Genomic DNA, 72089 nt, shown 5'->3' with positions numbered 1-72089 from the left:
ATTCTCCTATGCATCGTTAAGAGTTTTACTGGCATAGTAAATTGGGTGAAAGTGTTTTTCTTTGCGTTGTCCGAGTATGGCTCCAACTGCAAAGTCACTTGCATCGCACATGATTTCGAATGGAAGGGTCCAGTTGGGTGTGGTCATGATTGGTGCGTTGACAAGTTTGTCTTTCAGTGTATTAAATGACTCAACACATTCCTCAGAGAAGACGAATGGTTCGTCTTTCTCTAGAAGTTTGGTCATAGGTCTTGAGATTTTTGAGAAGTCTTTTATGAAGCGGCAGTAGAAACCAGCGTGACCTAGAAAACTTCTAATGGCTTTGACTGAAGTTGGTGGTGGAAGTTTGGATATGGTTTCTATTTTGGCCCTATCAACTTCTAGTCCGTTTTGAGAAATCTTGTGACCTAGACAATGCCTTCCTTTACCATAAAGTGGCATTTGTCCCAGTTGAGCACTAGATTTACTTCTTCACACCTAGCTAGCATTTTGTCTAGGTTTTTCAGACAATGATCGAAGGAGTCTCCAAAGACTGAGAAGTCGTCCATGAAAACTTCCATAGAGTTTTCGATCATTTCATGAAAGATGGCCACCATGCAGCGTTGGAAGGTGGCTGGAGCATTACATAATCCAAATGGCATTCTTTGGTAAGCGAAGGATCCGTATGGACATGTAAAGGTAGTTTTCTCCTGATCTTCAGTAGCAATGGGAATCTGAAAGTATCCGGAAAATCCATCAAGAAAACAATAGAACATTTTTCCAGATAATCGTTCGAGCATTTGATCTATGAAAGGAAGTGGAAAATGATCTTTTCTTGTGGCATCATTAAGCTTCCGGTAATCGATGCAAACTCGCCAGCCTGTGATGGTCCTCATTGGTATTAGTTCGTCCTTCTCGTTCATTACGACTGTCATTCCTCCCTTCTTGGGTACTACCTGAACGGGACTAACCCAAGGTGAATCTGAGATCGGGTAGCTTAATCCGACATCAAGCAGTTTAATTACTTCCTTCTTCACCACATCTTGCATGTTGGGGTTGAGACGTCTTTGATGTTGGACCACAGTTTGTATTCTTCCTCCATGAGGATTTTATGGGTACAAAATGAAGGACTGATGCCTTTTATATCCATGATCTTCCATGCGATAGCCTTCTTATGGTTTTTGAGAACCTTAAGAAGTTCGTCTTTCTCTTCTTTAGAAAGGTGAGATGAAATAATTACTGGGAGTTGAGAATCTTTCTCTAGAAGGGCGTATTCGAGATGTTTTGGCAGTTCTTTTAACTCTAAGGCTGGTGGTTCTTCGATTGATGGTTTTGATTTTTCATTGTTTTCAATGATTTCGTATATCGTTTCTGATTCTTCGTGGTAGTTGTTATTGAAATTTTCATTTTCTAAAATGGGTTTGTTTAGTGTTTTGTCTAAGACTTGTGTTTCTATGGGAGTATTGATGGAGGAATCTCTCATATAGCAACTTACGATGGAGTCTATGATATCAACACAGTATAAGGTGTCATCGTGTTGTTGCGGATATTGCATAGATTTTCCTATGTCAAAAGTGATTGCCTCGTCATTGACCCTAAGAGTGAGTTTTGCCGGTGCAAACATCAATGATAGCCTTTGCGGTGGCTAGAAAGGGTCTTCCTAAAATTAGAGGTACACTTTTATCTTCCTCCATGTCTAGAATCACAAAATCTACTGGGAAAACGAACTTGTCAATTTTGACAAGCATGTTATCAACAATGCCCCGAGGATATTTAACGGATCGGTCAGCTAACTGAATGCTCATGCGGGTGGCCTTTGGTTCTCCTATCCCTAGTTTTGCAAAAACCGCATAAGGCATCAAATTAATACTAGCTCCTAGGTCAGCCAGGGCATTGCTAACAGATAAATTTCCTATGAGACAAGGGATATTAAAGCTCTCTGGATCGGTCATCTTCGTCGGTAGCTTGCTTTGGAGGACAGCTGAACATTCTTCACTTAGGGTGACATGCGAGAGTTCCTCCAGCTTCCTTTTGTTGGTAGGCACTTTTTTGAGAAACTTGGCGTATTTTGGCATTTGAGCGATAGCTTCGACAAAAGGGATGTTGATATAGAGTTGCTTAAAGAGTTCTAGAAACTTCCCATACTGGGCTTCGAATCGCTCCTACTTCAGTCTTCCAGGGTATGGAATAGGCGGAACATAGGTTCGGACTGGTTCCTTAGGCTGTACAGTGTTTGTTGGGGTCAGCCTTTCCTGCGTTTCATCAGGAGACTTTTTCTCCAAAGTTAGTGGAACAACAGTGGTTGTACCACTCCTGAGTGTGACGGCGTTAGCTGTCGCATTCGGGTTGGTGATTGTATTGCTTGGAAGAGTGCCAGGTGTTGGTGCATAATGTCAGTAGTTCATAGTCTAGTGTCTGTAATCCAGTCTGTAATGTTAATTGTGTTTTGTTTATGTTTAAGCGAAGTTACTGACAAGTTCGCTTATCAGGCGAACTTGTTAGTCAAGCGAAGTTAGCAACAACTTCGCCTGAACATATCAGGCGAAGTTGTCGTGTATTAATAAGCTAGGTCGCGGCTTGTTTATAGTTGTTGAATGTAATCGTATACGCGTGTGTGAGTCGAGAGACGTGAGAAACAGAGAGTATTGAGTCTGTATTCAGTGATTATATCACGTGTTTCGGTTATAATATAACGTGTGTTTATTCGTATCGTGTGTTTGTTTGATTCGTGTTCTACGCTCGTAACGACCTACGCAGGGATTCCGCACCTGTGTAGATCGAGATATCCCGTGCAGATCCATCCAGGGAACCTACAATTGGTATCAGAGCTATTGCTCAATTGTGTGGTTCGGGATATTCACGCGGGTGTAGAAATCGTCCCGTTTCGACTATTCGCGGGACGTGTTTTCTGTGTTTTTGTGTCATTCTTACCTCCTACCATCGTATTCAACCCTTTACACCGTCAAAAACCTCGAAAAACCCAGAAATCAGATCTGCAGAAACTTCGTGTTCATCAGGCGAAGTTGCCGTCACTGTTCGTAGGGTTTCGGCGAAGATATAAGGTTAAGCGAAGTCATCCACAACTTCGCCTACCTTCTCAAGTTCGCCTAACTCAAGCGAAGTTCTCTACAACTCCGCCTACCTCCTAAGTTCGCTTACCTCAAGCGAAGTTAAGAATCAGCGAAGTTCTTCAGCGAAGTTAAGACTTAAGCGAAGTTATCCGTAACTTCGCCTACAGTACTTTTCAGAAGAAATTTTTTTGTTTTTGAGAAAGATGTCGTCAATTAACATCTCAGAGTTAGTTAAGATGGAAGTAGAAGCAGGGTCAGCTACTAAGGCCCCAAAGTTGCTTAAAGGAACCGACTTCGTTGCTTAGAAGGATCGGTTCGAACAATATGTCAAGTACCAGGATGCGAAAATGTGGGTATGCATCCAGGATGGTTATATTCCACCAACTATGGAGTACGAAGGTCGTGATCAGATCAAAAAGTACAGCAAAATGGAAGAAGAAGAGAAAAAGATGTATGAGGCCGAGAGCAAGGCTCATGCTGCTATAACTTTGGCTCTTCCACAAGAGATCCTTCATACTTTTAGAAAGTACAAGACAGCAAGAGAGCTTTGGGAAGCTCTTGAGAACCGGTTTGAAGGAAATGTGGGAATCCGTGCTTCGAAGATCAAATTGCTCAAAACTCAATTCTCGGTCTTCAAGTATCTGAAAAACGAATCACTTGATGATATCATCACCAGATATTATCATCTGATGACTGAACTCAGCAACTATTCAATTGCATACAAAGAAGATGAGATTGTTAAGAAGCTTCTTGATGCTCTCCCACCAAAATGGGAGATGTATACTGTGTTGATGAGAGAAGATAAAGACTTTGCTGACTATGACCTTGAGACAGCAGTTAACAAGCTCCGAACCTTTGAGCTTAACATGGTTAGAAAGGAGACACCTACGGATCAGGTTCAAGATCCAGGTATGTATGGTGCTAAAGTCAACTCTAGTTCAGGTTCGAAGACTGAATCAGCTGCCTACTACTCGAAGGGAGAGTCGGGCGCCAACTCATCACATGAGGGGCATGTGTCAGTCAACACGAATGGTGATGTTTGCTTTGTAGCAGGTGGATCTAGTGCATCTAAACCGCAAGCAAGCAAGAGTAGTTGCTCTCCAAGTATTCCTAGCAACAACTACTCTAAGATGCCTATGAGTGTCAAATCTGCTGAAGAGCAGTTTGCTCTCTATGCTTCTTTTATTGCTTCCTATGAGAACTACATTCAGGGGAAGATTGTTGATCCAGCTATGTTGGATGAAGACTATGACCAGATTGATGCTGATGATCTGGAAGAAATGGATCTGCAATGGCAGATGGCTATGATCGTGAGAAGAGTGAAACGGTTTATGAAAAAGACCGGAAGAAAGTTTGTCGGTGGAAGGCCAGGGTTTGACAAGACGAAGGTAAGATGCTACAACTGTCAGCAAAACGGCCACTTTGCTAAGGAGTGTAGAAATGAGCGTATAGAACGTGGTCAAGGCAAGTCTACACAGCATAATGGGGGTAGTAAAGATTATAGTGCCATGATTTCCAGAGAAGATGGTGAATATAACTGGAACCTGCATTCTGAAGAAATCTTTGAACAGGCAAATTTGGCGAATGTGGAAAATGAAGAAAGTGAGAAAGCTACTGGAGAAGAAAAAGCTTTCATGGCTGATGCTAAAGACCAGCTCTCCGAGGTATGTTCTAAACCTACTTGTTCTAAATGTGAAAACTTGTCTGAGCAATTAGCAACTATAACTGATAAGTATGTTAGTTTGGATGCTGAGTTTAAAACTCTAAAAGAAGATCATCATTTTACAAAAGCAAGAGAAAATAGCTATAAAGTTAAAATAAAAGCTTGTGAAAAAGATATTAAAAGTCTAAAAGCAAAACTTGCTGAAAAAATTCAAGTGATTGATCTAAGCTATGAAGTTTTGGAAGACAAAACCAAACTAATAGCTGAAAGAGAAAAACAGATTGCTGATCACCAGGTGAAAGTGGTGGAACTGAATAGAAAACTTGAGCAGTTCAGAAATTCCTCTGCTATTCTTGATCACCTTGTTAGTGATCAAGGTTCCTTAGTTAAGAGGGGAGGAATTGGTTATCATGAGGTTCCACTACCGTATAATCACAATTACACTTTTAATCCTAGTAATCAGAAATCTGTTGACTTTGAGGTTGTTCAGACAGTTCCAATTAAGGTAACTAGTAAAGAACCAGATGTTAGTAGAGGCGAAACAAGTCCGCCTGTGTCAAGTGTTAAAATTTCTGTTCCGAGTCCGGTCTCATAAGATTCGGATAAGTCATTCGATTCGGGTAAGACAAAGGAGGAGGTTGTATTACCAAATAGTGGAGAGAAAGATAAAACAACTAAAAAGAGTTCTCCGCTAAACCCTTCTGTCCCACCATATGTGAGACGAACGGGCGGTAGTACAGCCTCGACATCCAAAACAACTGTTGAAAAGAAAGTTGAGCATAGGTGTTGTTTTAGGTGTAATCAATTAGGGCACCTAGTTGCAGATTGCCCTCTGAAGCAGCGATTCAGAGGTGTGAGGCATACCAAAACTGAGACTAAGCCTAATGGTAATTATAATACTGGTAAAAGTGAAAACCATTCAAAATTCAGAAATCAGACTAATTCAGGTTTTCAAAGAAACCAATTTCAGTTTCACACTGCTGATAACCAAACAGTAAGTTATAATTCTTTCAATTCACAAAGGTTTGGAAGGCCTCACAATCAATCTACAAGGAGGTATACTAATAGGACTTATAGGAATTATACAGAGACTAACTTTGGAAAGCCAAAGTTCGGGATGTATAGATCCAAGACCAATTGGTCTTGGGTCCCTAGATACTAATATTTTGCTTTAATCGTGCAGGAACAGTTGAACAGGGCTACCAATAATCTTTGGGTTGTGGATAGCGGCTGTTCCCGGCACATGACGGGTAACAAAATCTTGTTACACGATTTGAAACCTGTTCAAGGAGGGAGAGTGAGCTTTGCTGGAGAAAGTGGAGGCAAGATTACAGGAATGGGAACGGTGTCTAATGGAAAGATGACTCTAGAGAAAGTAAACTTTGTCGAAGAATTGAAGCACAATCTGCTGAGTGTGTCGCAGATCTGTGATAAGGAGTACACCGTACATTTTACAAAGAATGAGGCGATTGTGTTGCATCCTGGTTTTCAGATACCAGAGGAGTGGATTGTGATGAAGGCTCCACGTGAGAGAAATACGTATATTATGGATATGAGGTCGACTGAAATGGCCACAGAAGAATCATGCCTTATGACAAAAGCGAGCGAATCGGAGTCCGAATTGTGGCATAGGAGAATGGGGCACATTCATCTTCGGAAGATGAACCACATTGTCAAGAATGGACTTGTGCTGGGCGTTCCATTGAAAAGTTTCAACTTTGAAGACAAATGTCTAGCGTGCAAGAAGGGAAAGCAGCACAAGAACTCCCATCACACCAAGAAGGTCAATTCGATTGTCAGTACTCTAGAATTGCTTCACATGGATCACTTCGGTCCCGTGAATGCAAAAAGTCTAGGAGGTACTTCTTATTGCTTGGTGATCACTGATGATTACTCACGATATTCGTGGGTATATTTCCTGAAATCAAAAGATGAAACGGCTCAGATGGTGAAGAATTTGATTACCAAAGTTGAGAACGTTATGGATAAAAGGGTTAAGTTCATCAGGAGTGACAATGGAACGGAGTTCAAGAATTTTGAAATGGAGATCTTCTGCCTTCAGAAAGGGATTGAGCACCAGTACATCGCTCCGTATACTCCGCAACAGAATGGAGTGGCTGAGAGGAAGAATAGAACGTTAATTGAAGGAGCCAGAACTATGCTGGCTGATTCGAAGCTTCCTGTGGTGTTCTGGGCTGAAGCTGTTGCTACAGCCTGTTATATCCTGAATAGAGTCTTGACTGTTAAAAGACTTAATAAAACGTGTTATGAGCTTATGCATGGGAGGAAGCCCAACTTGAGTGGTCTTGAACCATTCGGGTCCCCTTGTTCGATTTTAAAGACAAATTCTAAATTTGGTGAAGTAGCCGATGAAGGAATCTTAGTCGGTTATGTTGTTGGGACTCCCAACAGACGTGTCTTTAGTACATCGACCGGCAAGGTTGAGGTGGTGTGTAACACCGATATCACAAGTTACCAACCGCCAAAACCAAGCAACGGACCTGCTGAGTTTTTCGACTATGATAGACTTTTTAAGTCTTTTAACATACCTTATTTGGATAGTGCAGAACTAGAAGAAAGAGTTGCTACGAAGATGATCCTTGATGAGGAAGAAAATCTAGTGCAAAGACAGCTGTTTGATAAATGTCAACCTTCCTCATCAAATGCTATCGATACCCCTGCTGCCTCTCCTGAAGAAGAATTTTTCAATCCGTTTCACTCTCAGCAAGGAACAACCATTGACGAGCTCTCTTCTAACTTGGAAGACAATTTGCATGTCGGTTCGGTTCCGACCACGAGAATTCATAAAGATCACCCTTTGGAGAATGTGATTGGTGATGTGTCCTCCTGTGTACAAACAAGACGTAGCTTGAATGAGCACACCTGTGTTTACACAAGCATTAAGGAGACAGGCATAATCAACGAATGCTTGTACACCTGCTTTATCAGCCAGATTGAACCAAAGAATTATCAAATGGCTCTAAAGGACAGCTCGTGGGTCGAAGCCATGCAAGAAGAGCTGGCTCAATTCAAGAAAATGGAAGTTTGGACTTTGGTTGAAAAACCAAAGAATGTGCATGCGATAGGCACAAAATGGGTTTTTAAGTGCAAGAGAGATGATAAAGGGATTATTATAAGAAACAAGGCGAGGCTAGTCGTTAAAGGTTTTAATCAACAAGAGGGGATTGATTATAATGAAGTGTTCGCTCCTGTGGCAAGATTGGAAGCCATTAGATTGTTTTTGGCATTTGCTGCTTATAAGAAGATGAAGGTATTTCAGTTAGACGTGAAAAGTGCGTTCCTAAATGGGAAAGTTGATGAGGTTGTGTACGTTGAGCAACCTCCGGGTTTTCCTGACCCAGACTTTCCAGACCACGTGTACAAGTTAAGCAAGGCGTTTTATGGACTACATCAGGCACCTCGTGCCTGGTACTCAACCTTATCAGATTACTTGCTTGAAAATGGGTTTGAAAGAGGGAAAATAGATAGCACGTTGTTCTTCAAGAGAGAAGGAAGCGACTTCCTGCTGGTGCAAGTCTACGTGGATGACATTATCTTTGCTGCATCAAAAGTCTCCATGTGTCAGGAGTTTGAGACCGTCATGAAGAAAAGGTTTGAAATGAGTGCTATGGGTGAACTAACTTTCTTTTTAGGATTGCAGGTTGATCAGAAGAAGGATGGGATGTTCATTCATCAAACCAAGTATGTCCATGATGTGCTCAAACGCTTCAAGATGGAGGACAGCACTCCATATGAAACTCCAGTCTGCGTCAATCACAAATTGGGTGCTGATTCAGATAACGATGCAGACGTGGACCCAACTCAGTATCGGGCTATATAGGTTCTTTAATGTACTTAACTGCTTCTAGGCCTGATATTATGTTTGCAGTTTGTCTTTGTGCTCGTTTTCAGGCAAACCCAAAGGAATCTCACATGAAGGGTGTGAAGAGGATCTTGCGATATCTCAAAGGCAAACCTAAGCTGGGGTTGTGGTACGCGAAGGGAGGAGACTTGGAGTTGGTAGCTTACACAGATTCTGATTATGGAGGGTGCAATCAGAGTCGGAAGTCAACTACTGGAGGATGTCAGTTTCTAGGAGGCAGATTAGTGTCCTAGCAATGCAAGAAGCAGACATCAGTCGCCATTTCAACATGTGAGGCAGAATACATGGCAGCATCCAACTGCTGCTCCCAGGTTCTGTGGATTCAACAACAGTTACGCGACTATGGTCTGAATTTCTCACTTACTCCAATTTGTATTGATAACACTGCTGCGATCTCAGTAACTAATAATCCCGTAAAGCACAGTAAAACTAAACATATTGACATACGTCATCATTTTATACGGGATTGTGCTGAGAAGAAACTGATTGTGCTTGAAAAGGTGGATACGCTTGATAATTTCGCTGATTTATATACTAAAGCGTTTGACAAATCAAGATTTCAAAACCTTGTTGAGTTGAATGGGATGATCAATCCCGAGTAACCATGCTTTTTGTGCATATATATATAAAAAAAAATGTCACTATCGCTTAAAATTATGTCGGTTACCTCAGTTTGAAGGACATATCCTCGTATATGTTTGGTCCTCATTTTCTACTTGTAGAGTATGAGGGTTGCCATTAACCAGATGACTGCAAGTGACCGGGGCGATTATGATATCTTTTTATTCTTTCGCTGAAAATTAGTCGATCATACTTAGTTAGAAGGACACATACTTGTATGTGGTCGGTCCAGCTAATCCATTGGATTCGCAGGATAACCGTTTACCTGAAGACTTTGAACTGATCGGGGCGATTGAAGTCAAAAAAAATTTTTTAGGGAAATGAAATTATTTTTCAAGTCTACTACTTCGTAAGAAGTTCTGTTACTATGTTTTAACAGAAAATTGATCCAACCTTGGAAAATGATAGATTTACTGTTTCTGTGTGCTTAACTAGTGAAGTTATTAGGCTTAAAAGGCTTTAGAACAGTCATTGTATGTCATGGTAGCTTTTTATGGTGCGTAAAAGTAGATGTGATACAAACTAAATCTACTCGATTTTACGTGGAAACTCCTTAAGAGTTTTGCATGTCTTCATATATATCTTTCCGAATGATAGGCAGAAAAGCGATTACCCATTCATACACGAGCCCGTAAGTGTTCTGATTCCCGTAAAGATAGTGTGTGAAGAAACTGCAGTGATCCAGATTCGGGACTTGCAGTTGTTTACTACTCTGAAGTCTATGTAAATGTTTATCGTAAAAAAAAAAAAAAAAAAAAAAAAAAAAAAAAAACTTATGAGTTATTGAAACATTCTAAAGCTGACAATGTCAAGACTTCTCAATCATGGAGTAAGAAAGAGAACGGGAAGCAGATGAAGAGTACTTACAAACTTAATCAGACACTATGGGTCGAAGTCAATTCGGGGTGACTTGGGGAAAGCCAAATACGCTTTGAGAATAGATAGGAGGCATCATAATCTCTGAGTTGTTGCCCACTTAATTTTTGAGCTTAATTGAACTTAACTCGTATCACAGAAACGATGAAAACCATCTTAAGTTATTTACCTGCCTACAACCTGTTTCTTTATGTCATAATACCGCTAAACACGGATCTATGTGACAATCATGTAGTTAGTATGATTCCTGTTCGGATCTTTTCTAAAACATAGTAGTCCCTGTCGAGACTGAAATTTGATCCCTTGTACTTTAATTTTTAAAAGTTTTTCGTACTTAGGTAGTTTATGATTTTATAACTGGTTACTTGGACTTGATCGTGTCATTTAATTCTTAAAGGGAAGTTTTTAAAACTTATTTGCAAAATGTTCAAACTATAGGGGTTTATTTTGTAAAATCGGCGAACTTGTGAATAACTTCGCCCTAGGCGAAGTTATCCACAACTTCGCCTGTATAACTCCGCTCCTATATAAAGGAATTTTTAAGGTCAAACAGTTTATTAATTTTCTGGTTTCAGCGAACTTATTCTCTCCGTAAACCTTAGCGAACTTATCAATCAAATTCATCTGTGTTCTTATTTCGATTCCATTCCGTGATTAAAGGTGTGTAAGGTTTCTAGTTTCGTATAATCAATGATTTTGAGGTTGATCATCGGTCGTTTCGACTCGATTATCGACCTCGTCTTTCGAAACCTTAAACACCCGATTTCAAACTTGTATTTACGTGATAGTAAACCACTTGAACGTATAAAACTTCATAAAATCATGTATTTCGGAGTCCTTGATCTCCGAAATCATCATCTACACGTCGTTCTATATTCCTAACTGTTGCCGATTCAAATTCGGCGAAGTTACAGTTTAGGCGAAGTTATCCGTAACTTCGCCTGATAATTACTTTTTAAACAGTTTAGGAGGCGATGTTTTGGTTAGGCGAAGTTCTCATTAACTTCGCCTGGACCTTTTTACTTATTTGTTATTAGACGAACTTAAAGATGAAGCGAAGTTGTTCCCAACTTCGCCCCACCTTTAACTTCGCCTATACAGATTTTATCACAACTTCGCTAATGGTAACAAGCAAACTTGTGTTATGCCTTAACGTTTATTTAACTTGGTTCGTTTGTTGCAGATATGGCTGTTGTTGCTGGTGCTGGAGGTGCTGGTGGCGATGATGGAGGAGATCAACAAAGACAGTTCTTCCCGGGTCACAACATGTATATCACCTTAGACCCGGAAGCGAGCGGAGTTGATGATTTCCACGAAATCATCACCTTCCTTTTACGCTCGAGGATATTCCACACCATTACGACCACTCTGCCGATTTCCTTGCCCAACATTGAGGATTTCTGGCAGACGGTGGAATATGACTGCCGCGTCGACCCCCCGGTGATGCGTGCAACGGTAAATGGTCAGGATGTTCAGTTCTCGTCTGAACAAATCCGGGTGGCTTTGCAATTCGGAGAGGAGACGAGGGACGACCCGACAGAGTTTGTTGCTCCGTTCCGTGATGGAGCATTTCTACGAATGGGATATTCTGGTCCCTTGGGGGATACACAAAGAAGGAAAGGTTTCTTGCTCGATCAGTGGCGCTTCCTCATGCACGTAATGATTGTCTGCATGTCAGGGAGGAAGGCGGGCACTGACGGGATGGGCGCGACCTTGCAGTCGGCGATGACTGCTCTGACTTATAACAAGCGTTACAGCTTGAGTCAGATGGTCTTCTATGAGATTGATCGACAGCGATGGGCGATGGGGCGTGAGAGATTCATCATGTATCCAAGATTTCTCCAAATGATCTTGAATCATGTTGCTCCCACGTTGCCTCAACGTCGCCCTATCAGATACGTGGAGAGTGTGAACAAGCGTATCTTTGCTCAATGTAGAACTTCGAGTGCTAGAAGCAAGCCTGAACTGCGTCCTAGGCATACTCCACTCTTTGGGTACTTAATCAACCCGGAGTATGTGTCTGCTCGTGGGGATGAGTTTAGGGACCCGGCACCACAACAGGTAGGAGCAACTCAAGCTATACCTGCTGCTCCTGTTGTGTCACCGGAGGAGGAAGTGGACCTTGATGCAGAATTTGGTGGTCAAGGCTTCTTTGATATGGATCGGGTGGATCCAGAGGAGAACGTTCAGGTCCCTGTTGAACGTGCCTCGACTGTGCATGTTACTAGGGCAGCTACAACGGTGGCTGACTCAGATTTTGATGATGTAATGGATGAGGCAAGACGTATGATGGTGACTCAAGAGAGGATGTATGGGAAGAGAAAGAGGACAGATGACGACAGTGAGTCAGAAGAAGAAGAAGACATTCATAAGTTGATCAGACGTTCAAGAAGGGACAGGACAGGTGCATGTAGGGGAGCTGGTGAGAGCTCTAGAGTCATACGTTTCGCTCCGCCCGCACTGTCCGGTATGTCAATTGTCCCTACACCATTACAGGTTACAAGGCCAAGCGCTACGGGTGTTCCCGTAGTGGCTACCTCATCTGTTGGCCTCCCATCCATCACACTCCAGCTGACGACTCCAGATATTGTATCGTTGCCGCCTCCAACGCTTACTCCGTCGGAGGTTGTTGCCCAGGTTATTGAGTCGACAGTGGTTCACACTGCAGGGTTGTCGGTCACGATACCACCTGCGGTTACGTCCACAGCTACTTCTGATGTCCCGGTTTCATTCGAAATCCCTCCTCAGTATACTCAAGACATATCTCACATGAGGTTCGATTTCGATGCAACCCTATCAGACTCGGAAAGAATAGCTGCACTTGAACGGGTCGTGGCAGAACAATCAAGGGTGAATCTTATCCAGACCCAGGCTATTCAACGCCTAGTAGCAGAAAATCAACTACAGTCATCCCTCCTGGTTGAACATGGAAAAATTATAGATGCTATGAAGGAGTTCTTGGCATCTCAGGGGGAGACGAGCTGTAAAGGCGACGAGCTCAGGACAAAGAAGAAGAATGACAGAGACGATGATCCCAATGCATCGAAAGGTGCAGGTGGTGAGTTGCCAAGAACTACTCAAGCTCTTGGGACAACCACAGCTCAGGGGGAGTCTGCAGGTGCAGCTGGCGGTTCTGGTGATGATGAGGTGGTGATGGTAGATGACGAGGAGATGGGAGATGATGTGATCGATGCCTTGAAGGAGTTGGATGATGATATGTTAGATGATGATGATGTGTGTGATGATGATGTGCTGCCATTAGAAGAAATTGAGAAGATTGGTGCACAGATAGTGATAGAAGATGATGTTGAAGAAGGTGAAATTGTAGAGGAGAATGTTGAACACGAGCTTCCAACCGTTGAGAAGTCGAATGTATGTGAAGATACAGTAGTTGATGATACAGAATGGGAGGAGCAGCCTAGATGGAAGGAAGGCTATGCTCATTGGTTTATCAAAACGAAGAAGCCAGTGGTACCTACAATGTTCAAGAAAAGTTATAATATTAAAGGGTACGCTGAGTCAAAGAAAGGCATTATCTGTTGGTTATATGATGAACAGCTAAAAGTGTTCGTGGTGAAAAGATATGATGGGATCCAATACTTTAAGAGGACGTTGAGATCTCTAAATACCTTACCTGAGTGTGAGGTAAAGGATTTGGCCAGACTGGGGTTGATTAATAGAAGTGATGATAATATTGCCAGAGTTATTGGGAAGATAGTATGGAAAGAAAGTATTAAAGAGAAAAAGTTTGAGTTGTTAAAACCACAGAAAGGGAAATTAGTTGAAGATACTGAAGAGGAATGAGAGCAGATGGCAAACCTTGGATGGTGATGAAATACAAGCCGATTCGGTGTTTGAAAGAGGTTCCAATGAAGACTATGCCTCAAGATGTGCTGAAAGATCTGAAATGGTGGTATGTGGATTGCCAGACTGCTGAAGCCGTGATGGAAGACGAAGACGAACAAGAAGTGCTAAGAGTGTATGATCCGATGCATCTTTTAATTTATCTAAAGCTGATCTGCAGGTGTTAAACGAGAAGAAGATATTCTATATTCCTGCTTGGAAAGACGAAGCGAGGAAATATCAGCGAGTAGTCACGGTCTGTGTAAGAGAGGGAGTGCATGCATGAAGATTACAAGACAAGTGCTTAAAGATAAAGATATGAAGCTACTGCCAAGGGGGAGTCTGTTGGTGCATAATGTCAGTAGTTCATAGTCTAGTGTCTGTAATCCAGTCTGTAATGTTAATTGTGTTTTGTTTATGTTTAAGCGAAGTTACTGACAAGTTCGCTTATCAGGCGAACTTGTTAGTCAAGCGAAGTTAGCAACAACTTCGCCTGAACATATCAGGCGAAGTTGTCGTGTATTAATAAGCTAGGTCGCGGCTTGTTTATAGTTGTTGAATGTAATCGTATACGCGTGTGTGAGTCGAGAGACGTGAAACCAGAGAGTATTGAGTCTGTATTCAGTGATTATATCACGTGTTTCGGTTATAATATAACGTGTGTTTATTCGTATCGTGTGTTTGTTTGATTCGTGTTCTACGCTCGTAACGACCTACGCAGGGATTCCGCACCTGTGTAGATCGAGATATCCCGTGCAGATCCATCCAGGGAACCTACACCAGGTGGTCTTTCGGATAATTGTCTGGCAATTTGTCCGACTTGGGTTTCTAGGTTCTGAAGTGATGCTTGTTGACTTTTGAGATCGGCTTCATGTTTTAATAATACTCCGCTGATATCAACAGCTCTTGAGTCGGCTTTCTTTTGTGCTTCATTTGTTTTGGTCATCAATTGGATTAGCATTTCTTCGATCTTCGAGTAGCTTGGGTTTTGATGGCTACTAGAACTTTGATCTTGAAATTGAGGTTTAGGTTGGAAGGGTTGATTCGTAGGTCTCTTTTCGAATCCGGATAAAGGTTGAGTGTTACCTCCGTCTTTCCAGCTGAAATTCGGGTGGTTTCTCCATCCTGGATTGTAGTTATTGCTGAAAGCGTTGTTCTGTCGAGCGATAAAATTGACTTCTTCCATGGCCATAATGACTTGTTTACAGTCACTCGTCTTATGACTTCCTCCACAAGTGTCACAAGTGAGTCTGGTTTTTGATAGTTCGGCTTGAAGTTGTTCGATTTTTTTAGAAAGAGCTTCAAGCAGTGCTATGACTAGAGTGTTGGAGTCAACGTGGTGTATTCCTTTATGGGTAGGTGTAGATCTTGGTGGGGTTATAAGCGAAACTCTTCTTTGCGGCTCTCTCCAGGACTTCAAATGCTTCGTTAGGTGATTTGGATCCCAGGTCTCCACCAGCGATCTGGTCGATGGCCTGTTTGTTTTGACTGGATTGTGCGTCAAAAAAAGTTTGGACTTGTAACCATACGCTCAGTCCATGATGTGGGCACCTTCTCAGAAGACTTTTGTATCTTTCCCATACTCCGTGTAGCGATTCATCATCATCGGTCCGGAATCCGGTAATGCTGGCTCGGTATTTGGAAGTTTTATCGGGCGGAAAATATTTGAGGAGAAACTGTTCAACCATCTGGTCCCAAGTGGTGATGGAACCAGAGGAAATAGATTCTATCCATTCTAAGGCTTGACCCCTTAGAGAGAAAGGAAAGAGTTTAAGTTTGATTTGATCATCTGAACAGTTTTAAATTTTAAAAGTTCCGCAGATTCGTAGAAATCGAGATATGTGAGAAAGAGGATCTTCGTCGAGGAGACCATGAAATTTAACTGAATTTTCTACCATATGAATGGTGCTAGATTTGATTTCGAAATTTTCGGTGATTTCGGGTGGAGCCACTCCATTGCCATAGCCTTCGAGAGATGGCTTGGCATACTGGCTCTCTCCATCATTTCTTCGATTTGATTTTCTCCTGATGCGGTGGCGTCTACTGATTCGTCTTTGATTGCTTCTGTGGTTTCTGTAGTCCGTTTACGAGTTCGTCGACGAAAGAGTCGTTCCGGTTCAGAAATTGGAGAAACAAGCTCATGCTTAAAAGTAGAAGACATACATGATGCTAAATCAAAATTACACTAAAGTAAAAGTTAGTTAAAGTTAATCTAAAGATTAGTCTAAGTTAAACTACGAGTTAGGCTAAGCTATTTTTTATTCTATCCAAGGTCTAAGTTAATTAAGCTAAAGTAAAGTAAGGTAACTAAAGGTAAAAAGTAGGCTAGCCGTAAAATTATATAGTTTAAGATTTAGTAAAAATTTAAAAATAAAATAAAATAGAAGTTAAAAATTTGTACAATTATAGACAATGATTAAATTAAAACTTGGATCGTTCTTAGAAACGTACCGTGTATCCCTGACAACAGCGCCAAAAACTTTGAAATGTGCGTGCGGTTAAAATATAAAAGGTTGGATATTTAGCTTTTGCACAAGATCGTGTTTTAAATTTATAAAAGTGATTTCTACAAAGACTAAACACACACAAAATAAGCAAGTGTACCTATCGTATATGTAGAATAGTATTGGTAAGAACCAAGTATCGATCCGTGGATACTAAGGTTTCTAATAACAAATCGATGTTTTACTTCAATCAGAGGTTTTAATCATTTTGGGGTTGATTTTTAAATTTTTTTTTATAAAATATAAATACTTATATATATAATATATAGGTGACTGAGAAAAGAGATTCTAAACGAGTTGTTCAATTATGCGAAGGTTACTATCTAAGATCAAGAATCCACTCCATTTTAAAATTGATAATTAATATGTAGACATGTGATAAACTTGTCGTAGCAATATATGATAGATAGCTCCTTAAACCTTAAGTGAGCATCTTCGGCACTAAGGAGATGGTATGCGCAGTTTAAAGTCCACCCTTTCCTTATGTCATACCATCTCAATGATGTCGATTTGAGTTGACAAGTAGTTTCGTAAAGTAGAAAGATTAGGATTGACTTCGATTTCTCAAATACCAATTCTAACAACTTCGGGTGGTTGTAGTTCATCACACAACCTCCCCTTGGTTGATTTATGTAGGTTATAATTACACATTTTGTTAACATATGGTTTCTTTAACTAATTTGATATCCTAAGCAAAGCCATTTTCGGATTACCAAGGTTTATAAAAATACACCATAACTTATATCTCATCATTTCTAAGTATAATATAAGGATCCATGTTTCGATAATGTATCAAAGTATTTCTATCTTTCAAGAACATGAATCGATAATAAACGATTGCCAAAGATATTGACAACCACCAACTTTGATTTAGTGATTTAAGATGGTGAAACATTTCTTATCAAAAGATAATTGTAATATAACCATGTACTTTACTAGACTACATCACATGTCTTGATTAATTATCAAGTAAAACAAAGCTTCTTCATATATTTTAGATGGTAAAAGGAGTTTAACTCATAATGAGCATAATGATAAGCATTAAGATGATTGATAATAACAAATACATGATTAAACTTGGAACAATCTAACCAATTGTAGATGAATCCTTCTTCTTAATGATGGTAATGATGATTGATGATGATGTTTAGTGGTGATGACCTCCAAACAATCAAACTCTTCACTAGATCTTCAAAATGAGTGTTAGTGTGTGTTTTTATAAGTGAAAACCGGAGAGAATTCTTTTCAAGGAACACTCTTCAAATGACACAAGAGCCACTATTTATAGGCAATCTGGAGAGTGAGGCACGGCCCCGTGCTTGATGAGCACGCACCCGTGCATTTTTATGACATGTGCCAGATTTGTTTTGTCTTTTCTGTGACGTGGCCATGGCCCCGTGGTTGGTAGGCACGGCTAGAGATGGCCAAAAAAACAGGTTGGGGCACCGGTTTACCGGTTTAAACCGGAAACCGGTTTTTACGAAAACCTGTTTTTTAAAAACCGGTTTGACCGGTTTAGAAACCGCCGGTTCGTCTTTCGGTTACAAGTTCTAGATCCAAAACCGGTTAACGAACCGGTTAATGGAAAAACCGGTTTTTTTTATTAACCGGTTATGGAAAAACCGGTTAACCAGTTTATAAAAAAACCGGTTTATAACGGCTATATGCCCGTTTTTTTGTTTTTGGACCGTTTTTTTTTTTACCATTTTACCCCCACAAACATCTATATATAGTTTAGGTTGGGTATTGGTTAGATCACACTCGATTATACAACTCCAAACGCTCTAAACGTTTATTTCATACGCGATTATTTTGTTATCTCACGCTCAATTATACCACATTACCACTCCATACGCTCTTATTTCGTAGTCGTTTATTTCATACTCGAGTATACCACTCTTATTTCGTAGTCGATTATCATGGCCTCCCAAAGTGCTGCTTCATCCGTCAACATGGGTGCCTCGAACACGGGAGAAACGGTCGTTCGGGTCATCCCCACGAAACGAAACCATGATGTTTGGCAACATTTCGACCTATGCGAAATGTCTAACGGTAGCCAAAAAGCTCGATGCAAACATTGTTTGAAGTTTTATGGCAAAGATGCAAACTCCACTTTAAAAGCGCATGTACAAAGGCCCTTTTGCAAGGCCTTGAAGGACGAATCGGGAAGTAGTTCGCAGCCGGAGATGACGAATCAAGGAGCGGTGTTTACGTACGACGTTGAAGCGGTACGTCAACAGTTTTCAAACTTTGTGATTCAACAAACACTTCCTTTCAACCACTTCGACAACCCTCAATTCACGGAGATGATGCAAAACTATGTTCAACCACGCTACCAACACGTAAGTCGTTCGACCCTTAGAAGAGATTGTCTTAAAGCATGGAAAAACGCTAAATCCGAACTAATTTCATACTTTTCAAACTTACAAACTGGTGTAAACTTAACAACGGATGTGTGGTCAGTACCTCATGGTTCGCCCGACTCATACATTTGTGTGACGGCTCATTGGGTTGACCCCGAGTCGTGGCAAATGATGAAACGAACCGTTGCGTTTCAATTGTTTGATTACCCGCACACGGGTAGAAATATTTTTCAAATCTTGGATAAAGTCATTCGACAATACAAGATTGAACATAAAATCTTTTCAATTTCGTTTGATAACGCGTCCAACAATACGGCCGCGGTTGGCCATTTAAAATTAAAGTATAAACCTATTTGTGATGGAGCGTTTTTTCATAGCCGATGCATTGCACATATTATCAACTTGGCCGTGCAAGATGGGTTAAACGTGATCGAAACGCAAAGAAACAATTTTAAAAGAATGTTACGAGATGTTTTTAGCAACAATAAAACATTTTCAAGATACAAAAAATTTTGTGTAGAAGCTAATTGTCAATGGTTGGGGCCAAATTGGGATTGTCCAACAAGATGGAACTCGACTTGTAATATGTTTGAGAAAGCCATCCAACAAAAAGAATCATTAATTGCGTTTCATCAAATTTTGTCAAGTAGGGGTAAATGTGCACCGTACGATCCTAGAAACTGGTTATTGATTGAGATCGTTACGGAGGTCCTTCAAATTTTTAAATCTTGCACAACTAGTTTATCCGGGGTTTACTATCCAACAAGCCCCATTGCTTTACCAAAAATTGCTGTCATGTGCACAAAGTTGAGTGAACTTCATTGTAGGGGTGCACCTTATTTTGATATGGGTGTAAAAATGAAAGAAAAATTTAGAAAATATTTTCAAGAACTACCCGCTGTTTTGACATGTGCTGCTGCGTTAAACCCTTGCATCAATGTTGGTGGTGTTGAAGCTTTAATAGAAAAAATTTGTGATGAGCTAGGGTTAAACGACGATCAAAACCCCTATTATAGCCAAACTTTAAAGAATGCTTTCAACACCACCTTGTCAAACATGTATGATGTCTACCTTACAAAATACGGGTCGTCTTCCCAAATTCATGACTCGTTAAGAGCTGTTGCCCAATCCCAATCCCAAACCGACCTTGAAATGGGGATGTACTACATGATTTGGGAAGACGCCGGTAAACGTCAAAAGGTAAACACCCCAAGCAGTGAACTTGGAAGGTATGGTGGTACCAACTTTGTGAAACACATGACTCCGGATGAATTTAGAAGTCTTGATTTGCTGGCTTGGTGGAGAGGTAAGGAGGATGAGTTTCCGATCCTCGCCGCCATGGCCAAAGATTTACTAACGGTCCAAGCTTCCACGGTAGCTTCGGAGTCTGCTTTTTCTGTTTCTGGCAGGGTTATATCGATTAGGAGGACTCGACTCACTGCACCAGCTATAGAGATGTCGATTTGCTACAAGGATTACTTGGACTCTTTAGATAGGGCACAACATCAACGCTCACTCGAGGGGGAAATGGAGTATGAAACGGGCTTATATGAAGACGAGGTCAATGAAGGACACACTCAACCAATGACCGATGAAGAAGCCGCGTACGACGATTACCTAAGAAATAGCTCGGGATCGGGTAGCGAAGAAAATTAGTTAAAGAAACAGCAAACATGGAGGCAAATCATGAGTAAGAAACAGCAAGTTGTTCATGTAATCGTGTCTAAGTATTCTTTTTCCTAATATGTGCTCTTATTTACTTGTTGATTTGGATTTTTCTAATTTAGTTAAAAAAACAGCAAACATGGAGGCAAATCATGAACAAACTGCGATTGGGAACAACAGGAGCATCTGCTAGTTCACGATTTAATGTTTGTATTTTTAAGTTAAATCATGAACAACAGTTCTTGGCAGAGATTTCTTCAGTGTTAATGATTTAATGTTTGTATTTTTGAGTTACGAATATGCGATAACGATTTAATGTTTGTATTTTTAATGTAAAAACTATAAATGAAAGTTATGTGTTTTTAATCTTTGGTTTGTTGAAAACACATTCACCAACACACACTCATACTCATCTTCCAAGCAAAGAACCCTAACAACAAAAGCAGAGAATGGCTTCGGTCAGTCCGTTTTGCCTTGTAGTTACCGTTTTGCCTTGTAGTTACCGGTTTGTTTATACTGTGAAAAAATAATGGTCTTCATTAAGTACAAAATAAAAAAAAACAAATATTCGTATTTGAAACCGCGAAATTTAAAAAAAAAAAAAAAAAAACCGGCTAATAAAAAAAACCGGTTAATAAAAAAAACCGGTTTATTAACCGGTTCTAACCGGTTTCTAAACCGGTCCTAACCGGTTAGACCGGTTAGGGTTTTGACAGCAAAAAACCGGTTATTAACCGGTCCGGTTATTAACCGAACCGGTTTTTCCGGGCAAAAAAAAACCGGTTTGTGCACCTCTAGGCACGGCCCCGTGATTTTTAGTGACATGTGCTAAATTCTTATTTGTCTTTTTTGTGTTCCCGTCCACGGCCCCGTGGATGATGAGAACAGCCCCGTGCTTTTGCTTCCAGATTTTGTCTTTCTTGTGTCAGAAGCATGGGGGCGTGTTTCTTGAGGCATGGGGGCGTGTTTATTTGTTTTCTTGTGTTTTCTTCTGTTTTTCTACGTATTTTTTCTTGTTTCTTCGTTTGAGGCTTGGTTTCACCTGAAATTATGTTTTATTATTATAAATAGTCTTTTATGCTATGTTATTGGATAAAAACTGCAATTTTTAGAGATTATTTGATGCCGAAAAGATGTATATTTATATGTACATCACGGAGACGTAGAAGAACACACTCTTCCACTCATGCAAACCGGGTGGCACATCTAAGGCACTAGCCTTTGCACCAGGGCGGGTATGCAAGTTATACCAACCCTGGGCGAAACGCCACCGGTAGAAAGCCGATAACCTGTCAGCTGTCGGAGTAATACCAAGGCAATGACAGGTATATTCGAAATGGCGAAGACGAGCCATTCTGAACGGATGAATCTGGCTGAGATGCAGCCCAAACACACCCAGAACATCCACCAAAAACCGGGTAAGGGGCAAACGGAGATTGCCCAAAAAGAAGTACTCCCGGTACACGGCAATCTTGCCGGTAGGAGCCTCTCGAGCGTCTTGCCGGGGGCAGGCAGATCGGGCTCATACTCAGGGCCAAGGTTATACACCCTGACAATATCATTGAAGTCCTCGGCAGACCGACAACCGACGAACTCCATGGAATTATTCTTCTTAGTCTTCGAGGTTTGGGAGGACTCAGCCATAAAATAAAGAAGGCTTGGAGGAAAGAAAATGAGAGAAAAAGAAAACGGTGAGAAATGGTGTTTAAAATGGTGTAATATCCCCCTATTTATACTAATCGCAGTTAATGAGGGACGGTGGATACAAAAAGGATAACTAACGCGTGGTGCAATCAGAAAACACCACGATAATAGGATGGCAGAGGATATGTGTTACAGCTGGGTGCGTCACCGGGATTCTCGCCCATTCGCCTGACACAGGCAGAAAATCTGCAGGGCAGAGCAACCGTCGTCAAACTGTCACGTCCAACAGTCGTTTCACTGACTTGCATTTAATTCACTCATCCATGCCAAACTACACGTTATCTATAAACAGGAAACAAAGATGATAAGTGTTGGCCTAGATAGGTTCCGCCACGGGATGATTTAAGATAAATCACCTGCCAAAAAGGCTCCGCCATGGGATGATTTAAGATAAATCACCCGCCAAAAAGGTTCCGCCACGGGATGATTTAAGATAAATCACCCGCCAAAAAGGTTCCGCCACGGGATGATTTAAGATAAATCACCTAGGCTCCGCCACGGGATGATTTAAGATAAATCACCTAGGCTCCGCCACGGGATGATTTAAGATAAATCACCCGCCAAAAAGGCTCCGCCACGGGATGATTTAAGATAAATCACCCGCCAAAAAGGCTCCGCCACGGGATGATTTAAGATAAATCACCTGCCAAAAAAAAGAGGCTCCGCTACGGGATGATTTAAGATAAATCACCCGCCAAAAAGGCTCCGCCACGGGATGATTTAAGATAAATCACCCGCCAAAAAGGCTTCGCCACGGGATGATTTAAGATAAATCACCCGCCAAAAAAAAGGCTCCGCCACAGGATGATTTAAGATAAATCACCCGCCAAAAAGGCTCCGCCACGGGATGATTTAAGATAAATCACCCGCCAAAAAGGCTCCGCCACGGGATGATTTAAGATAAATCACCCGCCAAAAAGGCTCCGCCATGGGACGATTTAAGATAAATCACCCCGCCAAAATAGGCTCCGCCATGGGATGATTTAAGATAAATCACCCGCCAAAATAGGCTCCGCCATGGGATGATTTAAGATAAATCACCCGCCAAAAGGCTCCGTCATGGGATGGTTTAAGATAAATCACCCGCCAAAATAGGCTACGCCATAGAGTGGTTTAAAATAAACCATCAGACAAAATACTCCGCCTTGAAACGATTTAAGATAAATCACCAGCCAAAAGCAGGTCAGACGGGATGATTTAATATAAACTAATAGCTAAACTGTGGCTACAATTAATGAAATCACCCGCCCAATACGCGGAATTGTCCACAAAAGTAAACCAAACCAACGAGGAAAATCGGTGGAAAACAAATAACATGCATAATCAAAAGCCCATAATAAGTCCACAGCCTCCACTTCTTGAAAGAAGGGCGACTATGGACTAGGGGGACTTGTAGAGTTAGGGTATGAAACCCACTATTTGACAAGTATAACACTAAATGCATTCGCTGGGCGGAACACTAGGCGCCAGGGAGTCACTAACGTCGGGCGTAGTGCATGGCGCGAAGAGTGTAACCAAATATAACTTTTCCTGACACCTCGGGAATGGTAATGCAAAGGTCCCACCAACATGGACAGAAGGATGGTAACCCACATAGGGATAAACACCAAACCAATGGGGATTGGACAACACATAAAGGACGGTACAAACAGTACAACCACGTTCCTGTCAAAAGACCATGATGCCCACCAACTTCCACCAACCACCACGACCACACGAGTGGGGAATATTATTGGTGGAAAACCTGACAAGGTGGTTGGTCACACTCTCTCTCATTCGGCTATAAATACTAATGAACCTCCAAATGGTAAAGGATATACTTTCTCCTACTATAACTATCAAATTACATTCTCTCATACTATCAAGTACTGATTCTCACACCGGAGGGTGGTTACGAGAGAATCCCCCCCCCCCCATTCCTCGTAACGAGCTCACGGTGTTCTATTTTGCAGGTTACACTTGTCTGCGTCAAGGAGGTTTTATAACTCATCGTGTAGAATACCTAACCATTACCCTCGGACTAACGTGTTAGACCTTGATGGGTGGATTCGTGTTTCTTCAGTGATCCTTAATCGTATGTACCAATAATTTTTATTTACATAACGTATGTTTAAATTAAGCTCTTATATATTGTAATCTATTAGTATTAGAATATGAACTAAACAGTACCTAAACACCTCCCATCTATCCATTTTTGACAAATGCTACAAATAAGAAAACTTATGAACGTATTGTACAATATATCACAGACGGATTAATGATCTAACAAAAAACAAGTATCGCGTTATAAATTATCACGCCGCCACATTGTGTTTGTATCCAAGCTTCCTGCTAGTTATCATTAAATGGATATTCAAAGTTATTATTATTGATATTACAACCCAACCCATGGTATTTAAGTAATTACCCTTTCTTCAAATACTCCCCTCGACCTTCCTCATACTCAACCTAAAAGTTGCAAAGCTTAATCAACCGTCTTTCTCTTGTGCTCTTCAGCACCATCACCGTTCTGGTCTACATCGCAGTGTTGCTCGATTTTATTATTGGGATCCGTGATTTATTTATTTATTTGTCTTATTTTTTAGTAAATGTCATTATGTTTCTATTAGATATTGGAGCCCATTAAGGGTTAACCCTCTAAAGTTTTGTATTAGGATTCCGATCTATGCATACAAAAAATATATTAACTATGATATCAGAGTGTTACAAATCTTACTTTTTTATTCGTATCTTGATTAGTGATTAATGGTGTGAACCAAATTTCTCAATTTGGTAGATTACTGGTGTGAACAACTTTATATGCTTAAACGTGTACCATGCTAGTTCTAGAACTTATATGCTAGTGTGTGTTCATGTTTTGTATAGTTAAAGTTGAATTAAAAAACCAATTCTCACAAGTTAAATTAAGGACTTGTTTTCACAAAGCTGAATCCAGGAAATTTGGTTATCATCGATGATAACCACGCTTCGTTTTGTTGATCATCAGAATTTGTTTGGTTTACTACTGAATTATTTTTTTATGTACGCATATACATACTTTTTATAACCATTCGTATTTCTAAATACGTAAATATTATTCATTATGTAATATAATCGTGTTTCTAAATACTTAAATATTATTCATTATGTAACTATATTACAATCAATCAATCAACCATACCCAGTGGGATCCCACCAATAGCAAGCTATAAGTAGGGTCTGGGGAGGGTGGGATGTAGACACACCGTACCTCTATCCAGATGGGATAGAGAGGTGGCTTCCAGGGAGACCCTCGGCTCTAAAAACATATGTTTGAGGGAATATAAGAGGAAATTAAAGTTTAACATTAATATAATTAGTAATAGCCCGTAATAAAATTAAAACTACTAATAAATAAAACTATATAATATACTCCCTCCGTCCCAATTTAAATGTCCTAGTTTGACTTTTCAAGTCTTTCTTTTACAACTTTGACCGTAAATATTTTTGTTCGTATCATATAATTCTTGATGAAAATTATATGAATGGATTGAGTTTTAAATGTATTTTACATTGATATAATTTTCATCAAGTATTATATGACACGAACAAAAATATTTACGATCAAAGTTGCAAAAGAAAGACTTGAAAAATCAAAATAGGACATTTAAATTGGGACGGAGGGAGTATGACATTAAAATAGCATAATGGTGTGTGACCAAAATAAGGTAAAAAATAGCCCCTTTAATAATTCATATCGCCCTAAAAATCCTTAGCTTTAATTCTACGTCTCCAAGAACTCCCATCCTCAACCATGTCCTATGAAAGGTTTAGGTCTATCAAATCCTGCCTAATCCATCTAGGTCGGCCTCTACCCCTCCTCCCAAGTCAATCTAGGTCGGCCTCTACCCCTCCTCCCCTCTATAGTAATATTTCCTACGATTCTAACAGGATTCGTCGTCTGTCTTCTCTTCACATGACCAAACCATCTCAAGACTTTAATTCTATGTAACTATATTACGTTATAATATTATCATCATATGATATTATCAAATAACAAAGAAAATTATAAATTTAGAGTGTATTTAGAATAATTTGTTTGATCTAAAGTCTAAACAAGGGGTGTGCACGGTTTCTATTGTGTCGTTTTTGGCTAGAACCACACTGATAGGAATATCACCGGTAACAAATAGAAATTTAATTCGAATATAAAACGAATAGAACAACGGATCGTTTTCGGATACAGACACACCACCGAACCAAACCGAAGGGCGTCTAACACGCGTTTAGGATACTGAAATCACCACCTAAACTTAGTGATTAGATTCCAAAAATCACCATTCAAGTTGCCACACTTGAACTAGCATTGGAGAATCAATTTTACATAAAATCCATTGAGAAAAATCAACCATAAGTATTTTTAACATAAATCATCTCTGCCTTTTTCATTCTACCATAAGTTCGTATATATAGGAATAATAAGCAACCTCCCACTGCCCACGTACACTAAACTAAAAAGGAAAAACATGTGTGGAAGTTAACTGCCACAATTCAAGACTTAAATAAACACAATTAATAAAAGTAAATAAATTTAGAATACTTAAGGCTAGCTCCATGAGTTGCCTTCTACATTGCCCTCCGATATCGGCCGGGCTGCATTGGTTCTGGCCCGACTTCAAGAACCACAATTCTTACGACTAGTGATCGTCGGCTCGTGAGATGGCTATCACAAACCAAAAACCAAAACTTTTGTTTTTGGATTTTTAAAACAATTCAGATTCGGTTTCAATTTTTGTCATTTGAGCTTGAAAACTTTATGCCCGAACAAAAAGTTGGTAAAAAATAATGAATTCAGGTAAAAAGACTTTTGTTAATTATCAACTAATTGGTTATTAACTTATTATTCATTTGGTAAAAAAATATTTGAGTTATATATTTATTAGATTCTTAAAATTCCTTAAATAAAAATCTATATATTCGGTTCAGTTTGATTTATTCAGTTTTATTACATGCACAACCAAAACCGAACCATAAACGGAAAATCAAACCTCGATTTTTGTTTCGGTTTGAGTTTTTTGATTTTTTCGATTCTGGTGGATTTTTCGGTTTGCACACCCTAATCTAAACTAGTTGCATTTAAGATATATTTTTTTTAAAAGAACTATTTATAGAAAATAAAGATGAGTGAACTGAAAAATCATGTGAACTATAACTTCTTAATCTTAAAATCATGTTTTACTTAACTTTTTTATTAATTACAATTTTAATGCCATTAAATGCCAGTAAAATCATGTAATGCAATAATTCCCCAACAATTCTTTCTAATCTTTTTATTCTTATTTTCCAAAGGCAAATTTATGTCCTAACTTTGTCTTCAATTCATATTTACATATTAAAAGACTTTATCTTTGTTAATGGGTCACAAACATCAGATCAACACGTTTAATATATAACCAGTTTTAAATAATCAACTGTGAAAAGCGTAGACACCGTTTATACCTATTGCTATGAATATAACGTAATACAACTTTTAACCGTCTATCTTGCACTTCAAATAAATGTTTATATATATTTATAATTTATTAGAGCATGTTTGAATTGAGTTTGAAAACTGCTTATTGGTTTATTGATTTTTTCAAAAAGTCATTTTGAAAAGCCATGATTTAGGGTTGTTAGAAAATTGTTTTTTGACTCTATCTAAAAACTAAAATAAAAAGTTTTTTTTTAATGGGTAAACATTTTTTAACTTATTGGCTTTTTGAAAAAGCCAATAAACTAAGGGATTTTTTTTAATGGTAAAATTAAAATACAAAGGACAACAAAAATGAGAAGAGTGAGAAGGAATTCAGTCCATTGATCTTAGATTTGAATGACTGTGATTAATTTAATAAATAAAAATTGATGAAAAGGGCATTAAGGTAATAACTCATATTTGTTGACTTTCTCTCTCCACATGCAAGGCACATGCCAATTCCCCCATCATTTTAAAATGTCCATAACTTTTTCATACGACATTATTTTTTAAAAAAAAATTCACCATAATAATAAGCGTTTTTTTATCTTTAATATGAGTATCATATTGTTATATAAAAATAAAAAAATTAATGAGTTTTTTAATTGTGTTTTATTGTTTTTCATTGTGTCATTGTGTAATATATTGTTTCCACTGTGTTTTACATTTCAAGTCATTGTGTTATATATGTTCACCATTGTGTGTTACGTTTTAGGCCATTGTGTTATACGTATTCGCCATTGTGTCTTACATTTTAGGTCATTGTTTTATACGTATTCACCATTGTGTTTTACGTTTCAAGTTATTGTGTAACATGTATTAATGGCGAAAAAAGACACAATGATGTGCGAAAAGACACAATGAACAAAAAAGACACAATGACGAAAAAAGACACGATGATAAGCGAAAAGACACAATGGTGTGCGAAAAGACACAATGAAGAAAAAAAACACAATGACGAAAAAAGACATAATGGTGTGTGAAAAGACACAATGACGAAAAAAGACACAATTATAAGCGAAAAGACACAATGATAAGCGAAAAGACACAATGGTGTGCGAAAATACACAATGAAGAAAAAAGACACAATGACGAAAAAAGACACAATGATAAACGAAAAGACACAATGGTGTGCGAAAAGACACAATGAAGAAAAAGAACACAATGACGAAAAAAGACACAATGATAAGCGAAAAGACACAATGGTGTGCGAAAAGACACAATGTTGTGTGAAAAGACACAATGACGAAAAAAGACACAATTATAAGCGAAAAGACACAATGACGAAAAAAAGACACAATGATAAGCGAAAAGACATAATGGTGTGCGAAATGACACAATGATAAGCGAAAAAACACAATGGTGTGCGAAAAAAGACACAATTATAAGCGAAAAGACACAATGGTGTGTGAAAACACACAATGACGAAAAAGACACAATGATAAGCGAAAAAGACACAATGGTGTGCGAAAAGACACAATGACGTGATTTTTGTTTTAAAATTTATATAACAAAAATCATACTCATATTAAAGATAAAAAAACGCTTGTTATTATGATGAATTTTTTTTTTAAAATATCTTACGAAAAAATTATAAATGTTCTAAAATGATGGGGGTATTAACATGTGCCTTGCATGTGAGGAGAGAAAATGTATACAATTACCTTTATACCCTTTTTCCTTTGGGTCTCACTTGGCACATGTCTATTATTTATGGCTTCCCACACTTATCATTTTTATAACCCTTTGTAGAATAACTTGACTCTTTTTTTTTAAAACATGTCTCATTAGCAAGTTACTAGAGAAAAAAATACAAAAAGTTAGGAAAAGAAATAGAAAGGTTACACTGATCAAACCTGTCATCCCAAGTAAGCGTATTAAGCTTCAACATGGTTCTTGATTTAAATTAAAGACACACACCTTGATTTCAGCAACGACGTCATCGGCTTTCGATTAACATTGTTAAAAATCTTATCAATTAATTGTTTTCCATAAATATCAAAGGGAGACCATACGAATAGTGTGAATAAACTTATTTACTTAGATTTTATTATTTTATTATCCTTTTATTTTTGTTTATTTATTTTGTATTAATTAGTTAAAGTTGATTATGCATTAAATGTGTTATTGAATTTTGAGTGTTAATAATGAAGAGAAAGAAAAAGAAATGAATGGAAAGTAAAGAATTGATGTCTTCTTTAGTTTTTTTAAGAGAGAAAGAAAAAGAAAGATAAAAAGGATGTGTTTCCAAGTTTTATTAATGGAAATAAAGGAAAGAAAAGAGGGAAATTAAAGAAGAAAAGTGTGTGAAAAACTCTTTTTAAAATGGAAAGAATTGAGAAGAAAGAAAACTAGAAAGAAAAATGAAAGGGAGAATAAAGAAAATGAAAACTTTTTTTTCCTTTCCTTTTCTTTCTCTCGTTAAGTAAACTCGGAAACACAACGCAGCTGTCCTTAGGGATGGCAACGGGGCGGTTTCGGGGCGGGGAATGCCAATCCCATACCCGCCCCGGTTTATAAAACCCATTACCAAAACCGTCTAAAAACCCGCGGGGACTAAACGGGGAATCCCCATCGGGGATTCGGGGAAAACCGCGGGTATTCGGGGAACCCGTCTAGCATAAATGGTTTTTAAACGGGCTAAATTCCCCGTGGGGATCCCCATTTAACCGTCGGGTTCACCGTTTAAAACCCGATTGTAAGAAAATGATACAAAATTACAATACAATATTAATACACAAAAAGTTCAATATCCAAACACATTACACATACAAAAGACATTATTAATACATAAAAATGTTTATTTCTCCCATCACAACGGAAATTAACTTCATGATTGATCCTTCTTACACGTCCATACCGCACCCATTCAACCATTCAAACACTTGTCACGCCGGATTGCTATGATAATCAAACATTAACATATTAATTGGAAACTATATAAGAATCATTGTTAAACCATATTAAAATGTAAACGATAAACCATATATATATGTATTACCTCAATACCATCGTCACAATCATATTCAATAGTTTGGCAATATGCCTCGGAGGTTGTTCTAGGGTTAGGGTAAATGGCCAAATGGGAAAGTAGGAAACTGGTTTTAAACGGGTATACGGGAAAATGGGTTAGGCAGCCTTATTGGGAAAATAAATAATAAATAATATATTATATATAAATATAAAAATTATATTTAATTAAACGGGTTTTAAACGGGTATACGGGGCGGGTATACGGGGCGGGTACAGGCTATACCATACCCGCCCCGAACCCGATTAACTTAAACGGGGAAAACCCGAACCCGGACCCGTCCCCGATTAAGTGTCCCCGAACCCGCCCCGTTCGGGGCGGGTTTCGGTTTTCCCCATCGAGTTTGGGTTTTTTTGCCATCCCTAGCTGTCCTTCTGGTCAAATAAAATAAAAGTGATAGTTAGGATTTGAGATTTTTATATTCTCACGTTTCAGTAAGTTTTCTCGAAGTGACGGGATTCCTTACCGATAGTGTTTCTAGGTGAGTCGGACATGAAACATGTAATGATAAAAGTCAGTATAAACAACTAATATATTTCTAAAAATGAATCACTCGGGTATTGATGTTAGTTTTAATAAAAATAAAAAAATGCAACCACTTTGGTATATCTTTATTATATATTGATGTAATAATTTGCAAATAAATTGGGAATTGTAAACACGGAAAACAAAACAAATAAAGTTTCGGTTAAAAGCCAAAATTAGAGAAATAAGCAGACAAACAAATAAAGAGGGTTTTCTTCATCACAATCTCTTTCATTCTTTCTCTCCCAAAATAATAATATTAATAATAATATTATCTACAATATAATCGATTTCAAGGCTCCGATCAACCCTCATTAGGGTATGTTCTTCATCAATTTACCCCCAATTTCACCAATTTCTTTAATTCGTCATCAAATTTCCATCTTTAAGTAATTTGAGTAGATAAGACATTAACTTGATTCTGTTCACAAGCACACCGATCATCATTGCTTTCGAATTAAGGGTTTTTGTTGGATTATTAATGTGCTGATGATCGTGTTTCTTTTAGGGCTTTTTTTGCTCAATTTGGTAACTTAATTCAACCAAGCTCTGGAGTCTGTTGATGATAAAAAGGTACTATTTTTATGATGATTTATGTTTGTTTGATGGTTTTGTGAAGTGGGTTTTGTCGGAAAGTTGTGATTTTTGTTGACTTGTTTTGGGTTTTTTATGGGGGTGTGGATTGAAGTTGTTTTGATTCTCTTTTTGGAACTGTGAATTTGGTTTCCGGGTTTAAAATAAAATTAGAAGTAAATAAATGAAATTAAACCCTGTATATGGATGCTCTAATTCAAGATGAATACGTAAAATTAAGCCGAAAAGATTTGATTAAATGCTGATTGCAAGATGCTAGAAATTAAGTTTGAATACTTGAATTCATGAAAGTTTTACTAGGGCAACAAGATATTTTAGGGTTGGGTTTAATTGGTAAATAGAATACTTGATGTTGTCGAGCATAACCTTAAAGTAATGAAAAAATATCTGTAATGTTGGTACTTGGTGATGCTTTTTCGAATGCGGTTCTAGCATTGTTATGCTCGGATGCACCACTTATTAACGGGAAATAAGGGAAACGTTTCTCTTGATTGCGTGTGTCGATTTCAGTGCAGTTGTTTATTGTGAACTCAAACGAGTCCATACTGTATAGGGTTTTTTTAAAAAACAGTTTTGGTTGCGGTTGATTGTTTGACTATGTGTTACGTGTAGCAATTTTCTTTTTCAGACTGAACCACATTTAGATGGTAGTTACATTAATCGATTTATTGCACATTTAGGTGAGAATTCGGGTTTTGTGACGTTGTGCGAGTTATATGGCGTGCATTTCCTGTCGGTGTCTGTTGTCATATTAGTTGACTTAGGTTATCCGAGTACCGAAAGTGAATTTCACAAAATTTGTGGATAACATGGTTGTAAATTGAAGCATCTTCGGTAGATTATCCAAGAACATTATCACTCGTTTAATATGTTTCATTCTTAAGGGGTCCATTATTAGAATATTGAATTGATGTTTGTATATAGACACTAATCCGAACAATATTACAATATTTTTAGTTAAAAGGGTTCAAGTTTCTTTACCTATCGGTTGCCCTAGCAATAACATGATTTATTTCCATTTTGGATTGTCCCAAAATAAAACAATTCCCGTTATGATATCCTATTCCCAGATAAAGGCAGCAACTTTGTCTGTGAAAGTTGAATTCCAACAAACTCTTTTATCTTGTTTAAGGTTTATTGATTGCGTGTCGTGTACTTTTTGCAGTTTGTTATGATGGGCTTTCTTATCACTTATAGCTTTATGGTTTATCTCTGTGTTACTATAAATGTCGTATAAAATATTTTTGTATTTAATATTCTAATCTAGTTCATATTTTTCATGATTGATCAGGATTTACTTGCAGTTCATCATTCAACGACATGGGACAACGGAATATACTTTATACAGGCCCACCACTTGAAACAGAACATGGCCGTATTCTCCCGGAACCTAGTGTAGTACCTTACGGTGGACTACTGAGTTTCCCGCAACCTACTAATAATAATCTCGCAATATTACCTGGTTTTAATCCTCAACACCTACCAGAAAATCACGGACCTTTGCCACCTGGCATCACTCAATTCAATGGTCCAGATCATCCTCATCCTCACCTTCATCACCCTGCCAACAATGTATACATGACACCTAATGGTGCCCGGGTTTTCCAACCTGCAATCAATCACGAGATCCAAAATCCATTTATTGATGCGTTTAAAAGAAAGAACGCTGAAGGGTTCCCGGGAAATATGCAGTATTATTACCCGACACCTGGCTCTAGTTCTTCGGGTGCTATCGGGGTTGACCCGGTCTTAGCCCATAATACTGGTCATTTGATTCCGGGTAACTATGGTGGTCAACATATTCAACCGGTTTTGTGGAATCATGGTCCCGGTCTACCTTATCTTCAAGGTAATATATACGAATTTTTAAGATAAGTTAAATTGTGACTTTTAATAATATTAACTTGCTTATTCCAGGACCTATTCCGGGGGCTTTTGTGCACCCGGCAGCTGTCACGCCTCATCCGGGTCCCCACACTATTCACCACCCGCCACCGTCGCAGCCGCCAATGCAAGGACCTAATATAGACTTCCATTCTCAAGTGGCATCATCTTCACGCAGACTTCCAACAAATCCTTTTCAGAATGGTATTGAGCTGCCCATGCCTCGGTTTGTAGGCCCCGCACAGCCAACTGGTGTTAGAGTTTTCCAGCCTCATAGGCGGGAGCTTATGGTGGAGGCAACTGCAAGGCATCGGGCCTTTCCCCACTTGAGGGTTCTCCCTGAAGATGTATTATATTATACTCATAAAAATTGAAATCTTGCGATTGCTTTTGAATATTTTGAAACGGGAAATTGTGACTTTTGTTTGTTGGTTTTTTTTATAGTTTACGTGTTTTTTGACGTGTAGGGGGTTGCTATATTTGATATTTCTGGTTATCGTGAAGCGGGACATTCGGTTGATCATCTTAGAGATATGCGTTTGGACATCGATCACATGTCTTACGAGGTAAGTTGTCAAAGACCTACTTTAATTAAGTAATGTTTGTTTTGTTTTAAGAATGAACTCAGAAAGTTTACTTCTAATCCTATGTGAAAAATGTTCTTAAAAGGTTTGTTTTTTTATTATGTATACATAATGGAATGCTAATATAATATGTAATAATAAGGATTAATAGTTTCCGTATTTATTAGATATGTAATATTAGTAGTTTCCATATATTAGATTATTTTTTTTAATTGTCATTACTTGGGGATTAAGCTACATGCTTATCAAGTTATTGTCGGATTGCGATATCTCTATCATGCAAAGGGTCATTAGGGTTATAATTCATTATTCATAATTTTTGTATTTTAATATCATTGTTTGCTTCATATACTTCTTGCAACATTTTCCGTTTTATGCAGGAGCTTCTCGCGCTTGGTGAACAGGTTGGTAGTGCAGGCTCGGGTTTGTCAGATGAGTTTATTCTAGAACATTTAAAAACGAAAGTACTTGCTTCATCCAAATCTTCTTCTGAACCCGAAGATGCATCTTCTGCTGATCAAGAACTTAATTCTTGTGTGATTTGCCAGGTATTTAGTGAACTGTAATTTCATTTTTGCATTTTTTTGGGTTCCTACTTGCTTATTACCATTTCTTTATTATCACCTCCTTACATGATCTTGATCATATATTCTTGCTCATTTGCATGTATAAACATATTTTCTTCTTGCGTTATGGTGCACCATTAAAACAGTTAACTTTAGAATACATCTCTTATGCAAATTGCATAAAAAGGAAACCAACTTTGATCATCTTTCTATTTTAGCCGAGTGACGTTTTTAGGTTAAATTTAGCAATCGTCCATCAATATATATCAAAACTTTTGGCTCAAGGTATTTCTTATAAGTTGGCCGGTAAGTCGGTAACCGTTTTTCCATATGTCATGTCAGCGTCTGCGTCATGTAGGAATTGAAGTCAACATGGTCAATGTTGTTATCATAAGTTGCAACATCATTGTTTTGATTTGGTTCATATTACCTTGAATTGAAAAGTCAATAGCTCGGGCTTGGCTCATTTCGAGCTCTATTTAAATATATTGAACTCGGCTTCTGATTAGTTTTTCAAACTCGAGCGCTCGTTTATTACTCGCGCGTTAGCGACTTGGCTCGTTTACCCCCCCCCCCCCTGAAAATTTTGACAATTTTTTTTGGGTAATTTAATGTTTTTTCTTGTGAAAATAGTTACATGGCATATAAAAGCAGTTAAAGTCGGTTACTTTGTTGTGAAAATTTCTTCGTTTGTCGCTAGTTTTGGCTTCGATATATAGTTATTGATCCTAAATTGCCGTTCTTTTTTGGGTATGTCATAACTACATTTTATATCTGTTATCAGTTTCAAGTCATACGCTACAGTTATTCATTGATGATTTCTGTTTTTACAGACCGATTATGATGAAGAGGAACAAATCGGGGTGCTAGATTGTGGGCATGAGTATCATGTCGAATGTGTGAAAAAGTGGTTGACCGTGAAGAACAGCTGCCCGGTTTGCAAGTCAACGGGGCTTGGTGCAAAAGCAACGCAGTCGTAAGAGAAAGAAGAAGGCTTGTAATGATGATGTTATAAGTATACAAGTAAAGAGACGGTGGTGTTCTTTCTCCTTTTATAAATTATGGTAAATATTAAACTTTGTTTTGGTTCTTTATGAGATGAGACAGTTGACAAAGTGTTGAAAAGAAGGTGATCTCTCCTTTGAACCTTTTTGTATAGACCCTTGTTCACTCTGTTTGGAGTGATGTGTACTTATGAATGTTAATATCAGGTTGAACATTCATTCAGTCTTTCATGTTTGGTGTTCTTGATGTGGCATGCATGTATAGCCAGTTTGGCCGTTTTGAAATGTGATTTCAGTCATTGGTCATTAGTTCATCTTTAATGTTCTTTAATGGTTTTAGTAGGTTTAATTTCACATTATGGTCACCAAGTTTCTTTCACCTCTTTTACATTTTGTAAAAAAAATTTATAAATGGTTTTTTTATAAAAAAAGGCTAATTTGAAAACATACTTAATCTCGGTTACTATTTAATGATTTTTGGGTTTTTTTTTCTTTTTTTTTTTTCAGTTTGACTTATATTAAATAATCATGAAAGTTGGTTGTTTTTCAGTGATTTTTTCATCAATACATATTTATTTGATTTAACTTGAAAAACTTTGATTGATTTTACTGATACATTTGAAAACTTAGTTACTGTTGTATTAAGGTGCATAAAAGCACTAGTAGAAAGTTTTGATTCATATTATTTTAAATCCTATTTTAAGTTTTGTTTTGAACTGATTTTTTACAACACATGTTTTACACTTTTAAGTTTTGTTTTGAAATGATAAATTTACAACAGATGTTTTACACTTTTTTCATGTAGAGGTAGGCCTCCATGGCTCTACCAATGGTCGGTGTTTAACCCATTTTTATTTGCAGTAGTCATGAATGAGTTGTTAAAGTCAATTCAGGAGTCAGTTATATGGTGCATGCTTTTCTTTGACTGTATTGTGTTAGTCACGTAAAGTATATAGGGCATGATCGTGCGGCTAGAAGAGCGACTTAGAGAGCAAAAGTTTTAAGGATTAGCCGCTTAAAAGCAGTGCCTTTATTGTGACTTAAGTGTGTGTGGGGGGGGGGGGGGGGGGGGAACGCCAACGATGAGGACGTCTAGATCACCATTGAAGGCTAGTTGGTTCCATGGGCAACCAAGTTCAAATACTTATGATGTTTGCACAGAGCGGTGGAGACATGGATAATGACGTACTGACGGAGTCCATCACCTCCATTCAGGTTGGTGTAGATGTAGAGCAGTCACATGGGCATTGTGACAGAAGGTTCCCAACTAAATTATAGCAGAAAATTTATGGGGTTGCAGTTCGACTAACTATGTTATACGTGTCAAAAGGCCGGGCCATCAAGAAGACACGGACACGTAAGTTAGGTGTGACGGATGTGTGTACAGACAAGGTTGGCCCAAATAACGAACACGTAATTGTAGCCATTTGGATTACAACTTTCTTGCTTTCTTTTTTTCTTAAATTTAACAACAATGAAGAATCAATACAATGTTAAAGCTATCAAACAAAATTGCTCCCAGTGAGCTCTGTATTACACGGGGATACGAAAACTGCAATACTGGACAAGGAATACAGACTAACTTCTATCAAAATTTTGAATTATCCCCTCTAATAAACACCAACAAAAATGGACCCAAAGGCCTATACATACGAATTGGCCCAACATCGCGTGTTATGTTGTGCGAATCCAATAGCGTTTTCCATGTGCTCTTTCAAGATTAATAGTTCTTCACTTTTTTCTTTTCCTAAATATCTACAAGCTGTAACAACATACGCGGATTCTGGACCATAAAGATGACACGCCGATGCAGCTTTGTATGCTACAAGCTCCAAGTTCCCTAAATACATAATCATGTTAAATAAGTTCATACTCCCTCCATCCCATTTTAAATGTCAAGGGACCCAAAACACACAAATTAAGAAATGCTTGATCATTTTATTTTATGAGCTGTAAAATGACAATAATGTATTATGGCTAAAAACCATTTTTGTAAAATGAAACATCTAGTATATGTGTAAGGGCACAATTGGAAATTGAATTTATATATATAGAAATGACATTTAAATTGGGACAACCAAAAATGGAAAAATTGACATTTAAAATGGGGCGGAGGGAGTAATATTCAACGCTCTGAAAAAGTGAATGTAAAATAAATAAATAAATAAATAAAATACCTGAATTAGCTTCTGATAGTAGCATAGTTTGACTGAAATGGCGTGTCAACCACCATCGACAACGTAATTTCCAGTTCTTTTTTGACACATCAACTTGAAACATATCAGGGATATTCTTCCAAGAGTTAATGTAACAGCTTTCACCGTCACCGTTGACACAACTTGACATTCTATCCTCATCGCATCTGGAAAGTTCTATGAAGCATGAAGCGAACTCTTTCCAAATATCGCATCCTGCATATGTAGCATCTAAATGCAAAGCAATCATCTCTACCAAACTTTCTCTACTGTAAACTCCTGAAAATTTATACAAAACAGACTAAGTATATATGAATCGACAAGTTATATAATTCAAACAATATAAAGAGGTGATAACATGCCCGCATGATGCAAGTTTATTAGCTTTGAAAGTGAGTGGCTACAAGTTGGATCTTTTCTTAATGTGTCCTCGAAGCAGCTGCACAATTTGTTCGCATCTTCTTTGGAAAAATGTTCAAGAAGACTAGCTTTTAACCTTCATTAATAAAAGAGTTTAATTAACAAAATTACAAAAGAATAATAAAATGAATTAAGAAACTGTTTTTTTTACCTAAAAGGAAGTGCAGCATGCGAATTTTGAACGACACTTTCAACCTCTTCTATAGCTTCTTTGACTTGATCCCCAAACAAAAGCATCTGTCAAAATTGAGTTTTGAATTTAAATAACTACAAAAGTTTTTTTGAAATAATATTTTTTATAGATAATGTTGCTTGCCTGTATTAGGGGAAGTAAAGCCTCATAAGCTGGTGGAGTGGAATGAAGAGCCTTCTTTAAATGATCAACTGCAGCCTTATAGTGGTCATTTTTTATACTGTTTTGAAGAGAGATGAAATCCTCGAAACTATTTGTTTTTGGAAATCTTATGGGCATCAACAAACCTTCTAAATCTGTACCATAATCAATCAATTACATACAAGTCTATATAGAAAACAAGAAACATAAAAAAACTAATGTAAGGAGTGCGAAAAAATATAGTAGTTTAACCAAACACCAAACATCAGAAAAATTACCATGCTGCGAATGATATTGCTAAGACAAATGTAAACACAATAACACAGTTTCAGCAGCGTACCACTTTTGTTAATCAACACTTTTTGCTCAATAACATTAATTTGAAAAAAAAACAATTAGCGATATTGTGTTTGCTCTTATAAAATACTTAAAATCAGTTTTTTCGGTTCGCTCTGGCTCGTTTCTTTTTTCCAGTTTTTGGTTGATTGCAAAACTAAAACCAAACCAAAAAATCGAATTTTTAAAAAGTATAAAACCAAACTGTTGGTTTTTTATTGGGTTCGGTTATTTTGGTTTTATGCACACGGCACACCTCTGTAATCAAAAGTATATAAGCCAAAATGCCCTGTATAAAAAAAATTGAAAACTCACCATGCGTATTGACAATAGAACCATAAACTTTGTCACCAGTATGCGGGAACCGCGCAGTGTTTCCATTTTGATCACTCTCATCAGAAATCATATGGAGTTCATCAAAATTCATATGGAGTTCATCATACTCAGGTTTTTCTTTTTTCACTTCTTGCTTGTAATTTCCAACAGAGGTATTTGAATCTGGCTTTTGAATTTCCACATCAGCACCTTCTTGTCCATTAGAGTAATGAACTGACATCATACCTTGGGACTCGGACATCCCTGATTGAATGGAAGTACTAGACTCATGTGAATCATCATGTAAACGAACACAAACTTCTTTCGATATACCCTTGTACCATATATGACAATAAGCTAACCCTACAACCAAATTTGCTATTGGGTCTTTTGAAAAGTCTCTATCTTGCTTAAGACTGATTATAAAACAAATTTAATTAGTGTTGGAAATAATCTTGAGTCAAGTTCACATGTGAAAGAAATAAGTTTACAAGTGAAATATTCTTTTGATTAATGTACTTTTTTCGCAAAACAAAATGCTAACCTTATTATAGTCTGTATGGCGTCATCAGTTTTACTTCGTGAAAGATGGAATAGGAGGAATTCTAGATGTACATCTAACCTACCCTGCCAAAAATCAAATGTTCAATTATTAAGATATAACACACAAGATGTAAGTTATAATAATGTTGCAACAAATAATTGATGATTAATAGACAAAAGTATTATATAAAATGCAACTTATTTAGACAATACCTTCAATGACCGTTTATTTTTACCATCACCATCCTTCTTCATCCATATATCATACACCTTCCGGACCGTTTTATGTTCCAATTTGGCAGCCTTCATACGTTCTAAAAGCTCCAATGTAGCCTAAATAGCAAAAGGAAACCAAATTGTTTATTGCACTATCACAACAATAAAAGTCAAAACCAATTAAAACAGATATGTGCAGCATTTGCAAAACTATAATATATACATGAGTTCTCCGATAAACATGTTATCAGTGGAATTTTACTGAGTATGTTTATTACAGGCGTGTAGAGTCAGACAACATGCCAGGTCAGTTTATAAAAAGGTTATTTTGGTTCGGGCCAAAATGGCTGCGAGTCAGAACAAACCAACTTAGAAGGGAATCAGAACCGAGGTGAACCTTAAGAACAATCTGTGCTTTAAAATCATGGAGGTGAATAACGAGTTAAGAAGGGTTGATTACCACTAAGTCCTAGGCTCCTAGCAAACAGGTCGGGGTCGGTGGCTTTGGGTTATGGGTCAAAACATCTTTTGGGTCAGAACGGGTTTTGACTCCAAACATGTTGATTAAAATATATTGTTTTAAAACTGTACATTTCAGCTTCGGTTCTGAGTTCTGACTTTCTGGTTTTTAGCACCGGTTACGTGCGTCTGAAGGAATGCCGGTTACGTGCATTCAGGTGCTGTTACACCTAACGGGCTCCAAGGAATGCACGTCCGGTGCAATGCAAGTTTGCAACAAACGTAACCCACCCCTTCGGTCCTGGTACTAAACCTTACGCTTGACCCGTTACCCATCCCTTCGGGTCAGGCCGTCAGTTTTGGGTTATGAGTCAAAACAGCTTTCGGGTCAAAACGGATTGATTTTAAAAAATGTTTCTGAGTTGACTTTCTAGTTGTCAGCGCCAACTTCAGGCGTTCAGGCATCCTACCCGTAAGCCCGAAACCCAAAAACCAGCATCAAAAGCCCCAATTTTTAAAAGGCAGGCATTCTTACTAAACTGTTAAAAGTTCAATTGAATTATTAACATTTAACAGGAATGAATTTAAAGAACAAATGACATGAACTATTAAAGTTAATTAAACATACCCAATACTTATTCCGATTGCTTCGAACACCACTCTCCTTATACGTCCCCTTCAATAATAAACTCAACACACCACACGCTTCCTCCCAATTCTGCCGCCGAACCAGTTGCCGGAGAATACAACGGAGTCTTTTCCGGTGCTCCGATCGCAAACTCCGTAACTCTCGTCCAATACCAATACCCCTCTTCAAAACATAAGATGGCTTCCGTACAGACAACAATATCCCCTTAATATTCTTCTCCTTAACAAATACGTCATCGTCGTCAATCTTGCTCTGTTTTCTCTTACTTGTTTTGGGTGTCTTGGGTTCGTTAATAGGTATTTGTTCGTCAAGTTCCATGGGATCCTCCATTGAATATTATTGTTAATGGGTCTGGCAAGATTTATGCAATGGTTGAGAGTTCTCCGGAGAGGAGTGTGGCGGCGACGGAGGTACGCCGGTGATGGTTAACGGCGATGTGTACGGGTTATTATAGTGTTGATTTCTTTCAAGGGTTATGAACGAAAGTGTATGAGGAGTCTGGTTCATAGCCCAATGATTAAACCCAGCCCATTTATTTTATTTTAAATACTCAGAAAGAAAATGTTATTATTTATCGTTAAATTTATAGATACATTGTTTACATCACATAATTTTTTAAAGTGTTGTTTGTGGAGTGGAGAGAAACGTAATAATAAAGGTGTACGAAAATATTTGATTTAAAAAATAGAAAAAATGTTGTGACTTTTAGTGTAATTATATGATTGTGGATCTATAACGGGTTATGAAAACTCTAAACAACTATAATCGTCCGTAAGGTTTTGGTCACACCTATCATTTCCATTCAATACATCTTTTAAGTTTTCTTTAAACGGAAAACTGACACCATCTATGAAACTTGAACCTTTGATATTTGAAAGAGTTTACGTTAACAATCACCTTGATACCATTGGATTAGAAAAACTTGAGTATTTTCATTCCCAACTTATCGTTTTTTTAGTCACTTTTTAATTTATCATGGTATTTTTTGGATGTCATCATACATCATCTATTCTTACGGTTAGAATTCAAACGGCGTTTTACGCATCTCTTCCATGACCATGCTATAGAATTAACAGTTTTTTTACAGTTACGAATTACTGCAGACAATAAAATACAACATCAACAAGTGGGTATGTTTGCTTGTATGTATACATTTAACTTGATTAAAAAAATAAAAGTGGACATTTTAATATATGAAATACTTGTATGTAGAGGTGTAAAAATTGGGTTTTTGTAATACTTGGTTCTGGGTATGATCGGGTATTGAAAAATCTTGTATTGGCATTACCCGAGTCAGGTTTGGTATTGTCCCTAAAACCATACCCTATGCACCGGGTCTGGGTCGGGTATAAAACCGGGTATTCTAAAACTAGGTGTTTGAATACCTTATTTCTGGGTATGAAAAAACCCCTATTTTCAGGTTTTTTCGGGCGTTTTCCCTATATTTTTCGAGCATAGGTTGGGTTTTTAAGGGGGTGCACTTTTTGAAGTATTTTTCGGGTATTTGAAAAACCTGGTTTCGAGTATTGGAAAAACCCGGTTCCGGTTTTCGGGGTATTATTTGGTACAAATCGGGCCTGGTTCCTGGTACATGTTTTGGTTCAGAAATGCATATCATATCCGTATCTTATGGGTAGATTCAGGTATTGGTTCAGGTTTTTTTTTTCAAGTTCAATTCTAGGTTCAGGTATTTTGTGTATCTGAGCAAGGTTATAATAAAAGTAGATTTTTACTAAGAAGTGTAGAAAGTGTGTTTTCACCATTAGATCTAATAAAACACACCGCACAATAAACATACCCCAACTAAAATAAAACACACCATACAATAAACACACTTTCCATATCCACCATCAAATCAACAAATCTAATTAAACACACTTCACTTCTGATTTTAATCCCACCCTTGCATCTTTACTTGTGTAAAATATATACATTTGAACTAATATAAGAAAGACCCTCAAGTTACCTTCTATGTTTTCTTGAACAACAAAGTTACTATTATAAACAACTAAACAAGGACCCATTAAAAAGTATATGAGGAAAACCAGATGTACATATATGTTTATGTTCGAAGTAGTGTGTGATTCGTTATATTCTCATAGGTTAATGCATATATACATTTGTTTGTAAGTACTGATGAAAACAAAATTCTTATTTCGTTAAGTTTTTATAAATCGTTTTATGTAGTGAGATGTTATAATGTAATAATTTGATTATATCACATGCCCCGTGTGGCTGTGTTGTGCGTGCTATAATTTTTTAGTACGTATAATATTGAATATAACTAATCCGAAGTTGTGTTTATAATCCAAGAGTGTCAATACTTTCTAAATCTCATTATCAGTTTGCAAAAGGTTGTAAAGTTTTAAGCCGATATATATTACATGACCCAATCATGTGACTATTTCTCAATATATCGAGACTATTTCTCAATATATATTATGTGAAAAGAACGTTGTTCATATGGAAGAGCCAGATAAAATTGTCCATAGAGGTTGCGTAATCAAAACAGTGGCCTTAGCTATTGTTTTAGAACCTAAAATCTATAGAGGTTGCGTAATCAAAACAGTATTTACATTGCCGCATTATGTTTCTATTGTAAAATAATTGCATGTGATCTCATTTAGATTACAGAAGATGAGAAAAAAAACTACAAAAGTGAAATAAGAAAATGATGAACTATTTGGATAAATTAAGACTCATGTTTATGATACAAGTGCACACACAAAATGCATCTTTACCTTCACATGCAATGTTTAATTGTAGAATGGAAATATGTTTCAAAACCAAGTTAGTACCATATAGAGTGCATTATTAAAGCCTATCTAGGAATTATCTCAGATATTGAAACATCATTTACTGAAAACTCGGATGATTTTGGTATGCTTGATTTTCCGATTCCACCACTGCTTGTCGAGGAACTATACTGATGAAAAAGTGGCATTTCAGGATCAATTTTACTATGCATGAAGAATGCAGGCTCTGATGGTACCGGAATGGTGAGAGAGAAGCTATTGAGCATAAGAACAGCTGAGGCCATCGTTGGCCTATTCGCAACATTTTCTTGAACACATAATAACCCAATGTGGATACTTCTAATGATATCATGCAACGAACCTGATCCTGTCCTTAACGTGGGATCTATAATATCTATCACTGTCTTATTCCGCCAATTTTTCCATGCCTACAATAAAGAAAAGATTGGTTTGTTAGCACAAAAGTACAATAGTGAAACTAAATTTTTCAATGTCAATGGAATGTTATCGTGTGTGCGTGTATATATATATATATTACATGTATATGCTCTTCTAATTAGATTTTAAAATATAAGATGGATACTTACAAAGCTAAGAAGGTCCTCAACGCTCTCTCCTTTATGAAAACATTGGTTCTTTTGACCTGTTATCGTCTCCAACACCAACACCCCAAAACTAAACACATCTGATTTTACTGAGAACTGGCCATGCATTGCATATTCTGGAGCCATATAACCACTACATAAGAGAATAAAGAAACTAGAATATTAGCACTTGCACTATCATGTAAATAAAACAAGCTTCATAAATTTCCAAGTATCAAATTATTTGAAGATCATATACTTACTAGGTACCAACAATTCGACTTGTATCACCTTGAGTTTCCTCAGGTTTAAACAACCTTGCCATGCCAAAATCTGCAATTTTAGCATTCATTTCCGCATCTAACAAAACATTACTAGCTTTTAAATCACGATGAATTATCCTTAGACGAGAGTCTTCATGAAGGTAAAGAAGTCCTTTTGCAACACCCTTGATGATCTTGTATCGCTTTTCCCAATCAAGAAGTGTACACTTAGTTTTATCTACAACAACCATCGACATGTATATGCATTACTAACAATATCCTATAAAAACCATATTTTGCTATCCAAAAATAGTCATTATGTTGATCAGTAATAAGCTCTTTCATTTTTTAAAGATGAAATCAATTTATGGGATATAAGAATAGTTACTTTATTTTTTGTAAAGAAGTTACTAAACGTAAACCTTATGCTTAAGCGTTTCATACTTTCATCTAGTTATCAAAACCCATAGTTCCTTCAAAATTTGTATAAATGTCTGTTGTGGGGCACAATATATTGGGTGGAAAAGAGGACCGCTCTTAAAAAACTTACCAAAAATAAACTGATCAAGACTTGCATTTGGCAAGTACTCATAAATGAGAAGTCTTTCACTTCCTTCTATGCTAAACCCGAGCAATCTGACCAAATTACGGTGTTGAAGCTTTGCGACTAGCAGAACCTCATTCTTAAATTCTACATCACCTTGCCCGGAATCCCTTGCTAGTCGTTTTACTGCTATTTCCTGTCCATTCCCAAGCGTACCCTAAGTATTAGATGATAACATATATTAGTGTTCCATTAACATAAAGGTTCTATTATTGGAATATAACAAGCAATATTAAATTTGTGTATATATACCTTGTAAACCGCACCAAATCCGCCTTTTCCTAACTTATTATCTTCAGAAAAATTATTTGTTGCAGCTTTTACTAGGCTAAAGGTGTATTGCAAAGACTCGGCATTGGTAATATCCATAGTTTCAGCTGTTAAAACAGCAGCAAATTAAATTTTTTTATTGAACAGTTGTTATCCATATACTAACACAATGGCTCAAAAATTGGTGTAGTATGTCAAAATGATAGTATTATGGTGCTAAAAATATTGGCAGTGCATGTTTGAGTTCTTGCAAATATGATTTCAAACTATTAGGACTTACTCTCTGTGGTTTCAGTTGACAAATTTTCCCTCCTTTTGATCCGTCGTACGAAGATACAAATGCTAATGATTATTAAGACGACAGTGACTATTGAAATAGTAACTATTATCGTCACCGTCGTGCTAGAACTTTTTCCTACAAGAAAATGAGTGCATTACCAAATATTCGTGTATTATATCGTGAAAGAAATCATAAGAAGGATTATATAAAATTAAACAACCGAGTCATAGTATTAACAATACTACAATAGGTTATGTTAATTATGTTGGAAAATTTGTTACGTGTGCATTAGTAGGTTGTTATGACACAACAAATGCACACTAATAGACATTGATGAATGAGATATCGATGTGTGATTGTGTGTATTTGAAAGAAAATACTATAGTGGTGTATTCCACATTGGTGGGATGAAAAACTTGTGCCTTGTTTTTCCTCTATAAATAGAGAGGTAAACTAAGTTGCAACACACACCAAACCTTACACACAACACAAGCATTGTTGCAAGGTTTTTCCAACTTCTTCTTCTTCTACATTTCTGGTTTCTTTTATTCGAACCTTTTTCAGGTTTACGGTTAACTCCGACAGTACTACTGCTCCGGCTGTTGTACCATGGGAAACAACGAGTTCTCTTGGGAGACTCGAAATATTGTTTTAAGGGCCCCGTGTTCAACACGATCCTCAGCCAAACCGTTTATATTTTTTTTTCGTATTGTATTTGGTTTATTTCTTTGATTATGTATTGTATTTCAGATTCTTGTATTGTATTGTATAAGTAATAAAACTGTTTGTTAATTTTCTGTTTATTTACTCAATTCACGAATTCGGTTCCTACAAATTAATCATTTTATAAAGACTAAAATTCAAGAGTCAAGACACATCCAATGTTTTATCTAGAATGTAATTGGTAATGCAAGAATTCATGAAATGTAACAAGGAGATGGATATTAAGGATGTTAATCAAGTTGGAATTCATTTTACATGGATTCAAAATCCAAAGAGATGTTGGTTATTTACTTAGAAAACAATTTGGTCGATTTGACACAAATTCCGGCTTCCTTCACATATATGAACTATTGACGAGATTATATTGGCTTTAAGTTTGGCCAGTCCTCCCAAACAGTTTGGTTGTTCTTTTGGGTATTTCTAGAAATTAGGGCTGCCAATTGGGTACTTTTTTAAGACACGATAAGACCTGTTAATCAAAAAAGTGCGGTATGTGATTTTTTTATTTTCTTATATAGTTGAAATTAATAGGCTAGACTTCATCATTTTCCCTTATTGGTACACAAAACTTAAAACTGTCTTATAATCATGACATATAAAGCAGTTAAACGAGTCGTATTCATGTTTGATATTTGTGTTACGTGCGTCGCTTCTTACCTGTTAAACATGTTAAGACACGAATTGTCAGCCCTACTATAAATGAGAGCTAGTTAAGAAATGTTGTTGGTCAAAACGATCATTTTGGTCCCCATATACACGTTGTCTATAAAATAACTAATACCTGGCGACGACGATGCTGAAACTGGCGGGGAAGCCAGGGAAGTCGGCGGTGCTGGCGACGAAGATGGCGGTGGTGTTATGACAAGAGTACTCACGTTGAAGAATCGATAAATCTCGTACCTGAAGTTACACGTAGGTTTAAGAGTTCTCCCTCCAACACTCCCGCTATATCTCAGGCCAAACCGATTGACAGCGTCTTCCAAACAATCACTACACTCTAGACTCGATAAGTCCGGATTACACTGCACAAGCCCATAAATTGTTGTGAAATCCGGCCCTGTCCTGTTCCCACTGGCAAACTTCTTTAGCGAACCGCCTGCAGCAGCGTCGGCTCTCAGCTCGATCAACAACGGTCTTAGATCACCATTAAACTGATCCTTGTTTGTCGCGTTTCGGAAATTCCACATTAACCATGTAGTCCCTCTGGGAGTGTTTACATTTCCAGATATAGTCTGGTTGGAGTATCGCAGCGAACAGTAATCGTAGTATACTATCGCTTCCTTTTGGTTCGGGCAGAGTTGTTGCAAGTTAACAATGGAGCTATTGAGACAACTCAGACACATATCTAGATTAATGTCGCCTCGACAAAGGGCGACCGAGTTGACTCTATCGATGCCTTGACCACTGGAGGAGTTGAAGAAACCTAAACCCGAGTTGGTGGAAGGAAGGGCGGAGAAGGCAGTGATGAGGTTTCTTTGGTATGTACTGTTTCTTGTATAATTAGTAGCGTTTTCGCAGACATGGTGTATGTACTCGGGTTGAGCCCGAGTAAAGGTATTGGTTAAATATATGAAACTAACAGTGAGCCATAAGATGAGAGTTCTTGAGGGTATGGACATGTTTGGTAGCCGGTCCAAGTCAGACAATGGTGCGTGTGTGTTAACCGTATGGTTTGGGGTATGTAATGAACCGCCACACGTTTTCTCTCACATTTAAAGACAATTGAAATATGTATCTTGAATTGTGTTAGAAAATATCTTTCAAAAGTATTGACTTACTATAACGTGTAGACTAAAATGATAAAAGCCTTCTATATATTGAATATTATCGAGTGGTCCATATATGTTTTAAGACTAAAATGATACAATAGGCTGCGATGATAAGTCTGCATGGGTTTGTATATATATTATAATTTCCAAAAGGAAAAATTACAAATTTTGTGCTTTTGAATTACATAAATTACGGAATGAATCATTTTTCAAAAATAATTTCAATCTTTGTCCTTTATTTGCATGTTTGTCATGGTTTTCGTCCTTTAAGCTAACACCCGTTAGCTAGCCCCATCTGCATAACATGTGATGGGCATAAAGGTCTTTTCCCCCTGCCCTTCTCTTTCCTCCTTCTACTCATCTAAAACACTAAAATAAATTAAACATTTTATAATTCTCAAACCCTAATCCCCAAATTCTTCCCAATGAATCCCCTTTTGTGCTTCAACCAACCATCCAATCCACCACATAGCTCCTTCAATGGCGATTTATCTCCTCCGGTGTACTCCATCGGTGCCAATTTCATCATACAACTCACCTCTATCAACTAACTCCTTCCACTCCAATCAATTTCCGTAGAAAATCCGGCAACTTACATTTATGGCCATCGCCGGTCCCACCAATCCAATGGTGACGCCGCTGCTCAAGGATCTGTATCAGTTCACCATGGCATATGCTTACCGGAAAGCTGGAAAATATAACGAACCCTAACCTGCATTTGCTGCTGCTACTGTTGATGCTTCACCAGATCAAATCGCGCCACCGCTAGCGCCGACGAAGACGACGGCGATGCGGACGCCGACGGCGGTCCTCCACCGCCAGATTGCATTTAAAAACCTTCTATATTTAAAATTAAAAACCGGTGTGGGTTACCTCAACGCCGTTCTCCGGTTCTTGACCTATACCCCGCCGCTTACTAATTTATGTCTCCAGCTTCAACACTTTGCTTTATGTATGTCTTCTAATTCTGCTTTTGTTTGCATTTTGGGGATTAGGGTTTGAGAATTATAAAATGTGTTAATTTATTTTAGTGTTTTAGATGAGTAGCAAGAGAAGGGGCAGGGGAAAAGACCTTTATGGCCGTCACGTTTTATGCACATGGGGCTAGTTAACGGGTGTTAGCTTAAAGGACAAAAACCATGACAAACATGCAAATAAAGGACAAATATTGAAACTATTTTTAAAAAAGGACCCATTCCGTAATTTATGTAATTCAAAAGGACAAAATTTGTAATTTTTTCTTTTCAAAAAGTTTTATTTTTCATTTTTGTTAGCATTTTTCCTACAAATTAAAACCTTTTTAAACATAATGACTTTTCAACAGACCAATATGACAATTTCTAATGTGAATTTTCAAAGGAGGGGATATGTCAAGAAAGATAGAGAGAGAGGTATGTACTTTAGCTTAATTCCTAAACATTTGAATCTCAAAATACTAACTACGTACGTATAAAAATACTAACTAAATATTAAATAATAATGAGATACTACATATATATACATGTAGGCTATATATATGCAGCTCTGGACTTAAGAAAATTTAACTTAGCCGTGGATATCCCTTTGGTGATGACATCTGCAAGTTAATGAGTGGTAGTAACATGATGAACCTGGAGGTAGCCATCCCAAAAACCATGTCCCTGATAAAATTTAAACTAATCTCAGTGTATTTAGTTTGCTGATGAAAGATATGATTAACATTCACATAAGTAATACTAATGTTGGCATACCAAAGAGTGAGTGCAGTACAGCTCTTATGCATACAATCCACATGATCTCAACATCAGTATGAGAAACAGCTCGTTACTTGGTTGCTTGTTGGAACACCATTGAAAAGATTTGAACGAAGAAAAACATAACATGTAGTCGAACTCGATCACAATCGACAAAATCATGAATTCGATATGGTAATAACCAATCAGTGCCATTTCGGTCTTTATTAAGAAAATGAGAAACCTTACAAACACAATAAGGCTAACTGTAGTGGGCGACGTTGGAGGGCGATTTTGGAAGAAATTGTAGAGGAACAACCCCCCCCCCCGATATTGGGGCGATAAGGGGCGGGTGATATTTGTCGCCGGATTAATGTTATTAATTTTATTATTATTATATAACTATGTGTGTGTGTTATATATATACACACATATATATATATATGATTGATTTCTTTTGAGAACCACTTTGAATTTTAAGAACTCGAAAGAACTCAACGTAACAATTTTTTTTTACAGATGTGTAATACGTAAGAGTAAATGATGTACAAAAAATTACGGTATTTTTTTACACACCGAATCGACTTTTTACACATGTGTAACTAACGTTTAAACTTGTGTAATTATCAAAAATATTTATTCTCTTTCATGCTTCATTTTTTAATTAAAATTAATCTCAGCCACATATATCAAATCATTTAATTAAATGTGTGGTTCAAAATTGAGTTCTTAAAGTTCTTAAAACTCACCATGCTTCACAAAATAACCCTCCCCTATATATATATATATAATTACTATTTGTAGCCCTACACCATTACACCCCAAAAACAAATTCTCACCCCTTACTGACTGGGCGCCACGTGTCGCAATTCGCCCCAATTTGTTGCCCTCCACTACGCATAGCCTAAGAAACCACAGTCGGTCCACATGCCTTGTCAAATCCAAATATTGTACGATTTCTTTAATGGACATGATCCCTAGCATGACGAAATAAGATTTTCAAGTCTAAACCTTGATTGTATGGATTGTTAAGTTGTGATTGCCTGATTACAAATAACCCTATTTATAACCATACAATTACTTGTTAGACAAGAATAAGAGAAAAAAATATATGTATTTAATGGTTTACCCTAATTATGCAATAATTAGTTTGATCTAGTGGCAAACGGTTATGACTCCTAACCAAAATGTTGTAGGTTCTATTCTTATTCAAGACATGTTTAAGCTTATTTCTATACAAAAAGTTTTTGCTTAACTTAAATCATAACCAAAAGTAAGCCCATTTTAAAATTTAATTGTTTAAACCAAACAAAAAACGACCATTTAAATAAGGCCTAAAATTTTGTATTGCTTATATTATTTCGTTAGGGTCTACAGTTCATTTTATTTAAACTCGGCCGAGGCATATAAATTATCGGAGACGACCCTAATACTTTATTAACATGACTCAATTTCTTGAAGTGCACGTGTTTAACTCATGAAACTTTAGATCTTGATACATATACGTAGCTATTTTTTAATAACAACCTACACTACTCTTAAACTACACATCCCCCCCCCCCCCTTCAATTAACTCCATGCCCAAAGAATAAAGCCGAGACTTCCCACGATGAAGTATAAGCCTCTACAACTGGGTCAACTACTCTACCTAGTGGCCTTAGCTATTATTTTGGAACTACAAGTATATAGAGATTAATTAATCAAAAAGTATTTACATTGGCAATTTTAAAAGAGTTAATTTACCAAACCATTGCGTCATATATGTGTCCATAAGCAAACTGTAAAATAATTAAAATGAAAATGGTTGCGATCTCATTAAGATGACATAAGATTAAAAGGAGTAAACTGCGATTTTCGTCCATGTGATTTGTTCAAATATGCGGTTTTAGTCTAATAGTTTTAAATTTGCGATTTTCATCCTTGTGGTTTTATTTTTCTTGCAATTAAACCTGAATTCACTAACACCGTTAAGTCTGGTCGCTAAACCCATCAGCATGCCCCTCACGTGAGGGGCAGTTTTGTCCCTTTTCTCCCAAGATACAACCAAGCCCCTCACGTGAGGGGGCTTGCAAACTAGGACTGAGGTTTATTTTGGGAGAAAAAGGACAAAACTGTCCCTCACGTGAGGAGCACGCTGATGGGTTAAACGGCCAGACTTAACGGGGTTAGTGAATTCGGGTTTAATTGCAAGTAAAATAAAACCACAGGGACCAAATTCGCAAGTTTAAAACTATTGGACTAAAACCGCAGATTTAGACAAACCACAGAGACGAAAATCGCAGTCTACTCGATTAAAAGATTAAGAAAACTACAAAAATGACCTGAGAAAATAAGAAGCTATTTGAATTATAGATTCATGTTGATGGTACAAGTGCACATACAATCTGTCAATATATAATCTTTGATTGTAGAATGGAATTATGTTTTCAAAACCAAGCTAGTACCATATAAAGTGCATTATTAAGACTATCTAGGAATTATCTCAGATACTGAAGCATCACTACTTATTGAAAACTTTGATGGTTTTGGTATGTTTGATTTTTTTTTATACCACTACTACTTGACGAGAAACTATACTGATGAAAAAGTGGCATTTCAGGATTAGTTTTACTATCCATGAAAAACACAGGTTTTGATGGTACCGGAATGGTGAGAGAGAAGCTATTGAGCATAAGAACAACTGAGGTCATGGTTGGCCTATCAACAACATTTTCTTGAACACATAATAATCCAATATGAATGCTTCTAATAACATCATTTAACGAGCCTAATCCAGTCTTTAATGTGGGATCTATCATATTTGTCACCGTATTGTTCCGCCAATTTTTCCATGCCTACAATAAAGAAAAATTTGGTTTATTAGCACACAATTACAATTTGGAGACAATTTTTCAATGGAATGTTCTCGTTAATAAAACATCTTTTCAAGTATATGCTCTTTTAATACAACACTAAGAAGGTTCTCAATGCTCTCTCCTCTCTGAAAGTCTTGGTTCTTTTGACCTGTTATCGTCTCCAACACCAACACTCCAAAATTGAACACATCTGATTTTACTGAGAATTGACCATGCATAGCATATTCAGGAGCCATATAGCCACTATATAAGAAGATAAAGATACGACAACATTAACACTTGCGCTATCTTGTAAATAGAACAAGCTTCATAAATTTCCATGTATGAGTTTATTTGAAGATCATATACTTACTAAGTACCAACAATTCGACTTGTATCACCTTGAGTTTCCTCAGGTTTAAACAACTTTGCCATGCCAAAGTCTGCAATTTTAGCATTCATTTCTGCATCTAACAAAACATTACTAGCTTTTAAATCTCGATGAATTATCCTTAGACGCTAGTCTTCATGAAGATAAAGAAGTCCTTTCGCAACACCTTTGATGATTTCGTATCGCTTTTCCCAATCAAGAAGTGTACGCTTAGTTTGATCTACAACAACCATCAACATGTAGGCATCACTTTCAATATTTTATAAAAAAAACCATATTTTGCTATCCAAAAGTTATTATTACGTTGATCATTAATAAGCCCTTTATGTGTTTAAAGAGGAAATCAATTTCTGTGACTAAAAGTATCAAATTGGTTTGTTGAAGTGGGATATCACAATAGTTAATTTTGTTGTCAAGAAATTACCAAGGCTTACGCACTTTATCTAGTTATAAAAACCGTAGTCCCTTTAAAATTTGTATATATGTTCGGACACAATATATCGGGTGGAAAAGAAGACTATACTAAAGAAACTTACCAAAAATGAATTGATCAAGACTTGCATTTGGCAAGTACTCATATATGAGAAGTCTTTCACTTCCTTCTATACTAAAACCAAACAACCTGACTAGATTACGGTGTTGAAGCTTCGCGACTAGCAAAACCTCATTCTTAAATTCTGCATCACCTTGCCCAGAATCCCTTGCTAGTCTTTTTACTGCTATATCCTGTCCATCCCCAAGTGTACCCTATTTATCACATGCTAACATGTATCAGTGTTCCATTAACATTAAGATTTCATTCTTGGAATATCACAAGCAATATCAATTCGTGTATACCATGTAAACCGCACCAAATCCGCCTTTCCTTAGCTTATTGTCTTCAGAAAAATAATTTGTTGCAGCTTTTACTAGGCTAAAGTTGTATTGCAAAGACTCGGGATTGCCAATATCCATAGTTTCAGCTAGTAAACAAAGAGCAAGTCAAAAGGATTTCTAAGATGGTTTCAAACTTAAAACTTACTCTCAATAGTTTCAGTTGACCGAGTATTCCTCTTTTTTCTCTGTCGTACGAAGATACAAATACTAATCATTATTAAGATGACAATGACTACTGAAATGATTACTATTATCATCACCATCCTGCTAGAAGTTTTCCTACAAGAAAATGAGTGCTTTATCAAATATTCATGCATTTAAACGCTCAAAAAACCATAAGAAGCATTTTACAAATTTATTCAGAAACTTGTAGTATTAACAATAATACAATACGTTATGTTAATTTAAACATGAGTAAAGTGCCATTTTTATCCTTGTGGTTTGACAAATAATGTGAATTTAGTCCAAAAAGTTTATTTTTTGCATATGGACCCTCCACGTTTCCCAGTTCTTGCCAATTACATCCAAATTACTAACCCCGTTAAATTTAATCGTTAAGTCAGGGGTAGACATGTCTTTTCACCATTTCTTTATTATAATACTTATTTTAGTGAACCACGGTTTTCGTCCCTTTAGTTTGTCCAAATCTGCAGTTTTAGTCCAGTAGTTTCAAATTTGCAATTTTCTTCCCTATGGTTTCATTTCACTTGCAATTAAACCTGAATTCCCAAATATCGTTAAGTCTAGTCGTTAAACCCATCAGTGTGCCCTTCACGTGAGGGGCAGTTTTGTTCCTTGTTTTTTTTTTCCTTTTTCCCCAAATACACCCCAGTCCCTCACGTGAGAGGGCTTGCGAATTAGGACTGAAGTTTATTGGGAGAGAAACGACAAAACTGGTTGTCACATGAGGGACACACAAATGGATTAACGACCAAAATTAACAAGGATAATAAATTCGGGTTTGATTGCAAGTGAAATGAAACTACATGTACGAAAATTGCAAACTTGAAACTATTGGACTAAAATTGCAGATTTAGACAAACCATGAGGACGAAAAGCGCAGTTCACTAAAATAAGTATTATAATAAAGAAATGCGAAAAGACATGTCTACCCCTGACTTAACGATTAAATTTAACGGAGTTAGTGATTTGAATGTAATTGGCAAGATCTGAGAAACACGGAAGGTCCATATGCAAAAAATAAACTTTTTGGACTAAATTCTCATTATTTGTCAAACCACAAGAACGAAAATGACACTTTACTCTTTAAACATTTATCAAGACTAAAATTCAATTTCTTTACAAATTGTGAAATAAGTTCAGTTTAGGTTGGTGCTTCAAGAGTCAAGACACATCCAATGTATTATCTAGAATGTAATTTGTTATGCAAGAATTCATGATATGTAACTAGGAGAAGTATGCAAGTTGGAATTCATTTTACATGGGCTCAAAATCCAAAGAGATGTTGGTTAATTACTTAGAAAATATGAGGAATCATATAATTAAGCTAGTGGTTCACACAAGTTTCGTGTCAACTTTGGCAGATTTCAAACCTTTATGTATGTGTTGAAATAAAGTCAACGAAATTAACTTAAGAACCGGTGCCCAACATCAATGTTCTACTGACATTAAAGCTGGCTAGTCAAACTTGTGTGGTCAACATGAACACATTGATTAGTGAAAACTAATGTCTATTTAAGTACCCTATGTTAGGTCTCTTAAGAAGTTTGGGTTCATAAAGAAAACCACGAGTTATGTGTAATCAGTATTGACATGAAACTTCATTCTTTATGTGATGTTAAAACACGTACAAGAAATATATTTAGTTTGACTAAAACATAGTTAGTACCTGGTGATGGTGCTGAAAGTGGCGGGGAAGCCAGGGAAACAGGCGGTGCTGGCTGCGAAGACGATGGTTGTGGTGATATGACAAGAGTACTCACATTGACGAAATTGTAAATCTCGTACCTAAAGTTACACGTAGGTTTATAAGTTCTCCCTCCAACTCTCCCGTTATACCTACTCAGGCCAAACCGATTGACAGCATCTTCCAAACAATCACTACACTCTAGCCCCGATAAGTCCGGAGTACACTGCACTAGCCCATAAATCGTTGTGAAATCCGGCCCCGTCCTGTTCCCACTGGCAAACTTCATTAGTGAACCACACCAGCAGCAGCATCGGCTCTCAGCTCACTTAACAGCGGTCTCAGATCCCTATTAAACCGATCCCTATCTGTCGCGTTTTGGCGGTTAAACATAAAGAAAGTAGACCCTGTGGGAGCGTTTACGTTTCCCAATACAGTCTGGTTGGAGTATCGCATCAAACAGTTACCGTAGTATACTATCGCTTCCTTTTGGTTGGGGCAGAGACGTTGTTGCAAGTTAACAATGGAGTCATTTAGACAACTAAGACACACATCTAGATTAATGTCACCTCGACAAAGGGCGGCCGAGTTGACTCCATCGATTCCTTGGCCACTAGAGGAGTTGAAGAAACCTAAGCCCGAGTTTGTGGAAGGAAGGGCGGAGAGGGCGGTGATGAGGTTTCTTTGGTATGTACTGTTTCTTGTATAATTAGCAGCGTAATTGCAGACATAGTAATTGAGTTGAGCGCGGGTGATGGTGTTGGTTAAATATATGAAACTGAGAGTGAGCCATGAGATGAGAGTTCTGGAGGGTATGGACATGTCTGGTTTTGACATATGTGTTTTGATTATTAGATCCAGTACATGACATATATATAAGCCCTGCATGTGTTAGCAAATATCTAGTATTGACCTAGTACTATAACGTGTAAACTAAATTGATAGAAGCCTTCTGCATATTGAAAATTATGGAGTGGTCCATGTACGTGTTTTAAGAATCAACAGCAGTCTGCGACCATAAGTCATGGGTTTGTTTAATTGACTTTTACAAACTTTTTTTTTGTCCAAAACGTTTACTTTATACTATGAGAAAAAGGTTTTCATTTCATTTTTTAATATGTTATCATTTTCCAAAAAGTTTTTTCTTTTTTTTTCTTTTCTATTAACATTTTTCTCCCCATGAAAACCTTTTTAAACTTATGGTTTTTCAAAGAGCGTGAATATGGCAATTTTTAATATAGATTTTTAAAGGAGGGAATATGTCAACTAGATAATATCAACTAGATAATAATGAGATACTACATTTAGGCTTCCTCAATAATTACCTAAATTATGGTATAACTATATATGCAGTCTGGATTTAAGAAAATCAAACTTAGCCGTGGATATCCCTTTGGTGATGACATTTGCGAGTTAATGAGTGGTATCAGTGGTTAAGTTTGAACTAAGACACTGGAGGGGCCGGACTCAAAATGTATTAAAAAAATCATAAACGAAAGAGGGGGGGGGGGTTCAAATTTCCGGTCAAAAACGGCTAAATTTACACTACATATACATTTTTCCGGATAAAAACAGGGTAAATCTACACTACTGCGGGAAAACAGGGGCGGGGCCACCCCTAGCCCTAAGTATGCTTCGCCACTGAGGGGAAGTAACATCAAACCTAAAGGTACGTAGTCATCGATCCCAAAAACTGTGTCCCGAATCAAATTTAAACTAATCTCAGTACTTTATTTAGTTAATTTGCTGATGAAAGTTACGATTAACATTCACATAAGTAATACTAAATACTAATGCATGTTGTCACACGAAAGAGTGAGTGCAAATATCGTATGCATACATAACTCGCACATAAGTGACACAATCTACATATCTCAACATAAATAAGAGAAATAGCTTGTTACTTGGTTGCTTGTTGGAACAACATTTAATTGATTTGAACGAAGAAAAACATAACATGTAGTCTTACTCGATCACAATCAACAAAACAATAAATACGATATGGTAATAACCAATCTATGCCTATTGGACACCTCAGGTTGAGCTTGTCCACGAGTAAGTTCGGCCTGTAAGTTTCGGCATTTGATCTTCAAGGCTTCACTATTGACTTATATGGACGTTGAGAATAAGTTTTAATCCGAATCATCTTGATGAATACATTTATTACCAACAGGATGACCGCTTCTCGTCTACAATCACTATTATGTTGAGATAAAATCAACCATATTGACACTCAACTCTTGGAATTCACACTTGCATAAAGTGATTTTTTACATTTCATTGTTGTCTCTTGAAACTATTCATTGAGATACTCTCTCAAAATGAAAGATTAACTTTCACATAGTTCAAACTAAATGGATGAGAGTAGAAACATATATTCATCGCTATTGTAAGCACATTATAATAAATCTATTAAGATATACTTAAATTCAATTACAATAGTAACATAATAAAGCTGGTGAATTTTCAAAGATATAATCTTTCATGAACTATCAAGGATTTAAATATCTCATCAATATATAGTAATTCATATGTAATCATTCACACTTAGTGAAATCAAGGATAATAATCTTGGGTATTTCATCTAAATACACTCAGCGCATTATTTCATGACCCTCTCATGATGTGGTTATACATTTTATGTGTCGTCTTAGACTTTAGTCAACGCAACAACTCACAAGTTGTTTCTTATGCAAAATTCTTTTTGCATTATCCATTTAAAATTATTCATTTTTTTTTAAAAAAAGAACATAAATTTTTCATTAAAATATCAATAAAATAATTTGTATGTCACAATAAATATTGTTGTATTTGGTTGTAAAATTGCATGTCTTATCCGAAGATATTGAACACAAAATAATAATATAACCGAAACTACAACATAAAGTGTAAAACACTTATATTCAAATGGATAAATAGACAACATCTAGACATCAAATCTTAAAGTGTTATTATTATTCAACACTTTCATCATCCAATCGAAATCATCTCAATAATATAATTTATTTTATGTTATGTATTGAGGTATTCTCTCATATAGAACTCCATGCACACATATCCTCATTCTAGTATTGAAACTATGCTCTTAAACAAATATGTTCAAAACAACCTCAAGTTGTTACAATTAGTACATTTAAGTAACGAATCTTGAACAATCAATTTTGTTCACACAACACGAAGTTGTTTTCCACTATAGAGTATCATTGAGAACGTTATCTTCGTTAAACATGTACCACTTTCAGCATGAGTAGCGAACCATTTTGAATTATTTAAAATATGCAAAACTTTGTTTAAAAAATTATTCTAAAACATTTATTTAGTTTTGCAATATATTATATTAATAATATCAATAAGGGTTTATCAAATCAAAAATCAAAACCTAAAAAATCAAATGGTTTTATACGGTTTAGGTTTAATACTCATGTACTAAATAGAACGCAAGTAAAAAAAACATATTATAACACGCATGTTAAAACTTGAACGTTCACATATAACATTTTTCAAGGATAGAGTCTATAAAAGAAACCATTTCTAATTATTTCTAACGTATACGTTAGAAAAGTAAATGTTTACATAAAACAATTCTGTTCAGTATTTCTGACAAACAAGTTAGAACTTAAACATTTCCAGCACGCATGCTACAAAAAAGGCTATACATAAATGATACATTAAGCATTGAGACAAAACCTTTTAAACTATTGGTTTTTTAGTGTATAGCCCAAAAGTCGCTCCATTAACATTGAATTAATACTTGAATTATTGGTAACTTTATGGGAGGAATATGAATAGACACGCGTGGAAGCTTTTGTGCATTATTTCACCAAATTGCACATGGATGTCTCACCACATTAAATTCTAACACGACCGTTAGAAATTGGCGTTTACATAAAACGTTTTAATCACATATATTGATGTGTATATATATATATATATATATAATAAATCGTATCTTACACACATGTAAGATATTTAAACATGTGGAAACGAAATGTTTAGAGAAACTTTTAACCATATTATTTGATAAAAATAATCATTTCTAGCACACATGATAAGAAATGAAACGTTTACACAAACTGATAAACCCAATCTAACGCGCACGTTAGATTATTAACGTTTACAAGAAACGAACAGTTTACTAAAACCATTTCTAACACAAAGGTTATACATAAACGATTGCAAAAATCGTTAAAGCAAAACCAATAAAATCCCGATGGTTTTCCAATACCGTTTCTAACACTATAGTTAGAATACAAACGATGACAAAAATCATTCCTAAATCAAAAGTGCAATCAAACATTTCTATTGTAATGCAGTATTTTTTTTTGATATAAGATTGTACTCAAATCTTTTAAAATATCCAAAATCGATGTTGTACTACACATGATATTTCCCAAAAATAAATATTTATAAGGTTATAATCTTTAAAATATTTTTATTTTAAATCATTTCGTGAACCCAAAATCCTTATAAGATTTTAAAATTGTAGCAACAATCTCACAAAATCTGTTTTAAGATTGTAGGACATGAGTCACTTTTTTATTTATAAAAAATATAATTAAGTAAACACTAACGGTACTCTCGTTAGTAATGAGAAATATTCTAGTACGATACCGTTTATAAAACTAAACAAATACAAACTTTTATATTCAAAATTGATATGATCCAAAGTCTTTAGCAGACAGTTTAACAGGTTTACAAGTAGTATCTTTGTCTTGTGTCTTCATCACATTTGGTCTTCGACTAAGCGCCTTGACTACAACAAAAAAAAACATAAAAACAAAATGTTGACGGTTGAGGCTGAGGCACATGTTTAACACGCTTCCCTTAAAACAGATTTCGCGCCTCTACATAAGAGAACATGTCTATCTCCAGGGTACAACAGCCGAAGCAGTATGTACTGCCGGGAAAGGCCACACGCCCGATGTTGCATCGGATTGTTTAGTGTGTGAGAACTTAGAAGTATGAAGATAAAGTTTAAAGAGTACTCCTTTGCAATATGTTTGGAAAAAGAAATATACTAAGGTTTCTTTTGGATGATCATCCTTTTGTTTAAGGCTTCTCTTTTTGTTTTCTTGTATCTAACCAAGGCACAAAGCCTCTATTTATACATAACCATTAGAACTCATGAAGAGTCTAATAATAAGTCTCACTTATGTACATTCATTGTAACTTAATTCTCATTATGACATAATTAAGAAAAGTTTCACAAGATGTACATGAAGAGCCTTACATTGATCTCACATTTAATAAAAAATTTCCAACAACTTCTTGATAGATCAAGGGCAACGTCGTATGATCTAATAATCACCAGTCCTAACATGTTAGGGGCGTTACATATACTTAGCCATAGTATAGAAATTCAAAACCTACAAGGATAACTTACATTGCCAATTCCAAAGGCGTCCATTTACGTACCTTTTATATATAACACAAACCGAACCACATCTGGATAATGGGTAAGCGAGCAACAAGCTGCGCCGCTATCCCCTTTTTAATCGCAAAGCCTATTCTACTAAATATAAATCCTTGGTTCCTCGGGCTCTGCGAGTCACTGTGGACCACCTTCTGCACCCGCTCCAAGAAGCGAACCGAACAACTACACAGTAAAAGAAGATAGACGATTACATAGATGCCATTATGATTGGTGTCGAACGGCCGATCAAAAATATATTTCCTATTCACCTTAACTAGTTAAGGAAAGTAGGGTGTTGAACCACAAATAGTATGTGGTTAGTGATCAAAGCAATTGATTTTAGTCTGAAGTTTTTGTGATTAAATTAGGAAGTAACGGTTCAATGGTTGATTAAAAAGTAGCAAACGCTTAACGATTTGTAAACAATGATTAAAAAGTTACACACAAAGTTCAAGCATGCAATTATGTAGAGTTAATATTATATATTATCATTAGGATTGTGTATGTTTTTCTATTTGCTCATAGTCGATGTATTACGTGCCTCATTACGTTTATTTTGTACCAATGTAATGTAAACTTGGAGAAACAGGAACCATATAAAAGGTCATTTTACCCCATTTCTCCAACACTTTCCACCAACTTAAAAACACTCTTGGAAATAAAAGAGAAACTTTTATCTCCACTTTCTCTCTTTTTGTTTATACAAACTACGATCCAAGATCCGAGTGTTGTTAGTGATTTCCGCTAACTAACAACATGAATTGATTTGAGTAAGGTTGTGAGATCCATCTAGAGGACCTACAATAGCCTTCCTCAATAACCTGAATCGTGATATCGCTATTGAGATAAATCAAATTAGTTGGGGGAGATCACTTTGGTGATGATATTTGCAAGTTAAGGAGTGGTAGTAACATAATGAACCTTAAGATAGCCATGTCATAAGTCTTGTCAGAACCAAATATTGTATGATTTTTTCAATTGACATGATCCCAAGCACACCTAATTGATCAATAGAGTTTATAGCCCCCCACATAAGCCTCATAGGGATTACACAAACGTATTTCCTTACCATCGCAAGCTCCTCAACCCTTTATGAAGTGAGCTAATAATGGTTTTGACCGTCGAAAATCTCATTGTGAACTTTTCAATTGATCTGTCGTCCTTCATAAGAATCACCCCAAAGCCACTTCTCTAGATTTGGACCTCCGTTTCTTTCTCCAATTCAGTACCCATGCACACCATTCAAAAAGCCCCCCACACTTGCTTAATTTGTTGAAACTTCTTGATAGATCAAGACCAATGTTGTATGATCGATATAGTGGTCCACCAATCCTAACAGGTTGGGGCGTTACAAATACTTACTCATAATATATAAATAGGCCGAAACCTATAGGGATAACTTAAGTTGCCAATCTCAAAAGTACGTGTTGATTTACCAAACAACTACACATTATAAAAACAAGACGATCAAATAGATGCAACTGGCCACCTGTGAAACAATTATATTAAAAATGGTCGTGATCTCATTCAGATGACGTACGAGATTAAAAAATAAACGAGGCCAACAAAAATAAAATAAGAAAATGAGAAACGATTTGAATTATTAGAGACTCACGTTTATGATACAAGTGCACATGCAATCAGCATTTTAATGAAACATGTAATCTTGAATTGTAAATGGAATTATGTTCAGAAGAGCAAACTAGTACCATATAAATTGCGTTCTTAAAACCTATCTTGGAACTATTTCAGATAATGAAACATCATTTACTGAGATCTCAGATGATTTTGGTATTTTTATTTTTTCAAAGCCAGTGCTACTTGTCGAAGAACTATACTCGTGAAAGCGCGGCATTTCGGGATCAGTTTTGCTATGCATGAAAAATGCAGGCTCTAATGGTACCGGAAGGGTGATCGAGACGCTATTAAGCATAAGAACAACTGAAGCCATGGTTGGCCTATTAACAGCATTGTCTTGAACACATAATAATCCAATGTGGATGCTTCTAATGATTTCACGCAATGAACCTGATCCAGTCCTTAGTGTGGGATCTATCATACTTGTTATTGTCTTATTACGCCAATTTTTCCATGCCTAAATAAAGAAGAATTTGGGTTGTTAGTACACACAAAGTAAAACGGGAAACTAACTTTTCAATGGAATTAATATTATAGAAAAATAATGTGTGAGTTTTTTGTTTTTTTTTTCTTCTCATGTACATGATCTTCTAGTTATACTTTATTATATAAGGTGGATACTTACAAAACTAAGAAGGTCATCAATGCTCTCCTCATTCTGAAAGCATTGGTTCTTTTGACCTGTTACCATCTCCAACACTAGCAAGCCGAAGCTAAATACGTCTGATTTTACTGAGAACTGGCCATGCATGGCATATTCCGGAGCCATATAACCACTATATATATAAGAAAATAAAGAAAGATAATAGTAGCAAATTGCATTATCATGTTAATAGAACAAGCTTCATAAAGTTCCATGCATGAGTTTAATTGAAGATTCTGCACTTACTAGGTACCAACGATTCGGCTTGTATCACCTTGAGTTTCGTTGGGTTTAAACAACCTCGCCATGCCAAAATCTGCAATTTTAGCATTCATTTCCGCATCTAACAAAACATTACTAGCTTTTAAATCACGATGAATTATCCTTAGACGAGAGTCTTCATGAAGGTAAATAACTCCTTTTGCAACACCTCTGATGATCTTGTATCGTTTTTCCCAATCAAGAAGTGTACACTTAGTTTGATCTAAACAACCATCAACATGTAGGCATCATTAACAATATCATATAAAAGAACATAGTTTTCTATCCAAAACATGTCTTTAGTTGATCATTATGGGGGATGGCAATGGGGAGTAGAAGAGGGTTGGTGCCGTATTTGGTTGGTGGAACACCGCCCACCATGTGGTACAAAAAAATGAAGCCGCAGAGGGGACTATGCCATGTTGACCAAAGAAGAAAAATGAAGCAGCGGGAATGATCGTTGGAATGGAGGTTGGATTTTGGGACGATAGGAGTGGGAACACTGTCCCACACATCTAGGTACCGAATCGGGATGAGGGCAGTGGCGGGACCATTTATAAGCTCTTTAATTCATTAAAGACGAAATCAACTTCTCAGGGTTGAAGTATTGCTACTCAATTGGTTTTGTGAGACTATTTGTGACATCATAAATGTAAAGAAATTGCTTAAAATTTTCATCTAGTTAACAAAAGCCCAAGTTTCCTTCAAAATTTGTATAAATGTATGGTCTATGCGATACAATGTATTGAGTGGGAAAAAGGATTGTTCTTAAGAACTTACCAAATATAAATTGATCAAGACTTCCATTTGGCAAGTACTCATAAATGAGAAGTCTTTCACTTCCTTCTATGCTAAAACCGAGCAACCTAACCAAGTTACGGTGTTGAAGCTTCGCAACTAGCAAAACCTCATTCTTAAATTCTACATCACCTTGTCCAGAATCCCTTGCCAGCCTCTTTACAGCTATATCCTGTCCACCTTCAAGCATGCCCTAAGTATCATATGATAACATATATCAACGTCCCATCAATGTATTAACATTAAGTTATATTCTTTTGGCACATTATAACAAGCAATATCTATGTATACCTTATAGACTGCACCAAATCCACCTTGTCCTAGCTTATTATCATCAGAAAAATCATTTGCTGCAGCTTTCACTAGACTAAAGTTGTATTGCAAAGACTCGGGATTGCCAATATCCATAGTTTCAGCTAGTAAAGAAAAAGAGAGTTAAAATTGTTTTAACGCCATGGCTAAACAACTAGTGCAATGGCTTAACAATTGGTCATGTATAATGATAATATTATGGTACTAACAGTATATTAACACTTTGAGTTCTTGTTGCAAATATATTTTGAAATTCCAAACTTACTCTCTATAGTTTTGGGTGATGAAGTTTGCTTCCTTTTCTTCAGTCGTATAAAGATACAAATGCTAATGATTATTACTATGACACTGACTATTGCAATAATGATTATTATTATCACAGTCATGCTAGGACTACTGTTGCCTGCAAGAAAAGGAACGCATTAGTGCATTACCAAATATTCGTGTACCAATATGGCAATATGGTCTCTTAAGTCATAACAATCATAAGAAGGATATTATAAAAATAAATAACAATTTATTATAACAATAATAATTATAATATAACAAGTGATGTTAATTTATGCGTACGAGATAGCCCATGGTAAGTCTGTTGAAGATAATACCGATGAATTTTAGGGGGTGTTTGGGGGGGGGGGGGTTGTTTATTATTATTATTATTATTATTATTATTATTATTATTATTATTATTATTATTATTATTATTTGCGAATTTTAGGGGGTGTTGGGGGGGGGGGGGGGTGTTTAAAATTGTTTATTATTATTATTATTTGCTTATTTGCTTTTTAAAAAGAAAAGCAACTTTTGAAAATATTTTGAAGTTTTTGGAATTGTTTTACCAAACACCCTTTGCTTTTCAACAAACAAATACTCCCTCCGTCCCTCTACAAGTGTCATAGTTTGAAAAACACAAAGTATAAGAAAGTTTGAATTATTGTACTTTTTGATTAACAAATGACTATAATGCCCTTAATACATATAAAAGACAAAATTTAAGAAAGTTTGAATGATTGATTTGTGTAAGGGTAAACTTGGAAATTAGTTAATAAATCTTGAAAGTGAACATTTGTGATGGGACAAACTAAAAAGGAAATATGGACACTTTCAACGGGACGGAGGGAGTAACAAATAAGCAAGTTTAAGAAGCTCACCCAAACACCCCCCATAATTTACAAGTTGGTATTGGATGTTGAAAACATAAAGGTTTTACTAGATGAAGAAGATATAGATATTATGTTCTTAGCCTCATGGCCCTCATTACCTCAATCATATGAGCACTCTTTGGATACTTTGATCGAGAGAGATAACTTAACCATGTAAAAGATTCTATGGGCCATAAATTACAATGACTTGAAGATACGGGCATATAAAGAATAATTTGGAGAGAGTTCATCTATAAGGGGCGTGTGAGAATAAGGATCTTTTGACGGAAAGAAGGTTTCTTGATTCATGTCAAATTTCATAAGAGATTGCCCCGAAATAACGAAGGAGGAGGTGATGGAGTTCATCAAGAATATATGACAAGGTTCTTATGATGTCTAGTGGTGGGGGTAGGGCTGTAAACGAACCGAACCGAATAAGGTTGAAAATCGTATTCAAACCGAACCGAATTCAAATGATTGAAAATCGAATTCGAACCTTCAAATTCGAATGCGAGTTGAATCGAATTTTGAGTTATTCGAGTCCGATTTGAATACTGAACACCCCTAGTTGTCATATAGGGGTAGATGATGGTAAAGTTAGCGTTATATATCAACGGGTTAATGACTAATTTGTTATTTGGTAATAATAAGGAAGAACAATACGTACTTGCTTAAAAGGAGTTAAGTGATGATATATTCCTTAGTTGCCTCGGTGTGGGACTTCCAAGGAGGTCACAATACTCAGTCGGAATTCTTATTTTTTCATTTAATCACGAAGTTTCAATTTTATTATTATTATTATTATTATTATTATTATTATTATTATTATTATTTGAGTACTTGAAATCAAGGCCTTCTAGTTTGTCCATTATATCCCAATCAGGTGCCCCATGCCACCTGAGCCATTTTCGTCCATTCATGCATATTGAGCTACTCTCTCTCAAATAACCTACATGAGATGTCTCGATTCCATTTCTTATAACGAAAGATGAGCTGACCATTTTGAGGTTTAAGAGTTTAATTAATTAATTAATGCTATTGTCTGATTTTCGTAATGAGATTTAAATTAAAATATTTCGTATGAAATTTAAATTTGCGTTCTCATAGAGTTATCCTCATAGATTAAAAATTCATGTTTACTTTATTTAATTGTTGAATTCGGATAGTGTAATTAGAGTGAATGACAAAGAAGATAATGATGAAAAATCAGATGGTAAGAGAAGTAAATATAGGAAAGAGGTTGTGTTCCTAATTAATCTTAAGTCAAAGCTCATTTTAGTCTATATTTATTTTGTTAAACCTGTTGTACATTAGGTGATTGTTTGAAGTTATAAAGTTTTAGATCTTTATAGAGGTTTTGGCTTGGGTCATGGATTTTCTTACCTATTGTGGCATTCCTCATGAAGATGAAATGGCGATTATTAGATGGGTCAGTAGCCCGTTAGTATTTAGTAATCTAAATGAACTTGCGGGGAAGCTAGGTAAGAAAACCCGTCAGTATTCACATCTTTCCGTGCAATTCATTTGTAGTTATAGCTCTAACACTCTGTTCCCGAGTTCACCTAATGAGAGAAAAGAAAAAAAAGAAAAATGTTTGTTTTCATTTATTTCCTATTTTATCTTTCAATTCTTTACCTTCTATTTCTTTCCAAATTAGAAAGAAAACATTTCATTCCAACTTGCTCTTCATTTCTTCTTGTTTTCCTTCTATTTGTTTTATTTTTCTCAATTTAATGAAACTTATGAACACAACTTTCTATCATTTTTTTTGTTTTTTCCTTACAAAAAAAAAACTCGAGCAATAATTTTTTTAGTTCCTTCCATTTCATTTATTTTCCATCCTTAAATAAACTCGAGAATATAGTGTAAGTCTCCAATTTAGCAAGCTAGAACTACGTGGCATAGAAAAGATTTATAGTTCCATCCAATTAATTTATTTTGCAGTTATAAACTTTATATCCTCATCTATCAGGTTAACAAACAAGAAAATAATTTAGTTCGTGTAACAAAGGTCACATGTATTTTCACTATACAATTTTGAATGTTAGTGGTGTGCAGCCTCACATAATATTTTAGGTTGTGCGTAATGGGGCGAGTAAATGGGGTGACGGGGCTACAAAATGGAGGAACACCCCCCACCTCTCCACATCGCCGCTGATAGAGGGGGGGGGGGGGGGTTATTTGTCGCCAGCAAACAATTGGAGAATTTTATTATTATATTGTCTTGTGTGTGGTATATATATTGGGCTACAACACATCCACCCATAAAACAAAAACCCACATTTTGCTGACTGGGCGTCAGATGACATAAATCGTCCCATTTTGTAGCCCATCCACTACAAATAGTCTTATGAGAGCCCGTATGAACATTTTCGTCATATGATACGACCTGTATGATTTGCAGAAAAGTTTATAATTAAAAAAATGTATACCTGATGATGGCGATGAAACTGGCGGGGAAGCTAGGGAAATCGGCGGTGCTGGTGATGAAGATGGCGGTGTAGATATGACAAGAGTACTGTCGTTAAAAAACCTATAAGTTTCGTACCTAAAGTTACACATAGGTTGAAGATTTCTCCCTCCCATTCTCAAACTAAAGCTACTGAAAAACTGACTCATTGCACTTTCCAAACACTCACGGCACTTCAGCTGCAATAAGTCCGGAGTACATTGCACAAGTGTCACACCCCGACCAAAGGCGGAACATGCCGGAGCGTAACGTATTGATTGGACAGTAGCTCGAAAGACACTAACTAAAGTGACAATAATTATTTAATTCATTAATATCAAAACAAGTACACACATTCAATAAACAGAACAACAATTACATCATGTTTTGTATTTTGAACAATATCCTAAGGTAAAACTAAATTCTTCAATCTTGAACAATGTAAATTACTTGTACCTGTAGCATTTATAAAAATAGAGTTTGTCAACACGAATGTTGGTGAGAATACACAAGTTTTAGTTGAGATACATATATAGATAAAAACCACAATTCATATGTAAATGATGAGTATTACTATTTCTATGAAAATATAAACAACTAAATAGATGTGGATCTGTTCTTATTGATACGAAATCAATGTACTTGGGTCAATGTATGATCATACTAGATGAGGATAGATGAGGATGAGATACCAGCCACCAAACATAAAATAAACATTTAAGCACATAGAGCATAATCATAGAGCATGCAATAATCACACATAAACATATATTGAATTGTGCGTTGAATAGATGTAGAAATAAAATATAGTAAAATTGAATAAGGTATACATGCTACCCCAAAAATTTAAAAGATGGAAAGGGGATATGTAAACTCACCTCGACGAGTGGATTAACGAATATGAGATGGCGGTGGTAAATTAAATTAAGATAAAAGCAGCCGAGCTCCTCGAGGTATGTCGACAAAAGTTCCTAGTTGTTAACGATAACAATAGTTATGAGCAAAATAATAAAAGTGACGGTTTATGATTACAAGTTCACCGGTCTAGAGTTTAAATAAAAATTAAATTGTATACTAGTTAATATTTCCAAGATAAGTATTTCTTATTTAAATCCGAAGACAATTTATGAAATTTATTCTATTGCTTAAATTTGTAATTAATTTAACGACTGGTTATTCGGGTTGAGTTTTTTTAATTATCATTTGTCTATTTTTAGAACGTAAAGATATGTTTATGTTTCATAATTTATTGCGTTATAAACGAAAGATGGTGACTTCTCGGGGGTGGTTATACAGTTTCGTGTGTTAAAAAATATTAATAATAATACTAATAATATTTATTTAACCTTAGAATTATGTAGTAATAATAATAATTTAGCGAGAAAAATATAAAATACCAAAACCAGGATCCAGTTTATTAAGATGACGCTTATCTAATGTTATATGTGTGTATTAATAATAAAAACTGATAAAAAATGGTTATATATGTGTAATAATAATAAAAAGATTAAAAAGGATTTAGAAAAATAAATCTAAAAAATACCGGGCCTAGGGGGACTCGATATTATTATTACACATATATAACCATTTTTTATCAGTTTTAGATTTAAAAAATACGCACCAGTCATTGGGACAGGTGTCTAACTTTGTCTAGAACCGGCCTGGGGTCTCAGATATCTATTAAACCGATCCTGATCTGTCGCATTTCGGTCATTCCACAGATACAATCTAAACGCTTCGGGAGCATTTGCGTATCCCAATACAGTCCGGTTGGAGTATCGCAGCAAACAGTTATCTTTGTATCCTATTGCTTCCTTTTGGTTCGGGCAGAGTTTTTGCAAGTTAACAACGGAGTCATCTACACATCTCCGACACGAATCTGAATTAACGTCACCTCGACAAAGGGCGGCGGAGTTGACTCCATCGCTGCCTTGGCCACTAGAGAAGTTGAAGAAACCAAAGCCTGAGTTTGTGGAAGGAAGGGCGGAGAGGGCGACGCTGAGGTTTATCTTGTATGTACTGTTTCTTGTGTAATTAGCAGCGTTTTCGCAGTAATATTCAATGAAAGCGGATGATTGAGCGTGGGTGATGGTATTGGTTAAATATATGAAACTAACAGTGAGAAATAAGAGGAGTGTTCTTGTGGGCATGGTCATGTCTGGTTTTGGTCGCTGGATAATATGGTAAGCCTTATATTGAAATCTATTAATGGATCCACCGTATATATATAGCCTGCATGTGTTAGAAAATATCGCTCATAAATTAATTTGCGTGCTATAGTGGGTAGACAAATGTGTATATTGTTTCAAAAATAAAAAAAGAAGTCTTCTGTATATGGAAAACTATGGGGGTGGTCCATGTACATGTGTTTTAAGAATCAACAATAGGCTGCAACGTTCTTTTTTGGTTCAAACCGTTTACTAAAATATTATCAACTGTTTTTCTTTTGTTATTTGATAATTTTTTTAAATATGTTATAAATTTTGCAAAAAAAAAAATTTAAAACATTTTTATTATAAAAACCTTTTGCAACATAATGATTTTTAAACGAGCGCATATGACCATTCTTTTATGTCAATATCCAAAGGAGAGAATATGTCAAGAACGTTTAGCCCAAACCTAAACTTTTGAATCTCAAAATACTAACTACGCTTATAAATACTAACTAATTAACTAACTAGATAATAATGAGATATTATCTGTAGCCTTCCTCAATAACCTAACCTGTGGTATCACTATGCACTTGCAGTATAACTTGAGATGATCAAACTAAGCGGTGGAGATTACTTTAATGATGATTATTTCCGCAAATTAATGAGTGGTGGTGACATAATGGACCTGGAGGCATCCCAAAACCATGTCCTGAATAAAATGTAAACTAATATGGTATGCTTGGTTCGTTCATGAAAGACATGATTAACAGTCATATAAGTAATACCAATGGTTTCACTCCGGATAAAGAGTGAGTGCACAGCTCGTGTCATCGTATGCATACATAACTTGCACATAAGTGAGATAATCCACATAATTTCAACTCATCAGTATGAGAAATAACTCGTTACTTGGTTGCTTGTTGGAGCACCTTTTAAAAAAATACGAATGAAGAAAAACATAACATGTAGCCGAACGTCAATCACGATTAGCATAAACCATGAATGTTATTTGGAAATAACCAATCTACGCCTATACTAGTGCCATTAACACACC

General features: G+C 36.5%; 5 protein-coding genes and 1 pseudogene across 6 annotated transcripts; 1 reads left to right on the top strand and 5 right to left on the bottom strand.

Annotated features, from left to right (window-relative positions):
* Positions 1-31369: 31369 nt before the first annotated feature.
* LOC143587761 (uncharacterized) lies at positions 31370-36047 on the top strand. The gene is made up of 7 exons (XM_077068955.1): positions 31370-31517; positions 31707-31771; positions 33084-33641; positions 33710-34023; positions 34144-34242; positions 34641-34808; positions 35660-36047. The coding sequence occupies exons 3-7, from the start codon at positions 33113-33115 to the stop codon at positions 35804-35806; spliced, it is 1257 nt and encodes a 418-aa protein (XP_076925070.1). The 5' UTR covers positions 31370-31517; positions 31707-31771; positions 33084-33112; the 3' UTR covers positions 35807-36047.
* Positions 36048-37277: 1230 nt separating this feature from the next.
* On the bottom strand, positions 37278-41790 carry LOC143587751 (uncharacterized). Its single transcript, XM_077068950.1, has 7 exons — positions 41277-41790; positions 40187-40306; positions 39975-40057; positions 39431-39846; positions 38597-38934; positions 38008-38521; positions 37278-37670 (listed from the first exon to the last, which is right to left on the bottom strand). Exons 1-5 carry the CDS (start codon positions 41625-41627, stop codon positions 38705-38707), a joined length of 1200 nt encoding a protein of 399 aa, XP_076925065.1. The 5' UTR covers positions 41628-41790; the 3' UTR covers positions 37278-37670; positions 38008-38521; positions 38597-38704.
* LOC143586567 (uncharacterized) lies at positions 37474-38682 on the bottom strand. The gene is made up of 4 exons (XM_077068091.1): positions 38597-38682; positions 38388-38521; positions 38008-38304; positions 37474-37670 (listed from the first exon to the last, which is right to left on the bottom strand). The coding sequence occupies exons 1-4, from the start codon at positions 38680-38682 to the stop codon at positions 37474-37476; spliced, it is 714 nt and encodes a 237-aa protein (XP_076924206.1).
* Positions 41791-43921: 2131 nt separating the features above from the next.
* Positions 43922-48397, bottom strand: LOC143587722 (cysteine-rich receptor-like protein kinase 25). Its single transcript, XM_077068930.1, has 7 exons — positions 47559-48397; positions 46055-46189; positions 45757-45881; positions 45451-45661; positions 44901-45138; positions 44641-44791; positions 43922-44481 (listed from the first exon to the last, which is right to left on the bottom strand). Exons 1-7 carry the CDS (start codon positions 48394-48396, stop codon positions 44119-44121), a joined length of 2061 nt encoding a protein of 686 aa, XP_076925045.1. The 5' UTR covers position 48397; the 3' UTR covers positions 43922-44118.
* Positions 48398-52641: 4244 nt separating this feature from the next.
* LOC143587732 (cysteine-rich receptor-like protein kinase 15) lies at positions 52642-57243 on the bottom strand (annotated as a pseudogene). Its single transcript, XR_013144959.1, has 7 exons — positions 56198-57243; positions 54505-54655; positions 54321-54445; positions 54020-54230; positions 53466-53703; positions 53206-53356; positions 52642-53092 (listed from the first exon to the last, which is right to left on the bottom strand). The product of XR_013144959.1 is annotated as a cysteine-rich receptor-like protein kinase 15 (transcript).
* Positions 57244-63215: 5972 nt separating this feature from the next.
* On the bottom strand, positions 63216-71141 carry LOC143587740 (cysteine-rich receptor-like protein kinase 15). The gene is made up of 8 exons (XM_077068945.1): positions 70540-71141; positions 68866-69171; positions 65557-65694; positions 65271-65395; positions 64962-65172; positions 64167-64404; positions 63903-64053; positions 63216-63734 (listed from the first exon to the last, which is right to left on the bottom strand). Exons 1-8 carry the CDS (start codon positions 71036-71038, stop codon positions 63372-63374), a joined length of 2031 nt encoding a protein of 676 aa, XP_076925060.1. The 5' UTR covers positions 71039-71141; the 3' UTR covers positions 63216-63371.
* Between the last annotated feature and the right edge of the window lie 948 nt (positions 71142-72089).

The sequence above is a fragment of the Bidens hawaiensis genome, unplaced genomic scaffold (genome assembly GCF_021521415.1).
Source record: "Bidens hawaiensis isolate Kalapana, Puna unplaced genomic scaffold, B.hawaiensis_p1.1 tig00001575_1, whole genome shotgun sequence".
NCBI classification, from domain to species: Eukaryota; Viridiplantae; Streptophyta; class Magnoliopsida; order Asterales; family Asteraceae; genus Bidens; species Bidens hawaiensis.
This window is presented reverse-complemented; position numbering and strand designations above follow the sequence as displayed.

Bases quoted from the DNA above. Each gene is read 5' to 3' on its own strand.
- LOC143587740 (XM_077068945.1), bottom strand. From the start codon at position 71,038: ATGACCATGCCCACAAGAACACTCCTCTTATTTCTCACTGTTAGTTTC. The intron at 65,396-65,556 runs GTAAGTTTGGAA...TTTCTTTACTAG, and splicing joins ATCACCCAAAACTATAGAGA to CTGAAACTATGGATATTGGC. The intron at 65,173-65,270 runs GTATACATAGAT...TATGATACTTAG, and splicing joins GATTTGGTGCAGTCTATAAG to GGCATGCTTGAAGGTGGACA.
- LOC143587751 (XM_077068950.1), bottom strand. From the start codon at position 41,627: ATGGAGGATCCCATGGAACTTGACGAACAAATACCTATTAACGAACCC. The intron at 40,307-41,276 runs GTATGTTTAATT...TTTGCTATTTAG, and splicing joins GCAATCGGAATAAGTATTGG to GCTACATTGGAGCTTTTAGA. The intron at 39,847-39,974 runs GTTAGCATTTTG...TTTTATAATCAG, and splicing joins GCCATACAGACTATAATAAG to TCTTAAGCAAGATAGAGACT.
- LOC143587722 (XM_077068930.1), bottom strand. From the start codon at position 48,396: ATGTCCATACCCTCAAGAACTCTCATCTTATGGCTCACTGTTAGTTTC. The intron at 46,190-47,558 runs GTATTAGTTATT...ATTTTCTTGTAG, and splicing joins TTCAGCATCGTCGTCGCCAG to GAAAAAGTTCTAGCACGACG. The intron at 45,139-45,450 runs GTAAGTTTTTTA...TGGTTGTTGTAG, and splicing joins TCTTGATCAGTTTATTTTTG to ATAAAACTAAGTGTACACTT.
- LOC143586567 (XM_077068091.1), bottom strand. From the start codon at position 38,682: ATGCTTTTGTTTGGGGATCAAGTCAAAGAAGCTATAGAAGAGGTTGAA. The intron at 38,522-38,596 runs GTAAAAAAAACA...TTATTAATGAAG, and splicing joins CATGCTGCACTTCCTTTTAG to GTTAAAAGCTAGTCTTCTTG. The intron at 37,671-38,007 runs GTATTTTATTTA...TTATGTATTTAG, and splicing joins ACTATCAGAAGCTAATTCAG to GGAACTTGGAGCTTGTAGCA.
- LOC143587761 (XM_077068955.1), top strand. From the start codon at position 33,113: ATGGGACAACGGAATATACTTTATACAGGCCCACCACTTGAAACAGAA. The intron at 33,642-33,709 runs GTAATATATACG...TGCTTATTCCAG, and splicing joins CGGTCTACCTTATCTTCAAG to GACCTATTCCGGGGGCTTTT. The intron at 34,809-35,659 runs GTATTTAGTGAA...CTGTTTTTACAG, and splicing joins ATTCTTGTGTGATTTGCCAG to ACCGATTATGATGAAGAGGA.